This window comes from Passer domesticus, chromosome 1 (genome assembly GCF_036417665.1).
Source record: "Passer domesticus isolate bPasDom1 chromosome 1, bPasDom1.hap1, whole genome shotgun sequence".
Lineage (NCBI taxonomy): Eukaryota > Metazoa > Chordata > Aves > Passeriformes > Passeridae > Passer > Passer domesticus.
This window is the reverse complement of record NC_087474.1, coordinates 35,783,373-35,855,461: the sequence shown is the minus strand read 5'-3', so window position 1 is coordinate 35,855,461 and position 72,089 is coordinate 35,783,373. Positions and strand designations below refer to the sequence as shown.

The following is a 72,089-nucleotide window of genomic DNA, read 5'->3' as shown; positions in this document are numbered from 1 at the left end:
TCTGTTAGTCCCACATTTTGCTGAGATCAGGGATTTCTGTCTCTGAAAAAAAACCACCTATATTTTAGTCATTTTGCATACTATAGTACACACAAATATGGCTGACTTTACAATTTAAATAGAAATGTTAAAGGAATACATAGAAATGCATCATGAAAATAGAACTTTTAAAAAAGCATTTAAAAAACCGTGAAATGTGGTTCTGGCACCGTGCCCTCTGAACTGTGACACTTGTATAGTCATCCCTTTTTCTTTCTTCAGAAACACAGATTTTTAAACCAATTTTAAATTTTTGCAAAAGCTAAAATATGAATGAGAATGTTAACAAAGCCTATATTAAGATCTGTATTATATGTTTAATGAAATAGCCTTATAAATTACTGTAATTTTTTTTTTATTTGCCAATAAAAACCTAAGAATTTATTTGTTAGTGTTTCTTGTTGTTTTGTTTAAAGAAAATTCTTTTCTAGGTGTAACTTTGGCTGGAATTTTTAATACAAGAGCTGCTTACTATTTATTTTAATTTAAGTCTCTCTTTTCAGGGATAGTTCTAGAAGCTGGATTTCACCCTAGCACTCTTCAAAACAACCATTCCCACCCTAACAGCTAATACTCATATATGCCATAGCAGAAAATTATTCATTTTAAATGTTAACCAAACTATGAGAAATATGACCAAGCAGATGATAACAAAAGCATCATCTGGCATTTTTATTTAGGATGAGGTTTCCTTGAACAAAAATAGTCCAGTAGTAGAAATACTGAAGTCCACATACAACCTCATTTCAGCCAAATACTTTGCTCTAAACAAAATCTTCACACTTTTGATCTCTGATTTTACTCTTGTAACTTCATTGCATCTGCATTTCTCACATTAATATTTATGAAGTCTCACCTGACAAAAAAATCAAAAGCACATTTAGTTTTTTCTGACCCAAACAGGTGTGTTAATCAACTATCTACAGCTGTTGTAGATGACAGAAGTCGCAAATAAAAAAAAAAGAAAAGAAAGAAAGGAAAAAAAAAAAAGAAAAAACCCTCCAACAACCTGTTTGAACTCTTCTGCAGCTGCAGAGGATGTGGGACCTGATTCTGACATGAACAAAAAAAAAAGAAGTCCAAATTCTAGATACACAAACTCAGAGGAAGAAAATTTTTGTTGATTTTTTAAAGAGTGTGTTACCTTTATAGCAACTTTACTTTCAAGTCTCTCTTGCAAAGACCTTAGCTATATAAAAGGCCTGCTGAATCTTCTGTTGGAGTAAGTTCAACACAAATATTAAGACCCATATTTTAGGTCCCTGATATTGACATATTGACATTATTCACAAATGGTCATTTCTTACACAAGGTAAACACATCCAGACCCAAAACTTTACCTTTTTTTTTTTTTTTTTTTTTTTTTTTTTTTTTTTTTTTTTGAGTGCTCTGCAATGAGGGGTCTTCTCACAGGGCTACGGCTCAAGGACTGTTCTGGAAACCTACGCCTTACAGAGAGCAACTGGTTCTCTGCCACCTGGCAGTAGGGTACCTCCAGTACCTTCCTGGTTTTCCAACCACACAGATAAGACCAGTCCAGACACACTGATACCAAGGGGACACACCACAGCAACGCACAATGAGAATGACACCCAGACTGGGAATGTGGATCACTTACTGGTACTGAAGACAGCTACAGTTTTATACCACCTTGTGGTAAACAAAAGCTATTGCAATAGTCAAGAGTACATTTTCTTTAAATTCTTCAGGCCATCCATGTTTTGATGCTCTGCTTTGCCTCAGTACAGGTCCTTGAAGCTTCAGGTAGTTGAAGAAAAAGCTCAAATATAAAAATAATTTCATATGTTTGCACAGCTTCCATCTTCACTCTATCCCTGTCACCCAGTGACATACACAAATGGAACATTGGTAAATCACTTAAAAGGTCTAGTAAGCTTACCCATGCAAAAAATGTAGCTCTTCCTCCTCAGAGGGAATCTGAACATTTAATATATGGAGACCAGTATAATATCAATTCTGAAATATATTTTTTATGACCAGGGTAATCCCATGGGCTCCTCTCAGTAGATTTTTGTCTTATTCTCTTTGAGAATCAAAGTAAAAATGCAGAAGTGTCTTTTCCACTGTTTTTACTTATGTATTTATTCCAAGCTCTATAGAATATTTCTAAATCAGAAACATCTAAGTTGGCACATAGGTCTGCTACTTTTTTATTCAGAAATCAAGTGTTCAGAAGAACATTTAAATTTAGGGTATTATTCTTCCCTGAAAAGGAAAGGAAACAGAGCAGTTAGTTGGGGTTTTGCTGTTCCCAGGTTCAGAGCAGTGGAGGGAACTGAGCCTACAGGGAATTCTGAAGACTGAACAGGAAGATTAATGGTCCATTGTAATAACTGTGTTAGCATTTGTCTCTGAAAGTAGTAATTTTGATTCATATTCATAAAGAATATGAAATATATTTTAAAGCATTACATTGTTTTTTTGCCATGTGGAGTAAATTTCAAGCTATTGAGTGTAAAGGTTTATAACAGAAGGACAGAAAGTTTTAAATATAATACTGCAGAAATATAAAAGAAATAAGTAGTATATCATACAGAAAGAAAAGACTGAGCACTTCTCTAATGAGTCTCACTTAGATGGACAAGAGACTCCTTAATATTTGCTTATTCTTTTCCCAGATTTGGAAAGTTGTGCAATGAACTAAGAAATATGGGAAGTTAGACCATATTTTACGAATGTGTAAAGCACTATACGGTACAAAAATCTACTAGGCCAAAATTTTTCAAATATTTCCAACTAATTTAGTAATAGCATGCTGAATTGCTTGATTGTAATGAAAATATTTTATGGTTTTCTTAAAACAAGCCTAAGTTACAGAGTAATAAGGACTAGACATTCCAGGACAACAATTTTATTTTCTTTATATGTTTGATTTTGTCAGTGCTAGTACTGACATGAGATTGAAAACCTGTTGGGTACATTGGGACTGTGCAGGGCAAAAAACCCTAAATCTACTGAAGATCATACCAACTAACACAAATAACTGTGTGTGATGTGCCATTTCAAACAATAGCTACCAACATGCAAAAGAATCTCTTTTAAGAAAATTCACAGTAGATTTCTGTAGAATTTTCTGATCACACATAAAAATAAAAATTTGCATTTAAAAATACCTAACACTGTGGTATGCTCTTGTGACTTACTATTAATTGCCTGCATTATGGTAGTTCCTAGGAATCCTTGCAATATATTTCAGATGTTGGGCAGCAGCTTTACTTTTAGTAACTTCTGTAGTGTTTATCCTACTACAAATATGAGCATTACGTCCTGCATTTGACGAAGTCTATTTTATGTTGCTTTTTCCCTTCAGAATTACTTCAAACACTGAACTGGCTTTGGAATATTAATGTTTTTTGCCTATGTGGTAACTCAAGCCCATAAGAGGTGGAAAACTCTAGAATATAATAGTCACAGGTGTCAATACAGTCAGTGCAATACAGCTAGCTATTGAATTCCAAAAAAAGCTAGCTTGCTTGATAAGCAAACTAATATGATTATATAGGTTGAGTTTACACAGGAACATTTGCAGTCGAGATCCATGCTGCCTGGTTTCTGTTGTCCTAATTATTTTTTTCTTTTTCACAGTATGGTTCCCTCTAGTGATTCTTATAAGGAAAGAGGCTACCTGATCCCTTAATCCAGCTAACATTTTATAAAAGAAGATCCAAATTAGTTTTGCTTACACCAGATGCTTTATGTGCAATTGGGTATCAGACAATGGTGACTGAAATATGAAACACACAAATTCAATGATCTCCTTTGGAAGAATCTCTTACCTGGGGGAGCTAGCATGAAATGAGTTGTTTGCATAGTTGCTGCCACTGTGCAGTCCTGTCTCCTCCCCTTATGCAAACCAATGAATGTGTAAGCTGATTGCCAGATATCCCCAGTGTCAGACTCTGTAACAAGAAATGCAATGAGTATTTGATGGAAGAGAAGTAAAATCAGATTTAGTAGACTGGTTACAGCAGGCAAATATGTTAGCAAATGAACATATTATGCCTACTAGTTTGAATGCGCTCTGGTGATAAGTTTGTACAGGTAAAAAAGATAATAGAAATAGCAGAAAGTACAGATACAAAAATAAACCCATAATTAACTATGCCAATAACTTGCTATATGGCTTTCTGGAAGTCACACAACTTCTTATTATGTTTCAGTGTAAGTGCTATAATATTTTGCCTAAAGTATCAAACAAAATATTTTAACGTCTCATTGCTTATAAAAGATTGTGTACTTCTATATTTAAAGAACATACATAGGAACACATCCTGTGAATCAGTAAAAATCTGGTTATTAGTCAAACTACAGTAATGGGATACCAGTTTAAAAAAAAGTGTTGAATAAACTGGTATTTTTATATATATCCGAGTGCATTTGGAAAGTTAGCAAAACCCAGGTACCATTCCCAGGTAGAAGTTTTCATGCAGTCACCTTGTTTTGAAGGATAAAAGCATTGAATAGTGTGACTGAAGCTCTTCCACACCAGCCACCCTCAGTGCCACAGAACAGTCACTGGTGCATTCAAGTTATTATTATGCAGTCAGAGCCTATAGGAAAAAAGTGTGGAAAGAAGACAGAGGAGTTACCCTAATTAAATTTTTGGTAAATGTTTCCTAGGCATCCACACATAATCAGGATTAAACTACCCAAGAGACATGACTATCTACCCCAGATAATCAATAAAACACATCCTAAATATCTAAGCCCACATCCCAAGTGGTGTAGTTCATTTCAACATCCTTCTCCAGCTGTCATCACATTTTCAGAGGCTGATGAACACTGATCACGCTTTGGCATTCAATGCCTTTTTCTTATGATCCATATTCTCAAGGCTACTGCTCAAGTCATAACTAAAGTGCCAATCTTTGCCCTTGTGATTACTTTGCTGCACTATTCCTGGACACTGGAGACAGTCATAAGCCCTGAGAGGCTGGAAGGAGGTAGACTTAATTCTGCCTGCAAAATATTCTTCTTACAAGCATCCTACAGAGTGCTTTCCTTGCAACAGTTATCCTCAGTAGGACCAATTTCCTGCTGGTCAAATCCCTTTACCCACATTCTCTCTCACAGCCACCCATCTGGTTGAAGGAGTTCTGTGGATTTTTTTCTCTGGACAACAAACTGTCCACAGCCAACTTGTTGAACAGATGTGGAACCAATTCGGCATCAAGAGGTGCACCTCATCTTCAGACCCCTCCTTCAGGCCTTTCTCCATCAGTTACAGCTGCCCTTCTCATCTCATCACACTCTCATAATAGCAGCATCAAGCAGAAATGGGGAAAACCACAACACTTCTATTTGAGACACTACATATCTGCTCTGTTATGAAGAAAGAAGAACATGAGTTTTAACCGTAGGTTTCTTACCAGAGGTAAAAGAGAAAGCATGGTGGAAGACACAAGATTCCTGTGAAGAAAAGAAAGATGGATGAAACAGAAAATCAAGAATTGGACTTTTTTCTTTCCTTAGACTCATTAAATACAGAGAAATAAGAGACAGCAGGCCAAGCAGCACTTGTCCCTAATGCCAAGGGACAAGTATGAAAAAAGTTTCTTTGGCAAAAAATACCTTTATTGAACATTCTTTTTAAGTGAGCAGCCAAGAGTTACCTACAGAGAACCACAGGACTCTGTGGTTAGATTGGGAGCAGACATTCACATCCCAGACTGAGCCCTAGAATCTGGCACATCTCTTACAGACCAGATGCTGAGATGTGCATGCTACTGTCACAGAGATGGCATTCAGAATTTGGATTACATTCTGTTCACAGTGCCTCGTATTTTGCTGGAAAAATAATGAAGATTTTGATGCATTCACAAAGGGCAACATTCCCAGGATCCTAGAGTCTGTCAATCTGCTAATGCCAGGCAATAATCTGGCTGTGTGCTGAAAGTGTGACAAGGATGACTGCAGCAATGTCTCTATGCACTTCAAGTGACTCTGTATGTTAAAAAAATGCTGAGGAGCAGATATATCCTAGAAGAGAGCACAGGATCTCTGTGTGGCTCTGATGCTCAGCCTGGAGTGTTCAATGCAGGCCCTAGCTATTACATGTATGAAGAACAGAAACAGGTTAATATTTCCACCCAGCTCCATTATTCATCTCTTCCAAACTGCAAGTGGGGACGGAATGGATCAAAACAAGAACACTACCTAGTTTCAAGGTTATGTCTCTAGCTTGCACACACCCTATCTCCAATATATTTCTGTCATTGTCTCTCTTTTCCCCTCACTAAGAGAAAACATCTACCCTGCTAACCTAATCACTTACCTCACTGGATCTCCCTGCTGTGTTCTATCAGTTACTTTCTAAGCTATGTGGCCAACTGTCTTACACTAATATAATTCTTATGCTCATCTCATTCTATGATACTGTGAAAAATCATTCTGTAATTATCTCTTACTCAGATTGTTTGCTGAGTCAGCCAATGTGCATTTGGGGTTCCACTCATACACAGACCTTTGAATGACATGGATATTGCAGGAAATTCATTTTTTTGTTGTATCACAGATCCATTATGTGTGGCATTTTATTAAGAAATTGTAATAGTTTGTCCAGATATCTTAAGCACTTGCAGCCTAAATATAGCAAACAGTGGATAAACACATAAAAGCACATTGCACAAGGTAAAAAATGTAATTAAACAGAAAAAGTGGAGATGCATTTTAAATTTTAGAGTCCACATCCACAAACTCCTCAGCAGAAAAATTCAGCTCTCAATTATACAGACTTTAAAGATTCTAGTAGATTTTTAGTACAGTGGTACGTTTTTTTACAGAAGCCACAATTGAAAACTTTCCAGTCAGGTTCCTCTCCAAAGAACTCCTCTACTGCAAATTCTACTTTTTCTCCACATTCTACAGATTACTTTGCCAGTAAAATAACTTCTTTCAAAGAGAAAAACTTTGGAAATACTCTCAAATTTCACAGAGGTTTAAAAAGAGTTTTTCCTCAGGCATATAATACTATGTTAATCAATTGGATCATCTTTAAAAAATATTCAAAATCCTTAACTCCTTCAGTATATTCCCTCCATGTTACCCATATATTATAAACCTTGCAATCCTACTATTTATATCTAAACTGAAAAATTTTCTCCTGTCTACTACTAGAATAAAAAGTTATCTCAATGAGCCTAACACCATGTTGAATACAAAGACTGAAGTGCAATTTTAAGAAATCTTTGTTCTAAAAAGGGTGTGTGTGTCTCCAATCTTTATTATCATACATCATCACTTTTTTCGGGTAGTCCTCTGGCAGCTGTGAACAAAGTTTTTCAGTCATTTATCTATTTCAATCACAATAGGCTGAATCATCATCATCTCTAAATCATTTTTAACCATGCACATGATATATAATAAAAGAGTTTGCTAGAAAAATGCTGATTTTTCATCCCAATTTTTAAAAATCTTACTGCAAATTTGAAAATAGTAAGTTCTTGGGATATTTTGCATTAAAAATATCCCCTTGTCTTTAGTAATTAGAAAAGGTTTTTCCTATATTTTCTCTAAATACATGATACTAAGAAAGTTATGCTACAAGGTATGGTTGAAGTTTAAATGGGATTCCAGGACACTTTGTGGTCATTGTGTGACAGGAGAAGGGAATCAGTGCTAGGAAAGGTCACTGAGAAGTTACATGGAGGCAGTAATAATCCAGGTTTTTGTACTGACCAAATAGCTCTTCAGATGACATCAAGCCTTTGGTTTTTGCTTATCCCCACAGGAATTAATTATAAAAAAAATCATTCTGCTCAATTCAGAGAATTTTTATTTAAGGCAATGATTTCTATTGACTTTTCTTTAATCTTCAGCCTCAAATATATCAATACTGTGTAAAAACTGATGTGAGTATGCAAAGTCCTTACCAGTTTTTCCATAGGTGGTTTCAAAATATGCAGCAGAGAAACCACCACTGGGGATGAAAAGGAGATTATGCTGCCTGAAGTAGTGGATGTCAATAGGCAGAGGGCTTCAAAAACACCAGGATGTTCAGGGATGATCTCTTCAGATGCTTTGCTACCTGGACAGTTTTCCCCAGAAATATTCTGATTACTTCATCTGAATTCATTTTTATTACAATCACTGCTGTAAGGGCCAGACGTATATGTTCAGAGCATTCAGTAGCTACAGTCTGACCTGAAGAACGCCATGCTTCTGATTTCTAACCAAAAGAAGCATAGAGTACTCCTAATTGCAACAGCAAATTTTGTTGATTTGTTGCTAGAAAAAACAAAATTAACACCTGATATTCTCTTATTATCAGTTAGGGATTGATAACAGCTCTTTTCTTTGTTGCAGATGTTGCTCCTCTTCTTTGAAAAAAAAAATAATAGGAAAAGCAAAGAAAATGGGGCATTTTGAGTAAGAATATGTAAGGGAAACATTCTCAGAAAAGTTTAAAACATTTTGCTTAGGATTTCTGGAGAGAGCTGAGGCTCATCCTTGCATAAAAACGCAGAAAAGCACAAGTTGAACACACAGCCTTAACTACCAAAGCCATTTCACACCACCAAGCATAGGACACAGATACATATGGATACCAGCACTGGGATATATTCTTGGCATATATATATGCCAAGAAATTATGATTTTGACAAAAATTTTTTGTGTGTTTTGGTGAAAAAAAGGAAAAGTTGCACACCTAGTTCAACCCACCAAAACCTGACCTCAATAAGTCATAATAGCTGTACTCTGGTCCTGCCACTAATTTTTAATAGATAAATTATTTAATGCAACTGCCTTTTAAAAGAGGTTCTGTGGCCTCCACTTGCTCATTTGTGCGGAGGGAAAAACATCATACTGAGATCTCAAGTGTTGTAGCAATTAAAAAATGAGAAAGATGCTGTTCTAGGATTTTCAGGGACATTGCACTTCACAATCTTCAATTTTACAATTAGGATAACTTCCAATGTGTTTATAACCTTAAGAATGTCAACATGTTTCCATTATCTACTGTGTACATATTATTTTGAACCTACTTCACAGTGCAGAATATATTAATGTATTTATTTAGATTCTGATAAAGTGGTCCTTCAGACACTTAAGGACTTAAAGCCTTCATAAAAATCTTGAACAGACAAGTATTTTAAAATGTTGAAAAATCATTAAATGTTAAATAAGGACTTGCATATATTTCCATTGCTTCATTAGCATTTTTTGATTAAAAATTACATGCAAAATTTACAAAGAGAACACTAAGGGTCTAATACTCTCTAGCACTTAACAGTTCACCGGGGCACATTTTTCATTAAAAAAAAATAAGTAAAAGAATAGAATGGAAATAAAAAGCTTAAAAGAAAAAAAAGAGAATGAAATTTATTTCATCTGTCTTTGAACATGATGGGCAGACATGATAGATGACAGCTCTTGTATGTTCACTGTTTCTGTCTGATAGAGGGTCAGTCTCAAAAAGTGAGCTATTATGTAGGGATCTGAAAAACAGATCTCATGGGTGTCATGGCCTTTTACATTATTCTGAAAAGCTCCAACAACTAGTAACCAGTCTCTCTCCCCTCAGCTTTCAGAGGGCTTCAAAGGTGATATGGCTGGCCTCAGGCAGGTGCTCATTGAGTTGTGCTGTAAAACTGCTTGAAGTTTTACAACTGTGTTCCAAAAAAGAATTATGTAAAATACCCTCTTGCTTACTTCTCATCTGCTATCTTTTTGCAGTTAAAGCCATATTGTTTCCTTCTGAAACACTATTTATTTTCTGTCCTTAATTGCTTTATCATTTTCATACAAGGTAAAAAATTGGGATTATACTGGACCACTGCAGTCATATGTCAAACAGTCTCATGAGGGCAATTCATTCCATTGCCATTGTAATGCAGAGATCAAATACACTGTCGTACATGACATGACCTTCTTCTAATTGTTTCAATCATTTCTGCCTGTCTTCCAAATTTAAATGCTCAGATCCCAGCTGCTTTCAGGTATATAGTTCATAGGCCTGCAAGGGATTTTAATCACATTGCTGTCCACCCTGTATTTCAGAAGGAGGGGAAGGAAATCACTGACTCATTGGGCCAATCTTTTTGCATCATCCTGAAAGGGATAAGGCAGAGAGAAGACTACCACATAAGAAAATAAAAAAATGTTATCCATCTTATTTGGGATCTAAGGACATTGGATATGAGAATGAGAAAATATATTTCTATACAATAGCAAGCTTTTAATTCCTGTATCAAATTATAGCTACCACATGATTTATATGTGTGATTTTATATTCACAAAACCCAAAATGTTTTCACAATTTCTGTAATAAAGTTCTATAAATGTAAAGCCAAGTGAAATTCTATAAATGTAAAACCAAGTGAATAATCTACTAGGAATAAGTTGTTAAATATATTTCTCTATTTGTTTATTCAATAAAAATCTAGGCCTTTTTTTTCTCTGAAATCATTAACCAGATTTCTTTGCAAACAATTTTCCCTCTTTAGAGAGCAAAAATTGCACATTCTTGTGCATTTAAACAGAAAATTTTCAGATCCTCACAACGCTTGTCAGTGCTTGTCTGCACAGTAAGTAGCACAGTTGGAGATGAAGAGACACATAGTGGGAAATGAGGGTGCTCACCTGATTCGTTTGGTATCAGCTTTTACTTGGCAGAACCAACACCAGTTGGGAGCTCACACAGATAAAGTTATTTGTGGAAAATTAGTCATCCATAAGGTCAAGAGAACATTTCTTTTTCCAATTAACTCAAGTGCCATAGATTTTAAAACTTTGAGAGCAGAAATGTAGCCATGAAAAACCACAACTTGATGCTATGTATTATTCTGAAGGTGTTTTTTTTTCCTATTTCTTATTCATTTGAAACAAACTACCAGCTTACAAAGAATCTTTTTTTATGCTGACAAAGCTGAAGTATCTTCTGCAATTCTTAACAAATATTTTCTTACACATGCTACTATGCAGGATGATAGTTGATTCATATAAAACTTAAAACCCATGAGTAATTCCATTCACTTCATGTTATTACTCATACTCTTTAATGAAGATACACATTTAAGTATCTTGACAACTCTTTAGAATATACAGGGTCAATTAGAGAATTAGGGACTTTTCATGTGGGTTGATTACCAACTTCCCCTGCTCGCCCCCCTCCCCCAGAAGTCCATTTTTGAATCACTGAAGCCTCTTAGAATTCTGAACAACTCATAGAGCAAAAAAATAGTAAAAAAACAAGAAACAGAGTTGTAAAACCAAATGATGCTATGTTGCTGGCTTTTGAGCAGACTAGGTAGGATAGTGTAACGGGGGAAAAAAACAGACTTACTAACTTTTTCCTAAAAAAATATTTTTCACCTTGCATCTGTGTGCCCAAGTCCCTCTGGAATTTTAAGAATGTAATGCATAACTAATTTTAAAACTAAACAAAATTACCATCTCTTTTTCTGAATGTAATTCAAATGTACACTTGTGCAAGTTTTGGGTTGTTTATTTTAAATGGCAAATGGAAGATGGACCCATACTGACACCAAGAAACACCAAAGAAATCCCCTGGGAAAGGCCCAACACAGGTCATTACACCCACTGTCCCTCCATCTGGCTAAACAGAAGCAAGAAGTTTTCTAGTCTGCCACCTAATTAATAAGAGCACAATTCCAGAATTCATTTGCAACTCAGTACTAATGAGTATATATTGACAGCAAGAGTTTCTATTTTAGACATATTAGTGAATATAATTGTATTCCATTCCCAGTGATTGGCATTTTGGATCACACATCATGAAAGAGGGTGGAGATAAAGTTTTCCTCTCCAAAGAAATTCAGTGTTGGATACCAGGGTTCCACAATAACAGCCAAATCAAATTGTTGGAACTTAACACTGTGAAGCACTTTTCTTTCAAATTACTTGATGATTTTGAAAACCTGAATCCATCTCTTACTATCTGTTTTTTAATCCATATGGAGCAGCAGTCCAAACTAAGATCTAGAATTAAATTCACTAAAACACATTGGAAAATCTTTGCACAAAAAAAGAAAGAACAAGAACTAAGTTAATTCTTTTTAAAAAGTGGTATCATTTTCCTTCTTTGCATTTATAGGAAGTCAGATATATCAACTGTATTCTCCCATAGATCTCACAGGTTTTTTCCATTTTCTAATAACCTGTGATGAATTTATATAATGTAACTTCTTAAGTTGATGCTAAATATCAAACTGCAGCCAGTGCTTGACAATAATTACATGCATTTTATATGAATAAATAATTTTTAAAAGAGCAAACATTCTGGTACTTTCAAATAAAGTCTTTACTGATTTGTGTACAACAATAATCCTTCTCTTGTTCTGTGTATTGTCTTCAGAGGTATCAACACTGAAGGACAGGAAAATAACCTTGCAGCTTGTGTGATGCCCAGCAACAAGAATTTTAAATGCCTTACTAAGGGTGATATAGACAATTGCATCATATTCCAGGGGAAAGAGATTAAACACAAATATTAACACAACATTCACAGGCCCAGATAAGAATCAGTGAGTGCAATAACAGGCATTTTGTAGGCAATGATTCCTCTCACACAAGTTTTCAGACTACCTTAAAACCATAAGCCCTCTGGTAAGATTGAACTATTAACTGTGATGAAGCATATGTGTGTAACACTTCACAAGTGGCAAAGCTGGACAAAATGACATACAAGACAGCTGAATATGTTAAAGCATATTCATGAAGTAAAATTGGTTAGGGAAATAGAATATATATACACATTATCAGTAAGAACATTCCTTTCCCTGACAATCTACAAATTTACATGTCACTATACAGTGTCAGTCATTAAAGTCTTTAAGATTGCCACTTTAAACAAGTGTAATTTAAATATCACAGTATTTTTCTTACTTTTCTAAGGTTCACTACATATAAGTGACAAATGCGAAGTCACAGAGGCATGACCATGTTCTACGCAACTGAAGTTACGTAGAACAATTCACAGAAATGTACCTTTACCAAAAAGATATACATAATTTAAATTAACAGAGCATCCCAAGTCAGTGACTGAGATCTGAGAGTGTTGCATCCTTGATTGTACATGAGCGCAGCTAGAAAGTTTCCGATGAGGTTCCAATTCAAACACAAATGGAGTGAGAGAAATGTCCTTATCACTTATCATGGTGTCATAGAGAGATAAATCAGCTTTCTCTAAGCAGGGGAAAAATTATGAGCTGATTCCAGGAGCAGATTTCCACTGGACATCTCAGCAAACAGTGTCAGGACATCTGCTGCTTATAGCAGTCTGGCATCAGGCATCAGCATCAGTGTGCAGGTGATTATAAGGAAGCAGCTACACTTCCAGCAAGTGCTAAATTTTGCTTTCACCTACTAAATCAATGTATGGAGCTGGTGCTTTGTAGCAGGCTAAATTAGCTTGGTCAGTTTTTTTTTAAACTGGGATTTTGTGGAGCCAGATCTAAAGCTATTCAGTGGACTACAATATGTGAAATCACAGCAAATGTAGTTACAATAAATTTTTCATGAGGTTTAGGTCCTGATTCTGTTTTCATCCTTACCTGCATCTGTACCTACCTGGAACTCTGTTCAGTATACAGACATCTACAGTGATAACAAAAGCCTACAACTGAACATAATATTTTACACTCTAAGCTGAGCTTCTTCATAATCCTCTAATACATCATATCGAAATACCAATGCTTGTACATGTAAGTATGGGCGTATGGCATATTTGAAGATTTCAGGACACGTATGCCAGCATGAAAATACACTCATTTACATGCTAGGAGACATTATGGTAAAGATAATCCAGGGTACAGACATATGGATTCAACTAGCAAACCCTCTTCAATACAAGCATTTTTTACGAATATGAAGGCACGTTAGCAGATTAGAACTGATGTTCCCTATATTGAAGAGAATTTCAATCTACATAGCTAAAGAAGAAGCCTAATTTAGATTTCCTAGGTCCAGGACTTGCTACCAAAGGAAAAAAATGAAATCTGTTTGATGCAGCTTGCCCCTTTTATCTTTCAAATAAAGAAAGAACTCTTGACAGTCATAGAAAATATAGCATTTATCCTCTGTAATTTATAAAATAACTGTACATATAATTAATGATCTGAAATATTTAAAATAAAATATTCAAATTATATTTGTGTATGAAAAATGGGCCCCTATGAACTCAGCATTTTTAAGAAGCATTTTATCTCACCGAAAAAATAGTAGACATTTAGAAGAGAATACTGAAAGAAACAGCATTGGTGAAAGCTGCGGTTTGTAATTGCAAAGTTAATTATCTTTCCTAAACCATCAGTTGTCACTTAGATAGACCAGATTCTAGCAGGCTCTCAGGGGACTGACTTTATTTCATTCCTAATGGCTTGGGACCCACCATTTTGCTGTCTCTGAACATTTGGTCACTGAATGCACCATTTATGGAGTATTGTTTAATTAAGGGCAAATTAAGAGAACTGTGCACAGAATTTAATTTCATATCCTGTGTAAATTCTTTTAAAGAGGGTACTAACTATAGGCATTATAACTTTTCATTATCCACTGTTTCTACAAGGTATTGACAATTTATTGTTTGCAACAGTTAAGAGTTTTGTTTACCCTTTGGGGAATTCTGCTAGCACTGCAGTTTTTTGCCTCATCATTCCATTAACCCCCTATATGCCACTTTCACTGTTTTGTGATCAACCATATATTTGAAAATCCACTTTTTTCTTTTCATATATGTTCAAATATACTTTCATAACAAAATAAAACAAGGCTAGAAGATAAGATGTACTTTATACATATGCATATAGTCCACATGTGCAACAGGAATTCCTATAGGACTAGTGGAAGACTACATTGTCTCCACTGCAGGCAGCCAAAATTAACTGAATCTCCTTATGCTGTTGCCTCTAAACAGAAAGTAAGAAAATGCAGAGAGCTAGAATATTCAATGTTGTACAGAACCTCCTAGTCCCCTCTTGGCAGAGACACTTGCACAGTTTTGATGTAGTTTCCATTAACTGGTTCTTCAGCTACTGCATATGACCTGCAGTTTGCTTTTCCTTCTCCCTCACTCTCATCGAGTCCTTCCTCTTGAACTTCAAAAGCTACTTGGATTGTGATGCAGCACAATGGCTGCAATGTCACCAACACAAAAAAAATAATGCTTACTGAAATCAACTAAAAATTGTATTTACTAGCAATAAAATTATTTCATCTGGAGTGAAGAACCAATTCAATTTTATGATTGCAAAAGCATATAGCTTGAAAGTAGTTATTAATGGTCTTTGAAAGTAACAATTTGTTTCCAAATATTTCTATATTCTGTTTCTAGAATATTTTAATAATCACAGAGGAGATGCATACTCTGGAACAAAGGTACTCCAAACAGCACAAAACACATCTTATATGTATCCTGCAAAGTCTATGTAGAGCACAAGCATGGAGCACAAGTAACTGTCAAACATCCATGGTATATTTTACCAAGTGACCAGAAGCAAAAAAATCAAAGGCTCCTATCAGAAAAAAGATAGAAATGGTTAGCAAAACTTGAAGACATTCAGTATCCTTATGCCAAACCAGTGGCAACACTTGATTTTTTTCAGGAAGATTGCATAAAACTATCCAGTGAGATTAATCCAGCAAAGCTAGTAAGAGTTATTCAGAAAGGAACACTGTTTTCAATTCACAGTAAGCAATCTCTCATTTCAAATTCCCTGTTTTTCTCACTTCAGGGTGTAGCTGCTTTGACTGAAGAACTTTTATAGTCACCCCATTTCTTTCCTCATACTTCTGTTCCAAGAGAAGAGCAAATTGCAACATTTGCAAATTAACTTCACAAAATAACAACCAGAATAGCCAGAAGATATGTATTCCTGGTTAAATTGCTATTATTTCTATATTCCCAGAAAATGACTTAACCTCTGGTCTGGGATTTTGATGTGATAGAGGACTCTGCTCTCTGTCTTATGCAATTAAACCTGTCCCAGTCTTTCACCCACTCCCTTAAAGATATAAGATCCTTGATGTATACCAATCCTGCAAGTAAATTAGGATAAATGTTTAACTATTTTTACTTCCTAGTATATTTTTAATGGTGCCGAAGTTGATAATGCAAATCATTAGTATATATTTAAAAGCTCAGAGCATAAAGGATTGTTGTCGTTGTTGTTGTTCCTCTCAAGATATAGCTGCCTGTTTCTGAAGAAACTGCATCTTCAAAGCATGTCTTACTGGAGAATGAAGCATTTAATTTTTTTCAGGAAGCTCATTTGTCTGCTTAGAAAAAGCATATGAAATTTCACTGCAAAAGCAATTATAAGACAAAATTAGCGCTAAGAATGAAAGGACTATCTTAATGATGACTGTAGCATCACTGACATGATATTATAATAGTGTAAGAATTATACAGCATCCAAAATCTGTCAAATGAGATTTAGGAATATAGTTTGGAAGTTATCCCCTATTGAGTTACTGTCCATAATCCTGATACAAATCCTGTAAAGTGTTCGTGTGAGGTACTCCATATGCTAAGGGTAGCATATAATTTCAAAGCTGTCAGTTTTAATTTCTGTTTTATTAATTTTCCCATAAGTCTACAGACATACATTTCAGAGGATATCTATCTAGTAGATCGTATCCACACAAAGAAGCAACAAAGCGATGGCTAATCCTGATGTGCCATGAAGATTTCACACACGGGAAGGAATAAGTGTAAACACCATATTATGAGGAGCAGGTGGGAAGATGTTGAAAACCTGGAGGACCAGAGATGAAGGACATAGGGATGAAACATGGATTCAAGAGGAAAATATGGATTTTTGTGATCATGTCGAGGGAGAATGGAGGGGAGAACCTGTATTTGAATTACAGGTCTACACCTGCTTAAGTTTTCCAGTTCTACCATCACATTCTTGCCCTTAAAGGAAAACTATGACAAAGGTTAATTTAGCTCTTTGCCTGAAGAAGCAGCTGCGATAACACTACCTGGAAAGAGAATCCTTAGATATCTTGATAAAATGCTGCCTGTGACTGGCTGTGATTAGTTGAAAGAAAAATGATGTAGGAAAGTGTAAATGAAGAGTAGGCCCAAGCCTTGTCTAAAAGTTCAGAGCAAACCAGTAAACATAAAAGTCTGCAGGAACTCATTGCCAGTTCTATTCTTTTCTAGTGGAATGTTTAGCAGAGGTTGATCACCTCCTGTGGCAGGGCTGTGAGAACCTGAATTTAATGCATTTAACACAATATCAGCTTTCTTCCTACTACACAGCAATTTGCACTTTAACATCTGTAAGCCTCACATTTAAGGGGCAGGACTATGAAAAAACATCATGACAGGAAAGCTGTGTCAGTAGCTGATCCCATATAGACCATCGTTACTTTTATCTTATCTTTTCCATCTTTAATTCCCATGTAAAAGACAAGCAAACTCAGATATAAGCTCTTTAGGTACACCGACACTGCCAAATAAAGTAGGGTGAATGACTGAAGAAATTCTTGATTGTTCATACTGCTTAACTTCTGTCTCACCTTTGACCTAACCCCAGGTATCATCCTGGACACAGTTCATTCTCATGACAGATTCCAAAAGGGATATGACAACATTACCAAGCATGCTTCTTTCTACCTGACATTATAAGACACTTTCCCAAGTGTACTGTTTTCAGCCAATTTGCCTCCAAAAAAACCCCAAACCACCAAAAAGTCATAAGGCCTAACAACAATGTAGGACTGTAAAATTATAGGACCAGCCCCTACTCTGACTGATATATTCCTTTACTAACTTATTAACACAAAAACTGAAGAAAGGGATTTTTTCCAATAACATCACTGGGGTTCTATTGAGCATTTCTGATATGAATCTCTGAAATAACATAATGGTAGAATCAAATTAATTTCTAGATATCTGCCTATAATAGAGGCAATTAGATCATGTGCAATGTAAGACTGGTGTTAAAATTTGCTGGCATCATGGATCACCATTGCACGAATTAATGCAAATATTTATATTGAAGTTAATACTTTATGAACACTGAAGTATGTATAATATTTTTATTATATAAAATAAATTAATGTATTGAAGATAATTAAGTTGCAGTGAAAATGTATTTTGATAATTTGCTACAAATAACTGAGGTTAAATCTATTTTTGTCAAGATCAAATTAGAAATCCAATGTTTTTTATTTTAATCTCCCGGTTTTTCACTGTCCTTCAATTAGTTGTTCTTTAAAATAACAGCAGCTATGTCTGCATGTCAGTTCTCAGATTCCAGATGTGCCTTAGACCATCTTGTGACCACAAGCATAAATCTCAGATCTTTTATCCAGCAGTTTAGCTCTAGACCTGTAAAAAAAGTGAGCCAGTGCTCTCCATAGGATACCATCTGGACTCTGCAGCTACGATTCAAACACTGGGCATGGTACAAATCGTGTGAGAGTCAATCATACAAATAGCTGCTGTCATTTTGTTTCTCCTATATATTGAGTTTGACTGCTTGCTCTCACTGTTTTGTGCTGCCCTCTCACTGTCTTTCCATGTACTGAGACAGACACAATGAATTAGAGAAATTGCATTTAATACAATTTTCTTTCAAGAAAATAAACATTTTCTGTTATGACTAGTGCGAACTAATTTCTCTAAAACTATTATTTTCAAATAATCTTTGCACACGTGATTTTTCCATCTTCTAGAAGTCCATCAAGAAGACTTTTTGGAAATTTATTGCAGTTAGAGACAATTCTTAACATAGAAATCATCTGCCATAAAAATTTGGAGGATTGATTCCATACTTCTGGTCTCATCCCTTTCAAAATATTTTAATAGATATAGCAATTGTGAGCAAAAGCACCTTTAAAAACAGTGATAAAGGTACTTAACAAGGGTGGTGGAGATTATTCTCAGAGGTTCCACTACTCTTCTTATCCATGGTGTGGGTTAGAATGACAAATTCTAACTGAGCTGAAATAAACTCTGCTCTACTGTGATCTCTAGGAAAAAGATGACTTACCATCTAGGCTTAATATTTACCACTGAAAATCCCAAGAGAAGATATTCTGCTGTTCAGATATCTCATATATCTCTCCAAAGATTCAGGCCTTGAAATTTCTGTCTTGTATTAACACCACTTTCTTAGAAACTGAGCAAGTTTTTCATTTAGCACAAATGCTCTCTAGATCCTGGTCTCCTTCAACAGAGGAACTACATTCCCATATCTATGTGGAAAAGCGTCTCAATTTGGCCATGATGATAAGAGTCATTCTTACTCATTCTCTAATTCTGAGACTAAAATCTTTCAATGGTATCTCCCCCTAAAATATATTAATAATAATAATTTTTAAAAAGACTAATTTCTTGTGTGATTTTTATACCAATAGTGTCTATTTTCCTGCACAAACGGTTACAGTACAGCATTCTTTGAAAAAAGTGGAAGTATGGAGGATTTCTAATCCAACTAAAATAACAGTTTACCTGACTGTGTTCTTAGCCACAAACCACGGGAATGCTTCCCTACAGCTTGGCAGGTGTGATTTGGAGATAATTGCAGCAAACGGAGGGGGCCATCTCTGGCTTGCAATTCTCCTCGAGAGACTGCAGGACTTTTTTCCTTCTGTGTAACCTCGTATGATAATTTGTCCAATTCCACCTGTCTGCTAAAGTAGCTCTTACAGTTGGGTGTCTGTGGTTAATTGATACTCTTCTGGTTTAGTGCAGCTTCTGTGCTAGTCACAGGAACAGGCAGAAATAGTTTTCAAAGTTGAAAACTAAATCTGGAATCACTACAATATCAGTATTTTGCTTAAGAGATTTGCTAAATGGTCAGTCTGGATGCTATTCTTTTCAAAGAGTTCAAATCTGTTGCAAGTTTTAAATTGGAAACCTATTCTCAGGAAGAAATACAGACTTACATACTGCAAAATTTAAATCAGAACTGGAAAATGGAGTGAAAAAAAAATTTCCGTAATCTCTTGGCTGTGATAAATAAAGATATGATAAAATAGTCAGGGTGACCTTGGCAGTTTAGTGCAAAAACTTGTTCTCTAAAGGTTCATGGATTTGGAAGCAAAGATCTCATCAATAGCCTTAAATATGTCCACAGATTGAGAATGAAGTTGAATCTTAGATACAGATCCTGTAACTTACCATCTGGATATTAGTTTCCTAGTTTTGCAAGGAACTTTAGCAGGTGCCTAAATTTATATTTTAAGTATTCATGGACAAAAAGTTAAGAATGTTCGCAGGAACCTTGGCTGAACTGTTGGCTGCATATCCAGACAATAAATCTATTTATAGACACATACATATATAGGCCATATGACACCAACAATCCATATTGTATATGCTAACTCAGCTGAAGGCTTCTCAGCAGTGTAGGCAGAATCAGTTTTATGGAAGCAGCAATATGGGTCACAGCAGATGGGAGAAAGAGGCTAAAAAGATTCAGTGGAGGCTTCAGCGGACAGAACAGATGGGTTGTGGGGGGAGAGAATGGGGTTTCTGGAGTAAGACTGGAGCTTGCAACTCAGAGGTCAGTGAAGGTCCATGATATTCTGGGTACAAAGTGATTGAGAAGACTAAAAAGGCTGGAGAAGCTAAGAGAGGCTTTAGTGGGGTTGTGTTTTCAGGGTAGTGACAGCTCTTCTATCTCTCTGCGCTTCTGAGATCTTGACTATTTTCATGGGTAATCTCCCTCTTCCTCACTTTTCTGAAGCACAGAACTTTCACCATCCACCCTTTGCTCATCACCCATGGGCCCATCCTCTTCCACTACCCTTTTCCTGATAGGAAGGCCTGCAGTGTCCTGTCCTCCCACAGAGGCAAAGCCTGCTCCTCCTGGGAAGGGCAACAGCAGAACATTGAAAGGGATGGCCGCCACAGAGGACTTGGGCCACACACCTTCCCGAAGGAAAGGCAGGCAGAAAAGTGACTATCCTTTCCCTAACATCCCTAGGTTACATCCTGTTTGTTCACTCGGTGTTAGCAACAGCAGGAGAGGAAGATGGCTGTATAAAGCAGGAAACAAAGACCTGCTGTTCATCCTGGAAAGCCAGGCCCCATCCTTGGCATAGAGGAAGCACACAGTCTGCTGCCATAAGCTGCTGCCTACCTTGTCTTTTGGCTTAATACAGCTCCGTATGCGAGTGTGACTGTTGTGTGTATATACATATGTGTGTATGTATATAGTTTAATCCAAGAAATAATTATAAAAACACAATAATGAGCTTCCAAGTATTATCAAGCCTATTAAGCTACAAATAGTTCATTGAGGACCAATTTCTAAGTGCTAAATATTACAGCTAGATTTTGCTTTTATGCAAAAATCAATGCAAACACATGAATCATTGAGAAGCATGCTGCAGCCTTCCAAAGTCAGTTTCTAATTAGCAATCCATTGATCCAAGTAGCTAGTACTACAAATAACACAGAAAAAAAAAATGTTCTACCAAGTGTACAGAAAAAAGAGTCAATTTTTTGCCCTTTATAATTAATTTCAATTCTTTCCAGAATTGAGGAAAGTGCCAAAGTTTTGCATCCCTAACATTATTTCCTATATCCAGCAATGTTCCTCCTTTCATTCAGTCCCATCAGTTAGAAAACTCACTCAGATTACGCATAAGAATAAAACAAATACAGAAAATAAATGAGGGAAAACTAACAAAAACTAGCTAACTAACTAAAACTAACTTACTAACAAAAACCCAGTTTTTTTCCTTGCTGCAAGTGCTGTCCATTCTTAGAAGAGGGCAATTGAGATAGCCTTACTACCCACTAAAACAATTTAGAGTGTCCCAATATTTAGACCTATATTTAGGATTGTGAAAAACTGTTATCAGACTGGAATTAAAACTAACACAATCCTAAACTTTTATTTATTTATTTAATTTATATATTTTGTGTGCAGAATAAATCATGTTAATATGCAAATCCTTCACATAGGATTGTCCATTAGCTGCAAAAATGTTCAGCTGTGTCCTATAGGAAGCTAGAATTCACCGCAGCTAAAAGTCATAGGAATTACTTCCAAAGTAAAGAACACAGATTTCACCATGGATATTTTCAATATGAGAAAGAAAATCCTAAGAACTTCTCTAGTTGAAATCGCCTATTTAGAAGTTTTGCCTTTTCTGTGAAAACAAGAGGATATTCTAAGACTGAACTGAATCTTACAAAATGGCTGAACACAGTCAACATAAATTGAAATATTGCATAGTAGCAGCTCTGTGTCTTGCAATTCTTCTGGTTAAAGTTTCTGGTCTGGTGTTAGTTAAAGTTGAGGTTTGCTGCAAAAGAGCATTATTTATTTTGTCTTCAATGATGCATGGGGTCACTATCTGTCTTCATTTGGTGGTATGTATTTGTATTTTGCAACCAATGACCTTTATACACCTTCAGTTTTCAAATAATGTAAAGGTTTAATACTATTTGCTCCATTTCAGGGTAAACCGAGGAATTTTAAAGGTGCATTAAAATGTGTGTTGCATTCTATAAAGAAAGCCAGTCTTTAATATTCACATAATGGTGCTAACTAAACAGCAGCCATAATTCCAAAACTCAGCAAAACACACCATTTAAATGAAAGTTTAAGATACCTTTCAATTCAGAAGATCAATATGTGAAGAAAAAACCCTGGGATTCCCATCCTTCTTAGTACCTGCACGTTCAGTTATTTGTTTTAAAAGAGCAGCTTATTTGACAATATTGGTGGAGTATTTTCATCAAAGTAATTACCTTATTAGAAACAAAATCTTCATCATTAGGATACCTTTTTACACCTCAAAATTATATGGCTTCTCAGGAAGTTTAGAGAATTATTTCTAAAATAATATTTGCTGAAAATTTTGTTAAATATCTTTTATTTTTGACATAGGTTTGTGTGTCAGATCATAAACAATTTCCAAAGCAGAAGTTCAAATAACATGATTGTAACTAAGTAAATTGACAAAATATAAATTTACAAGATTGTATAGCTAAAATTATGTAGCAAGCCTGAAGCTTAGCAGAAACTACTAGAAGAAATCTTACCCCTGAATCTTTATTAACACTGTATATCTAGTGTGGATAGAGTGCAATTTTATCTTGAACCTAGGGATGATTGCATAGATTGAAAATAGAGTCAAAGTTAGAGAAAAGAATGTACAACATGACAAAAATCTTAGCTTGCCATCAAGACATCTTGTTATAAATTGAGTCAGACTGATCAAAAGCTTTGTTTCAGTGCTATATCTTGTAGCACAGCTCTTAGACATTGAACATAGAAAACAGGGTCCACAAGGCATATTTATGAGCTGAAAACCTATGCAAAACCTACAGAATTCCTCAAAGATACACATTTCTATACGTTCTGGAATCCCTCTTTTCCTCCGCTACTTTTCGGATTATAAAACTAGTAACTCTATGAAAACAGTTTTTATTTGCTGTAGGCGATCATTATTTTAATAATTTTGTAACACATATTTATTAAATTATCATTGCTCTGAAATATTCTTGCTTACATGGTAGGCAATAAGAGAAAAAATGCATCTTTCCATTTTCACTTCAACTTAAATATCCTCAAGTACAGAAAAGTGAGTTACAATAAAAAAAAGAAAGAGTGGTATCACCAGCTCATGAACAGGTAGGACACTTGAGTGAGAATTAGTATATATTAGCAAATGTTCCAGCAATCTGATCTCATCAGTGATGAACACAGAGCCTGTTTCTCTGTTTAAAGATCATTAGAAAAACCATCAGCCCTCTTAATGCATAAAATTCTCTGTATTGTTGTCACATTTCTTCTTGAATTTACCTTTCACTAAAGGAAAGCATTGAAAAATTGTCTGTGTATTCCTGTTTTCTGTGAAATTTATCATGGCAATACTCTTCAGTTTTCAGTTTACATGCCTCAGTTATTTTGATATAACTTTGTCTAATCTTCTGATGCACCTGCAGGGTTCATGTTTACTTTCTAGTATTCAGGAAGGCAAAGCAGAAACTTCTTGAGAAGCAGCCGGTTGGTCTAATGAGATATTTAGAAACAGGATGCTTCCAAAACAATGGGTTGAAATTTCTGTTGAAACACATAATTTCTGTTAGGTTTCCTCAACTATGAACTTTAGATTGAGGTACAAATGTGATTAACCCTAAAACTCTACCCTTTGAGTAGTATTCTTTAGCATTCAGCAGTGTCTTATAGTAGAATTGCAGTGGTCACTTTTCAAGGCTCAGCATTTGCCCCATATTATAAAGCATTATCTTCAATGAAATTATGAGAGCAACAGGAATCAAAATATTTTAGTTCCTGAAAAGGAGAAGAAAAACCTCTCAAATCTCAAAAAAAGGCTACTCCTTTCTTTAAGCTCATGGACATGTGTGAGAGTCTCAAGTACTAAACAAATTGCCAGTGTGATCATGTTCAACAGTGAAAATACTTGGTTACTTATAGAACATTGTGCCTTTGAAGTATTTTGCATATGTCTCCTCTTCCATGTTGCAAAAAAATCCCAATACTCACAAGATTTTGAACTGAGATTTAGATGTCATCTGGAAGCCAGTGATAGGTGGTCCATGTGAAATCAAATTAATTTCTTGTATGTCTTAGAGGTTAATTTAGCAGTAATCCAGAAAAGCAATCTGTAATTTCTTCAGCTGCAAATAAAACCTGTTTCTGGTTATCAATGGTTATGATCTTGATTATTGTACAAAATGTGAGTAACTAGTACTGCTATTGCTTGAAAAGACAGAGCCATGGTGAAATCACAGAGCACATCGTGGACATTTAAGTCTATGAGAGAGTGCTGTAAACCCTGAATTTACATCGCGACAGACGCAGCTAAACAGGGAGAAGTTTCTCTGAGTTTGGTGTTTTTTCAGGCATACTTGCTCCCTGAACATTCCTTCCACTTGGGCTTGGCTGACTGCACTTTGCCCTGCAGGGTATTGTAATGCCACTTCTGGGTCAACTACAACTCTCTTTGCTGTAAAAACTTGCATTGAATTCTGCTCCTGGATATCTCAACTTTATTCCATTTTCTAAGCTTCTTTGTGAATTGGGCCTTAATGGATGTCCAAAAGTCACACTGAATTTAGGTGATTTGGTGCTTGAATGTATACCTGTCTCAACCCTGAACATAAGCAACAAATAATATTAATACAATTGGGAAATATGCCTCACAGGACAAAGCATGTTTCCTTGTTTAGAAAGTAAACAAACAAACAAATAAATAAATAAATTCTATTAATGAATAATGCAAGGCCAAATAAATGCACATGTGCCTGATCCAAAACACATTAATTTTCTATTGAACATTTAACAGGAAAGCAAAGAAAATTACTTCAGGTGTAAATGAAAAAATAAATAAAACGAAACAAAGTTTTCTTTAGAGACATTTAAACACTAAGATCAAAGAAACTGCCTAGTACTCTTACTAAATTACAGGCAGCCAAGACTGTTTTGCAAGCACAATATTCGCAGTGGAATTTCCAATACTTTTTTGCCCTGATTCAATGCTCTAAGAAGCTCATTATTTCAAGTCCTAGCTAGCTGCAGAGAAGTTATCTGAGAGTTAGGCTGACATTGATAATACATTAAAAAGCTTAGAAGCACATTCTACAGCACCTACTTATGGTAGAGATATTTGTAACATGAAACAAATAAAACTATTAAAGTATTCCTGCCTTTGACATCTTTAGCCACTCAAAGCTGAAAGGAAAAAGAAAACAGAAAATCTTGTCAAAAAGTAATATTTTAAAATGTCTCATGAAGAAGAGACATTGCATGATCTTTCCCTTTGCTGCGGCAGTCACGAAGGAGCAGAAACAGTCAGCTCTGAAGTGAAGAAACGCGTATAGAATGTGATTTATTTCCCAAATCTAAGGAAGCATCATACCAGTTACAGAAAAAATTAATATTCCCTCTCCAGCCCAGGCAATGACAGAAGAAATGGTGTTGTCCTTTAACAGAGACATTAGCCAAAATTCCTCAAAGTGTCAAAGTGTTTAATGATAGCATGCTCTGCATAAATTTGTATTGCTGCTGTATCCAGACAAGCTACTTCTGCTCTTCTGATCAGTATATACATCTTCTTATATATACTTTTGGGGCTTTGATTGACCTGTAATACTCAACACGATGTTAAAAGTACACAGAAAAGAAGAAGGATGCAAGAATATTCCATAATTCAGTTCTATGCATACATTTTTAAGATTACTTAAATATCATAATATAAAGGCTTATACAAAGTCCCCTCTCCCCCAAAAAACAGGTTCAGTGACAACTTTTCTTTTGTTTTTTTGTAAAATGTCAGTGAAAAAAACTCCTAGGACTATGTAAAAGCCAAGTATTTCCTAGTCTTGGTTTTTTTATGTTTGATTATGCAATTTTCAATATATTTTACATGAGTCCATCCGGAAACTTATTCTTTGCATTCACAGTTAATAAAAATTAAAAGAGGAGAGGAACATACACAGTTGTTGTGTGCTCATGTTTGCAGCATGCTTGGCCTTACATGGGTCTTGATTCAGCTACCATTTGGAAGATTTTCTATAAAGCCTTAAGGGCTGGGTGCACTTCTCTGAAATTACAGTTTCTGTAGAGGTTGATAGAGTAGCAGCAGTTGTTTTTAGTCATCAGATGTGCTAATAGAATTAATTTCACTAGTCACATCTAAACTAAAGTACTCCTTATGGGTAGTCAGTCAGAATTTCAGGACCACCATGTGGTGTGCCACAAGGCACAAGTGGCCTGGAGTTTATACACTGCCACTGTGATGCAGTAAAGAAAAGGCATATGTGAGCAATCAGGGTAAATGTGCTACAGGCAAGGTGTTTCAGAATAGACAGGAAAGTGATTAGATATTGGTAAGATCTTATCTAGAATACCAAAAATATAGAATTATGGCTACGAAAACAAAGAGGAAATTCAAACTACAAAAAGATACAGATAAGAGCTATGTGAATAAGCGAGAAATATGTGAGAATGCTGAAAGGGGTTTCTTTGTTTATTCTAATCAAACAAAGGCTGAGATAGGTGTATGCTGCCATCAGGAAGTACAGCAGTGGGAAACACTAAAGAATTAATGTTAAAATTGATATTGATACCAGAAGAATAAACTGGTATGTTTTTTCAAGAGTGAAATTCTTTTGTTAATTAAAAGACATTTCACAGTGTTATAGCAAGGAGCACCTGGAACCGTTCTTCAAGCAGAGAAATGATTGTAAAAATATATCTGATAGGTCTGGATCCTTTTATTGAGGCATTACATGATGTGTACACTCTGATAGCAGGGGAGTGGTCCCAATGCCTCAACCTTTCTTCATTTCTGCCTCTATGTTTCCTTCTTAATTTTGTTCATTTGAAACATACAGGCTGTGTTTGCCACTGCCACTGCCTCTTCAGCAGTGTCTTGTATATAGAGCAAAACAGAAATAATGGAGACAGTTATTACAAAACAAAAGTTTAAAAAATTGTAGTGTTGTTCTGCTATTAACAAGCCTTGCTGAGAAAAAACTATGGCAAATGACAGTCAAGAGGTATTTGACTTTCACGTAATTATATTTTTTGAAAGTGAGATACATACATATATATATATGCACACAAGAATCTAGTAAGCATCAGCTGGCACATCTATTTAGCTATTCAAATATATTTTATCTGACAATGTTGATTTCTCACATTTATTTCTACTTACTGGGCATAGAATTGACTGCATTATGCCAATGTTTGCCATGTTAACTATTTCTAAAGGTTACCAACTACGTAATGATATATGACATGAAAAAGTAGTTGAATTTCACTCCCCAGCAAACTGAGTTCTGAGTCATTGGTACTTCCTTCTGCTGTAAGCTGTAAGTAAACCACCCCCTACACTACCCCCAATGTACATGTTAGAGAAATAAAAAAGTCAAGTAGATATGCCATTCTTCTTCATTTGTATATGAAAGAGCTGTGAAGATGTTACTCCCTTTTGGTTGCAAAATAATGCTCATATGCCCTCCTGCAAAAACTTCACAGAAATATCCTGACCTCTTCAGATGCTTTTTGTTCAAATATTTTCGGTTGAATAATGAAAGCCAAAGGCTTATGATGCATCTCCTAATTAAGACAAACAGCATTCATTTCCATTTTTAAATGCTATGTATTATTTTGCCTCCATCTTTCTTCTTTTTTGCTTTTCACTCTATCCCAACCATCAAATATAAGACTTCAGATTCTCCTCAAAACAAAGGCCTGCACAGCTGTTACTTTGCAGCAAGCACATTGTGGGCCCCATCCAAAGCTCATTGAAGTCGCAGTCTTTCAATTGACTTCAAAAGGCTTTGGATAGACTCCTTTCTTAAGCTATATCTTAATATGTGATGCATTTTTAAAGCTAGAAAACCTTTAATGCACTGACGTTTCTGCAGTTTATTATAACAGAAGATACAAGAAAAATGTGCAAACAAATGGACTGAGTTAATTCTGCACAAAGTGTTAATATGAAATGTATTCTTATGATTCTGCTACCAACTACTTTTAATATCCTAATAATGTATTGTTACTCGGTGACAATACAGAATAATTTTAAATCCCCATTCATAAGGGCTCCAATTATAATCTAATTCAGCTCAGATTAACTATGCTTTGATGGCAATTTCCTTATACAAAAAAAAATTAGTCTAAGATAATGCACTGCAAATATAGTTTCAATGCTAATAAAAGGCAATTTAACAGCCTAGAGAAGTTCATTCTGACTACCTTTTCATTGCAATGATAAACAGTACATAAAACACTTCAATTACATATTTAATGTAAAATACAAAGTTGCAACATAAAATTTAGTCAAACCACTGATAACTTCTCTTTAGGTATCCAAATTTTTCAATAAATAAAATTGGATTTTTGCCGTTTCTACACAACTGTGACAGAGTTGAGATGGTGTTAGCAGTGTCACTACATATGCATCTGTTTCATATAATAATTTCATTGCTATGAAAAACTGCAGCAGCTTTCATTGTTTAAAACCGAAGCAGCTGTAAGTGGGACATTTCAGTTCATTACTGCTTCAGCCAAGCTTTGCACTGAAAATTATTCAGTAAACTTTCATGACAGCTTTTGATTTTTGCTATAACTTACAACACTCTTTTACTGCCATAAGTTGCTTTCTTGCAATAAATGTAAAATGATATGGAGCTACATTGCTTATGCCAGCTCAAGATTTGATCCAAAAAGCTGATTCTGACATCAAGGCCCTGGCAGAAGGACATATCATAGATCTAAATGAAAAGTTAAAATAACAATATCTGCTGAAGGTTTTAATCTTAGTGGTATACTAAGTAATTCCTTTCACTGGAGTGCAAGGATTACAGTGTCTGTAATTTTTAATATTAACTTCTAATTTACATTTTTTTCATTCATCAAAAAGCAGTAATTATACTCCAGCCTTCCTCTGTTTTTTTTTTAACTACTGTTCAAGAGGAAACTTATGGATGTGTGAAATCTTGTGAGTGATACATAGCAGAGGCAACCAGAACTTCACTTCTTGAAAAATTCTGTCAGTTTGGATTTTGTATTCCAGAGCAAGTAAGAAAGGGGTGAAAGGGAATTCCTCTGAAACTCTTTTATGCAAATAAGAGTGACCAGAAAGCAGCCTAGTTGTGACTGACAGCTTTGATTAAAGGAGCCTGCATGGCAGTTTGTTATGTTTTATATCAACCAGACAAGTGGACTGGCCTCCTTTATCCCCATGTAGACTAGATGACTAATTACAGGGACAAAATCTCCTCTAAGAATTTTTCTGTTCATTTTCAGAAACAAATATCCCTTAAACCTGATTAATTTTATAATGATTGTAAAGTAGGTCCGAAAATTGTCCGCAGAAGACCTAGATCTGAATTCCCACTTAGAATCAGAGGCATGGAATAGGATTTTCAACCTGCATCTTCTTCTCTAAAAAGCATCAATTTAAAAAAAAACAATTTAAGTTGAACAGGTTCTTTCGGACACCACAAATTTTGCCACGGACAGAAGAAATCTATTGAAACATACCTAAATATAATACATTTTCCCTTTAGTGATACAAACCAATTCAAACACAAAGAGAACTCTTAAAGGTGAAAGACTCTCTCCCAATGAGTGTATGCTATAGTCAAGATATGTTTACACATCTTTTCTTATTAATAGCTCAATTTAATCCCTTAATCTGAACAAATCACTCTACAGAAATCATAACCTTTTGAATAAACATTGGGTTTGCTTAATCTTTTTTAATTGTTGATCATCCCTCTTACTTTTTGAACACTTTCCTTTCTCAATGATTTTACCGAAATGAAATGTTGCAATTTTCTCCAAATTTGAATTGAATCAGTAACTTTCATTGTTTGGGTTTTTTCCCCTGTGGTATAAATCTAATCCATTTTGAAAGGAAAATGGGGATGATAACAAACCAGGCTTTAAAGTAGCAGAATAAAAAAATTTATTTATGCTGTAAACTATGGAGTATGTCCCTTTGGTAACTGCCATTTTCAAAGTCCTTTCAGTATCGGAAATGAGATTTTTCAAACTAATTACCCACTGACGACAAAAGAGAGAACAAAAGCCTTTTGGGCTTTGGTTACTACGCCCCAGTTCCAGGAAGGCAGAGGGTTATACTGCTAACCAGCAGATGGAGACACAGTACTCTTCTTGGATGTTACGTGCCACTAATGGAGTCATATTTCCTAGGCTCTCCCTTGTACATGCTTTCGAGTTTAAATTTCAGTTCAAATACTTGGGTTGGGTTTGTTTTTGTTTTTTTTATCAGCTGAAATGCTACCAAATAGTTTTATTTATAGATCCCAAATGAATATTTGGGACTATATTCGGTTTGAGAAAGCCCACAAATTCCAGTTCAAAATTTGACTTCTCTCAATACTCTTAAACATTAAAATGCTTTTCCTGAAATACTCCCATCCATAAACTCAATAGTTTTCTTGATAATTGAAAATAGGAGTTTACAAATTATTTGAAACAATTTTTTAAAAGAGTAGTGAAAAAAAATAGATTTTCCATGGGTTGCAACCATGAAGAATCTTGAAATGATTCATCAACACCTATGAATCCTGTGCCTTCAGATACTCAACACAGTTTTATCAGTTGTGTGAAATAGCACCAGCATTGTCTCTGATTTTTACTTTGACTCCAGAGAAACACAGACCTTACTCATTCTCTCAAATCAGAAAAACGAAGCAAAGACTGCCGTATTTATTCTAACAAAAATTGTAAGTGGTGCATCAATTATTCTAGTCCCTTGTGTGTCTTATGCCTAGAACACTAGAGTATTTTCCCCTTCTTTTTTAAGAGTTGCCATTTAAAAATTCGGAGTTAACTTATATGCTAAATTCTGGAAAATAGCAAGAATATTTTTCTCAAGCAAGATTGTTTCCTCAAGCATGATAGTAAGTCTGAGTAAATAACCAAGACTGAAGAGAACAGAAATAAAAGCACAGTTTATGGTTATGCAATAAATCTACCAATGACTGTTCCTGGTATGTTTGAAGCAAAATGCCTTAGCCAGGAGTTTTGGTGGAAATCAAAACACATGTAGAAACCTGCAGGATCAATAACAAGAAGGTTTTTTCAAGGTGATTAGTCTGAAATTCCAGAATTCCATATTTACACAGGCTTGATTCAGCTTTAGGGCACCAGAACGCAAACCATCCCTCACTAAATAGATCATACTGGTAGGAAGTAACATGTGAGAGAGAGTAGGGCTTGTTATTAGGATGTAAGGGGGCAAAGCACAAGCTACATGTTTCTGAGTATGTGGTAGAAACTTTTAACTTTCTCTAAAACATGGATTTATTTCATGACACAATAGAAAAGGATAAAAAGTCAAATAGAAAAAGTACTCTTTTTTCAAAACCAGTGAAATAGAAATCTTCTCAAGAAATGTCATGTGAAATCTGTTTGCAGATGATTTCCTAAAGCAATTACATATTATCCATCATGTTTCCATGACCCAGGATAATATCAAATACAGAAGTATATGGGTTTTAATGTTGGTAGCTCTAACAGAGACCTGCTGTAGCATACTGAAGGCATTCTGTAGAAATCTAGCACTCTGTAGAAACAGAAAATGTAGTCACAGCAAGTTCATGAGTTAATGGTAACTTTGGGTAACCTGAACTGTTCTTTTTTTGAAGGAATGGCATGGACATTTTCGTTATGTTGGAGAAATAAAGGATTCAAAGTTGTATATTTTGTTACTTCTCATTGAAACTGTGCTAATAATAATACCAGCTTTCTAGAAGTCTTTATTAAGTGCAAAAATAATGTTCATTAATGGATACATTTGTTCACAAAATGAAGAGGTAACATTTTTTTTAATAAAATTGAAATTTTGTTTCATTCAAGTTATTGAGTGACCTCAGTTTATTTTCTGATAGATCATAAAAACAGACATTCCATTTTTAGAGCCATGATATTCTGGGACATTATTAGCAGTAGTGGTATTATCCTCCCAACTGCAAAAAATTAGGACCATTGCCAAATTACATAGTATTTTGGTTCTTCAGCAGATACTGAGGAGTATAAAGTATAAAAGTAGCCAAGGTTTTTTTTACATACTGCATATTTTCATTTTAGCTTCAGTCCTAAAACTTCATCTGCTTTCTGACTTCAACTATCTATGCCAACAATTGCTTTTCCATTAAAGTCTCTACACACATGAAGAGAAAAAAAAAGAGGCATAAGAGCTATGACAGCGTTCAGGTCATCCATTAATTCTCTAATGAGGGAAACCTCAAAAACTAGCTGTTGTTGAAGTGGAACGAATCAGGCTTAAAGGGCTGGTGAATCTGATTTTTTATTTGCTGCTTTTTGCCTTCAGCAAATACTACTGAACAAATCCTTTTCCCCCTCAAAGGGATGGCTAGAGCTGGTTTTGGTTTGAATCTCTGTCAATATTTTTAATTCAGGCAAACATAAGTGATTAAGCTATGGTTTGAATAAGTTTGCCAAATCAGTCTTAAATAACAAAATTAATTCTGAGTTATTCAAGAAAACACATGAAAATAGAGATAGCAATAACTTCTCATTTTTCCAACATTTCAAGTATCTTTTTGGTTTTCTTAAAAATATAAGGAAAAGAAGCTTTTCTGCAGCAGTATGTGGAGTACATGCATAGTTACGTCTACATTTTAACTCTGTAGGAAGGGTTAACAGGGAACATTATGAGCAGTGATGTTTAAGAAAGTGGTATAAGTTAACCTTTACAACCATCAACACAGAGGCATTTCTTGCTCTGTGGTAACACTTCTGTTACAATAAAGCATGCTTATGGAACACATAGTCAAAACTTGTTGTCAATTATTTAGTATTCCCATAAACCATTAGATGGTCAAAAATATCTTTAATTGATTCCATCTCTACCTACACTACTTATTATTTATTAGTATAACAAACTTCTCCATGGGAACAGCTAATTGTACCTCCCTAGTGGCCACTTCAAGTGGAATAAGCATTGCACAGTGCTGCCTAAGATAATGCTGAAAGGTCTTCAGCATTTGGGATTTGATTAAAACTGTATTACATGTACACATCAGCAACCATTGCTAAAACAAAACACCAATCTAAAAAAAAAACCTCCTTCTGCTATACTGCTTAATACAATTTAAAACCTTGCATGTATGGAAAGAGGAGGATGGGAGAGTCTCCTATCTTTTCCCTTCCCACACCCCCAAAAATAATTTTGTAATAGAAATAATACAGCATTATCTTATCGATGAGAAGGGAAAGTGTGCACCCTACCAGCTGTACTGTGGGAGAGACCTTTTCCTCTGACATATATGTATCACAGCTAGCTACTGCTGTCTAAGCTGAGTGATTTTGTTTCTTTTTTTTTTTTTCAGACATAATTCTTAATCTTATCTATAGTAGAAAAGACAGATGTTATGGAAATAGTAACCCACACCATGTTTAAATTTTTATGTGACAACATACCCTGAAATATGCAGGTGAGTTGTAAATACTGCTGAATGATATTAACGTAAGAGAAACTACACTATGTAGATCATTCTAAAACATTATTTTAAAAGATAGATATTACACTGATTATTGGATTAAAAGTTTAACAAAAATGAACAGGTATTCTATTCAATTAAATTAGTAGGGTTTTTTCACACTCAGAAACCTTTTGTTGAAATGAGTAATCTCTGAATATCTTTTAAGAAGCAATTTAAAATACACCTGGATGATTTGGAATACTCTTACTCATTCTTTTGGGGTTGGTTTGTTTGTTTGTTTTAAGCCAAGTGGCATATCTGGGAGTGATCTTTCATGCAACAGTTAAGAGACATATTTCAAAAACTGGATTCTAACACTGCAGAAAGGATGCCCAGACTACATATTTGAAAGTAGATTGACATAAGTACGGCACTGGGTTTAGATCACAGGAAGAGTAAAACAAGGACAGCATCCTCTCTAAAATAAGATCCCAATTTTTTTCAAAATAGTCATGGGTAATACAATCAGTAGAAATGACCTCAAAGTATTGATTGTCAGGAACCTTAAAGGTAAAAATAAATGCTGGCAATACTGATGAACGTGCATGCAAAAATTCCACCATTGTTTCCAATTGCAAGTGCCAAGTTCCAAGCCATATGTTGATCACCAGTCAGACTGCTTTACTGTCTATACAGTACTTTAACTCAAATTGCCTTCCATTTGAATCTTACTACTTAAAAATAAGAATAACTCTTTGCTATTCTTTCCCTACCTTTTCTTTTTCTGATGATCTAAATTTATGAAAATGCACATTTTTGAAAAATATTCTTTCTTGTGAAATTATGTTGCTTTCTTTTTTCCTCTTCTTCAGCAGCAAACTAGAATTAAAACTGCCAGAATGTATGCAACATTTAAAGTAATGTGGAGCAATGAAGAGATCAAAAATGAACAAAAATTCAAAGTCAAGGTACCAGCAGAAAAAGCTGAGTTACCAGATATGGTGGACAAACATTACAAAGGTAGGAATAAAAGCAGAACATTAAATTCTAGACAAAGATGACAGAAACAAGAGCTATTTAACATTCATCAGCAAAAAATGACAGGAGTAACGAAGCATTATTTTGAGAAAGAAATGTCGTACTTTCTGCAAATGCACTTAATTGCAGGGTTTTGGTGCAAACACTTGTTCCTTATGTTAGGTCAGTGTCATATTTCAAATATACTGTCAAGACCTGTAAAATTGGAGAATCAGGATCTCAGTTCTTAGATGCTGGAGTTGCTTTGCGTTTTGGAAGGTGTGGCTCTTACTATTCACAGCACAGTGTTGCTCACCAAGACTGCAGTAGGTATCTAATGAGCAACACTTGCTGCTCAGCTGCGATTGCAGTAACTATTTCCTAAGAGCAGGAAGGATCATGGAGTGCCAAATGCTGAGACTGTGACAGTTTGCACAGTAAGAGAGGTAAAATATCCTCACGTTGAATCCTTGCTATAACCAGTGGAATAAAACTGAAATGAAATGTGATGTTACCAATTGTCCTTGCAGTGCCTCTGACTGGGAAAGCTGTTGTATCAGGGTAGTGATGACTGATATTTTGCATTATCTACACATCTAGGTAGAGTTTCTGCTTGTGTGCAGGTTGGACTCACAGGACATACACTGTAGGGTTGCCCTGCACTTGCATAAGTTACCACACAGAACTGCCGTGGGCTGTCCATGCGCAGTCCCAAACTTTCAGCATTTGGAGTATCCTTCAAACTAGGTTCTCCAGCTGTATCAGTCACATCCTGAGGTGGCAGAGAGGCCAATACCTACTGTAGCAAACAGATCTCATGGGATGTTACAAGGAGAAAAGGTTATTAGTATTTGCTAACACAAGCTTAAATGTAATTTTAGGACTAATATTCAATTTTATCTTTTTAACCATTTTTAAAAGAACATCGGGCATTTAGATAATTCCATTAATTTATTTTCTGAAAAACCTGCCAGCCTAATGTTGATCAGACTTATTTTTCTGGGTATGAGAGGTAGGAGAGTATAATTCCTACCTCCATGCCCTACTGCCCATACCTGCTGCTGTTCTGATTTCTCCTACAAGAGCAGCAGAAGCAATGAATAAGAACAGGGCATAAGACAGATCTTAATGTATTTTTACCCACTATAATGGGTAGATAGATGGCATCAATATAAACTGGAAATAGCTTTCTGATACCTTAGTATTCACAAAGAATTGATAAACTAAGGAAATCTTAGACTCATCCCTGCCTCTTAATTGCTTCTCTTTGTGGGTTTTACCTACAGTAAACAACCATTCTATTAGCTCCCAAAAATGTGTGAGATATATAAAAGCCTTTTAACAGAATTGGTTTTGAATGACAATTTCAACATTTTTAGTAATCACTTTTACTGACTATTTTACTTCAAAATCTGTTAAAATGTTTGTTTATTGCAATCATTTTCCTCTTGGGAGGAGGAGCCAAAACACTGGTTTGTAATTGATCCCACTATTATTGCTAGGAATATTGTTTTGACAACATTAGCCTGACTCTACCAATTTTAGTGGATGATCTTTGCCATGTCTTCCAGCTGCCATATGACTAAGGAAAAAATAGCATATTAATATATGCCTCCACCAAAGATGTCTTATGAAGTATAGTTTTATTAGCTTGTTTTAAAAGTAGAACTAATTTTAAAAAATCAGAATCTTCATCCCATAAAAAGTCCAGTGTCTCAATGTATATTTTAACTCTGTGGATATTCCAACAAATTACAAATACACAAACATTTTACAAAAACAATTTGACAAATTCAAGATGCTTGTAAACCAATGTGCTTTCCACCGAAAATGGAGCAAAAATCTTTGGAAGGAATGAGCTTTAGAGCTAGGGAGAATATGCTCTCTTCATCTTGACAAGAAATCTAAAAATAGAAATTCCTCCAGATTATTACTTCACCAAACAAACTTGTTTTCTTGACCCATCACTTAATTAAAAACTTTCCCATCTACTATGAAAAATGCAATTCTGTGTGTTCTAAATACCTAATAATAGGGGAAAGTCTCTGTAAAACCCAGGCAAACCACTTGATTGTGTATAGATTAACATATCTGGCTCAGTCATAATGGTAGAAATATGGAAACCCAGAGGGAATTGTTCTGCTGTTATTAGGACTTGCTATAAATAAAATATGAAGCATATATTCCAAGAACAAATCTCCATTAGGATTACAAAGAGGTATCTGAATGAAGAGAGAATTCTCTTGCTTACAGAGCATACTGAAACAGAAAAACATTGTAAACAAAAAAATTACTAATAGAACTTTTTTTCTGAAAATATTTATGAATTTTATAATGGAATATTGTTTTCATTCTTGAAAGACTACATCCAGTCCATGCTTCAGACAGTATCTACATTAATTTGCCCTAATATGTTTTTAATAAGGATCATAATACCTAAAGCAAGCACAAATGTATGCTAGGTGGAGAATGGATTGAGAGCAGTCCTGGGGAGAAGGACTTGTGGGTGATGGTTGACAATAAGCTGGACATGAGCCAGCAGTGTGCACTCACAGTCCAAAAAGCAAATCATTCCCTGGGCTGCATCCAAAACAGCGTGGCCAGCAGGGAGAGGGAGGGGATTCTGCCCGTCTGCTTCCCTCTGGTGAGCCCCCACCTGAGCACTGCATCCAGCTCTGGAGTTCCCCAGCACAGGCAATGCATGGTCCTGCTGGAGCAAGTCTAGAGGAGGGCCACAGAAGATCAGAGGGCTGGAACAGCTCTCCTGAGAAAACAGGCTGGGTTGTGGTTGTTCAGTCTAGAGAAGAGAAAGCTCCATGGAAGACCTTTGAGCTGCCTGCTGGGGCCTGATGGCAGCCCACAACAGTCATGGAGAGTGACTTTTTACAAGAGCGTGTAGTGCCAGGAGAAGGGGGAGCAGCTTTAACAATTAGAGCAGGTTTAGATGAGATATGGGAAGAAATTCTTCACTGTGAGGGTGGTGAAGCACTGGAAGACATTGCGCAGGGAAGCTGTGGATGCCTTGTGGTGGGGCTCAAGATCACGTTGGAGGGGACATTGTAAAATGTGGTCCAGTAGATGGTGCCCATGCCGATGGCAGAGGGGTTGGAACTCGATGAGCTTTAAGATGCCTTCTGACCCAAACCATTCTGAGATTCTAATACTCCATAAAGAATAAAAAAAAAATTATTTTTCTTTTTAAATGAGGGCTAAGTGTTGGTTGAGATGACATTTAAAAACCCAAATCAGAATCTAGTAAGATTAATGGGCAGAAAAGCAAGAAAAATACGTTTTTTTCAAAATACAAAGTCTGCTTAAAAGCTGTAGCTAAAAGTCCTTCTTAGGTTTACAGGACTAGTTTCTAACACAACATGCTGAAAAAACTGCAAGAGGTAAGCAGTATGTTCATGAGTAATCAACCAGATAAATACAGAGTAAATGCTATTTTAAAAAAAGGAAAATTAATTTTTTAAAACTAAAGAGTAGTATTTTTATATATAGCAATATTTATATTTCTATTTATTATATTGTAGTCGTAGTCATGTAAAACAAATCAAAATCAATTTTTTGGTAACAAATTCTTAGCTACTCCTCAATAACAATAGCAAAATCAAAATCTCATTAGTAAATCTTTCTAAAAGAACCCCGGAACAAAACAGATTTCCCACAAATTTCAGTTTTCTCAACTGACTGACTTCAGCCCTAAAATACTGTGTCTTATAAAATTAGAGACCTAGTTATGTCCAGGACAAATCAGATATGTCTACAGAAAACGCCTTGAACAAGAGCAGTTGCTTCAATATATTCTTGCTCTCAGTAGCAGCAAAATCTCCAAGGATCTCCAGCTCTTCAACATCCTTTCTCTTCACTGGGCAACTTCAGAGCAGCAAACATTTTCTTCTCATTCTATGAAGCATGAGAAAGTGTTGAGTTTCCATTTTTTTCCTAGTCCAAAATTTCTTATTTAAATAACTTTTTGTGTCCTAGCCTAGTCTAGGGTCAGTTTATGTATTCATTTAATCTCTAAACCAGTTTTTATCTGCCAGTTATTTGCTTGCCACTTTTCTCTCATCATAACTGCATCTCCACAGCTTCTTTTATCACTTGGAAATTGGATACAGCAGGACTTCAAATACTCTCATTCACTTGACAGCAGAAATCAACACAGTTTTCTTCACAGAAGTGTCCTTTCTTTAATAACACCTCAAAATCCCCTACAAAGAGAGAAAACAGAGATGAGATGACCTTAGATGAAGGATTCCATAGTGAGACAAGAGCTGTCTATCTTTCCATTCTGCTTGTGGCAGAGCACAGGGAGACGTTCATCATAAAGGGTTTGTCAAACAATAATAATTGCTGATTGTAATTAAAGTAAGCAAAACACCACATGGGCTAGGTCGAAATGTTCCTATCATTAAAATCAGAAAAAGACAGTGTTAGTTTACTTCTTACATATATTTAAAATATACAAGAAACTCTACAAAGAGGCAATGACTGCCATATTACGCTGGCTTTTTTATGATTTCAGAGTTCCATTATTGTCCTCAAATGTTTGATGAAGACTTTGCTGCTATTCAATTCTTATTCTGTTTAAAATATTACTGTCTTTTTCTTTAGAGAAAAAAAGTGAGATGAAGCTTATTTTTATTTAATTGTACAAGTTCTCTAAAATATTCTTGGATGTTTTTAATTAAATTAAAAATCTATCAGTGAAGTTCTGCTTTCTTGTGTGTTTCAGTTGTTTTGGGAATAAGTTATTCTTGGATGAGAAGCTATTACTGTAATATCCATCACAGTTTTCAATATGACAAAGTTACAAAACACTGGCCAACAGAAAGGACTTCTCATTTTTTAGCCTTCAATTCTGAGAGATAACGTCCAAAAGGATTTCACAGATATGTCTCATATTTGCCCTGAGGCATCAGTTCATATTTCAAAAATTATCTCCTTTAGAAAACTGAGTTATCCCACTGTTCTTATGCAGAATGTAGAAAAGAATATTTTTTAAAAACCATTTTGGGATAATTTACCCTTTTAAAACAATGCTCATGAAAGAACATTAAAATGTATAAAAATAAAATGTTTGCATGCACACACATTCATATATAGTTGCACATACACACACACATGCATATAAAGTCCTGTTGAAGACAAGTTTACAGACCATGTCTTCTCCTTAATTATGATTTATCATGAAAATGTTTTCATTCTGTCTGTCCCATTTCATTGGAATACAGGCACCTCAGCTGCCTCAGCAGCTGCACAGAAAGTGCTGAAAAAGTGTAAGGTCATTTCAGTGCCTATTATTTCTCTGCAAATTTAGCTGTGGGAAGCAACAAGAACAAATTTGCTCCTATTGTAAAGAAGCCACATATCTGTAAATTACTTGTCTCACTGATGGTTCTTAGAGGATATTAAAAATACAGTAAATATGACTGAATTAAACTACAGAGAGCACTGAGGAAACTGGGTACAGGTCCACCCCTTGATGATAAAAAGTGTTGTCTTACCTCCATCCATTCATGCCCACACATGATACAGGTCACACATACTTCAGTTGTTTCAGCAGATTTTGGTAGATAGAATCATTTTCAGTCAGACTTGGAGCCAAAAGGTCTTCTCCATTTAAAGGAATGCTATCCAAGCAATGCTGCAGAAAAACATTAACCGAGTAGTACACACCAACAATAAGAGGTCAAAATCACTTACTGTTAGAAATAACACTGTTATTTAGCTGTCTAAGATGTATGTAGGAATATACCTGTGAAGACTTCCACCCTAACCATAGAAAAGTTATCTCCATTAAAAAATAATATTGGTAATATTCTGTCTGTTCTATATATGTGTACATGTGTTGACCTCTATGCCTGCTCTGAGGAGAAGAAATAATAAAACAGAAAACAGAAAGATAGATGACTAGCAACAACTTCCTAAGTTCTTACTTCAGAATACTTGTTGATGGATAAAATTTCCTGGTACTGGAATAGGGAATGATTATTATTTTATACTGAAAGTAATGACTGTATTTTCTTTTAAAGGGTCTGAGATCAGTGGTTATCCAGTTAAGCATGTTTATTAACTAATCTGCTGAAGTGATTTCCTCTTCAAACAGCAGCAGGGTCTGGCTAGGAAAAGGCTGACAGAATCAATTACTGTCTGACTGACAATAGTCACCAATACAGTCACTCTTCTGTTTTATTTGAGAAAATTTTCTTAAAGCTGTGGTTTGGTTGCAAGTTTATTGCTTGTCACCCATCTACCACCTTGATCATAATGTCAGGGACAGTCCAGCCATACTGTCAAAAGGAGCAGTGACACAGAGATGCAGCTGCAGTCAAGTCAGGCGACACGAACGAGCAGTGCTAATTGGAGGGGCTCTGACTGGCTTATCCACCCCAAATAAATCCACCCCGGGATAATCCTTTATTTTATGCCTGGCAAACAGGTTCCTGTGCAATAACTTTTAAAAGAATCTCGAGAGTGTGAGGTAGATTTAAGGATGATGTTTTGCTGGTTTTACTATCATCAAATATTTGCTTTCCTGAGCCCACTGGCTTCAGGAAGGACTTTTTATTGTGGAAGGTTTTACTCTAAGTATAGGTGGCAGAATCTGATCCAAAAGGATTTAAACAAACTTTTGGGTTTTCTTATTTTTTGAGTCATGTTTTTCCTGCTTTCCCTTTTAACACTGGGTTTGAATTCAAGTGTCATTTCCAAAGAAACAGCTATGATAATCTGTGGTGAGCTGATTAATAGCACTTACGCAAATTTCAATGACCACAAAGTTGTGAATGTGTCTGTGTGAGTGATCTACTTCTTATAAAGTAAATGAGTCTTCTTTCACATATTTAATAATACTCAGAATTCCCTTCTCCTCCCCTTCCTCTCTGCATTCACTCTGAAGTCCTCTCTTTCTCTCATTTGTTGTTGTTGTGGCAAAGTTATGTTTTTCTATACTATTTCCACTCGCCCACAGTTAATCATTTATGGTCTTTTCCACTGCAAACATGCAGAAAACACGTAAAAAGGAAGTCTGTTATCACACAATCAGCAACTCCGATTACAGCTTGATCAGAATTGACATCATTGTGGTTTCATTAGTGATATTAGATAAGTGCAAACTATTTTCAATCTCCTTTTTTTTGCCTTTTGCAATGTCAAAGGAGAGACTCACCCTGCCCCAACTGGTTCTGTTTGACAGTGACAGGACTGCATAAAGAATTCCTTTCACTTACCATCTCAAGACCCTTTTACGTGCCAAACAAATCAAATCTACACATCTCTCAGCATCTTTATCAACCTGCCCAGGCAAACTGTTGGAAGCATTACAACCTTTGACTTGTTAACTTATTTTTCTCTCTTTACAGCCTAAAGCAACTCTTAAAATGTAGAGGATGTATGTGCAAACAAGTAAGTTTTGCAATATAAGTACTGGGGTAGAGAAATTCTCCCACTGACAAGATCTGATGATGAAGATAATCTTCTCCCCCTGTGTTTCATGTTACATAGTCTACCTAATTTTGACAGATATACTTAAACCAATTTTTACAGTAAAAATAAAATAAGTATTCATCCCAGGAGATTTTTTTAAAATTTATTCTTAATATTTTTCTTTTGTTACTTCTATAGTTACAAAAAATTAATAAGAAAAAGTGCTCTCAGGTGGGAAATCCTGGATCCCTTAGAAAAATAGCTTTTTGCCAAGGAAAAGACTGTATTATTTATTTTACAATATCTATTTTTAATTATAAAACACTGTTACAAAAAAATTCTTCAACACTTTAAAAAGAAATGAGACAGACTCTGGCTGCAAATATGATTCTAAAAAATTTGTCTTTCTGTATGACTTTTTTTCTGCTGTTGACTTTTGTGAAGAGCAACACCATCCTGAGTTACAGCAAGAGCCTGGTTTTTCCTCAGATGTTTCCCACTAGACTGAATAAGGAATGTACTTTCACAGACTCACAAGAAGCAAGGCATTCTTTTTGAGGAGCCTGAGAAAACCCAGAGATCCTGGCAAAGGGAGATGAAACTCTATGATCTGCTTAGAGCAAGGCCTGGGGAAAGTTTTTTAAGGCTTATGGGTGCTTGAGCATACACCTACAGGCATGTTTGGACAGTGAATGTAACCATTCAATATCTGATGGCTAAATTAAGATGTTGTTTGCTGTGGCATGGGTATAGAATCTTCAATCAGAAGATTAAAGATTCTATACCTTGACTGGTTTCTCATCTCTCTCCTTCGGTAGTTTCTACTGTTGCTGTCAGAGAGAGCCTATGGGATTAAATGGAGCAGGTACAAACTACTGTGGTAGCTATTCTGGGCTTGGTCCACTTGAACTCCAAAGTACAACATCACGAGGAAGGATATTTGTAGCATTGCAAGATTATACCCTGAAGTCATACTTTAGAGACTCAGAAGACTAATGGATGTTCTTGTACCAAACTGGCTGGGAAGTTGAGTGGGATCCCATGACAGGTCCAATTTAAATATGCAAGTGGTCATGCACTAAGCAGTCAGCCTCATCTGTGCTACTTATATCAGTAATAATTAAACTGTTAAGTGAAGAGACTTTGGGAAAAGAAGACTCTATGTAAAGTAGCATTAAGTTTTCATTGTATTATTTGGCATAATATTCACAGTGAAATATATATTTTAAATCTTTCATAGAATCTGTATTTGTTCTATAAAGAGGACAGGGATGGAAAGTTCCTTCTTTCCATAAAAGGAAGGAAAGGAATTTAGAGAAGATGAAACATTGTTTCTGGCTAAATATAGAATTTAGTCAAATATGGAAATTATTTAGAGATAGACGAATATTCAGTCTGGCTAGGTAACTGTATGCAGAAAAGCAGCCTTCCTCCACATCAGCTGTAAAGCAAAACAGCAAAACACAGTCCAGTTTGTCCTGCCTTGACAAGGAGAAAGGGCATCTGGAGGTTTCCCATGGGAATATTCTCTTCTTCAAAATGATGGACTTGAAATACCAGGAAAAGAAGTATAGAATTCAAATGGCAGAGTGAAATCTACTAAAGGCAAACACTACAGTCCCAAAAAAAATACTGGTCAAAGTCAAGACAGCAATACCAAGACCTCTGCATGAGGTGAAATGAGCACACTTACTCCCATTAACTTTAAAATCCCAGCTGGATATAACACCTGTGCAGACACTACATCTCTTCCTTACTCATATCTTTCCATAATCACCTCCTTTCATTTACCTATAACCTTCTATTCTCATCCAGACACACCTATTCTTTGATCTTCATTCAGGTCTTTCCCCCACTCACATACACTTCTCATTAGCAGAGAGAAGATGCATCTGACAAGGAGAGGGGTTTCTGTCTGCAATGGGAGTTCAGCTGTGTGAAGGAAGGGGCTGGGTCTTTGGAAGAGGAGATTAAAATTTTTTTAACAATACAGTAGCTTTGGGAAACAGATACATGTCTGAGTGGGGGAGGAAGTGGGAACAGGTAAGTGAGGAGAGCTACAAAGATATTTTCATACAGGTAAAGATAAACACAGTAAAACCATTGAAGTCTAATTTTGGAAAAACTTCTTAGAAGCCATTCCCGGCTAATTATTCTCCAGTAATAAATGAATAGAATAGTAAATGTTATTAGAATAATTTACTATTCATCAAGAATAAAAAATGAATAGAATAATTCATTATTCCCACATCCTTGTTCTTTGCAAGCTCTGGCAAGCTAACTAGGGCACTAGGAGGAGTGTCTCAGGAAGAACAGGGAAACAATGAACTCAGAACTTGGAAAAGAGATTTTACTTTTAGGTGAAAAGTTCACATATCTATCAGCATTTTGTAAGTGCACTACCGAGATGAACTATTACATTTGAGCCATATTCATCTTGCCATACTGTGTAAAGCCTACTTAGCTAGTTATTGCATAGAGAGGCAAAATTATGGAATAGGACTATGATCTTTTCATACAGACAAATTTTTTTTCAGTGATTATTTTCTGGTCATAATTTTGTTGGCACAAATAGGATAAGCAAACTGATATGGCATTTGTACAGGTAAAAGAAATTACCATTGATATTGCCTACATCCAATTGTCTTGCCCAGTTTCTTCGCTCTCTGTATTTTATATAGATATATGATGTACATATTTTTTATTTTCATATATATATAACACACAAAAATAGTTTCTTCCATCAAATAATGTATAAATCCTTTATTCTCTCGTGTGCTCCCCAGTTTTCTCTGCATCACAGGCCCAGTTATGTCCATAGACCCACCAGGTGCTGTTTCCCAGAGCTCCATTTGCTTCATGCTCCATTTGCTAAGCACGCTACTCTCCACCAGCAGCCAAAGGTCACAATATATCACATCAACTGAGTTTGTCTAGGACATCTATGTGTTATACAGATTCACAACAGTAATGTTTCTAGGTCTTTCTGTTTAGAAATAGTTTAATGTTAAGAGTCATGAAGGTGGTCTTATTAAGGCAAAGATTCTGTTTTTTACAGGTTATAAGACTTTTGCATCAGCAGACACTGCTTCTGTCAGACTCAGTTAATTTGATAACAGCTATGTTTCTAGAGTTTCTCAGCAAGTGAAACTAAATCCATTCATAAACAGTTTAGCCCAGAAACGTACAGTGAAAGATTTTTGTCTGATATGGGAATACTTCTTTCATACTAAGTTAATATTGTGCATTAGAGAAGAGTAAAACAATAAACTAAGTGTTGATCAGCTTAGGGCACTAAGTATCCTTATAACCTTGGGCAAGTTAATCTTTCTATGACTCAGCTTCTAAGATGTAAAATGGAAAAAAATCTTTATCTTACTGCATATCTTGCTTTTTTGCTGTTGGTTTAAACTCTTAGTTCAGTAGGTTCAAGGCTATCTCTTAACACTCATCTTGTAAATGGACTTTCTTAAAAGGTTTCTGCAGTCAGCACAGCTCACCTCTGTTCTGGGATGTGTCTGTGCTTTGCAATCTGTTTTACATAGCAGGTAAGCATTAGCTTTGCTCCATTCTCAGACCTCACTAGACTATGGGAAGAGATAGTAGGCAAGCCTAAGATAATTCATATGCATGGACAACTTTAAAAGATGATTGAATTTCATTTATAATATACATTGATCATTAAAAAAAAAAAGGAGAGGTTGGGACTCAGAGATCAAGCTTACATCATAATTCTGCTGTAACCATATATGTTGGGTGATATTGCAGTGTTCTGCCTTTTGCTGTGTGTTTATTTTCATTACTGAAATTTTAAACTCAGGGAAAGCTGTCATGTCCTCTCTCTCAATGTAATATATTACAGTGATTCAAGGAAAATCTTTTAAATGTGGCATAAACCAAAAATTTTGGACAGTCCTGGCCAAACCAGGCATCTGATAATTGCAACTGAAAAAGGAGAGACAGCAGAACGATGTGAAAAAGAGGCTCAAGAGATTTTCTAAAGCAGTACTTGAAATGCATGTGAGAGGAAACAATGTTTTTCCAGTGATTAGGAGATGGGAACATATTCAAATACTTTTGGTACCTATAACTAAGGGTTGTTTCTTATAAATGTTACTCAAAAATTCTAAAATCTGTAGAGATGTTAATGAAGTTACCAACCAGAAGAGCTCAGTTTGTCCCAGCTATAAAAATGATGTCTTTTGAGAGTAACATTTTATTTTTTATTTGGTTTTGAAAAGAAACCTGCACAGCTAAATTGCAGAATTTTTCCAATTTTGATAAATATTCCTATTCTAGACAAGGACAAAAAAGTTTGTTCATTAACATTTTCATGTTGACCTAAGATATAAAAGCCATTTCATATTAGTCAAGATACTATGCTTAATAAAAAGAAAAGAAAAGAAAAGAAAAGAAAAGAAAAGAAAAGAAAAGAAAAGAAAAGAAAAGAAAAGAAAAGAAAAGAAAAGAAAAGAGAAAAGAAAAGAAAAGAAGTTAACAGAGAAATTTCTCTAAATTAAAGTACCTTTTTACTCTAAAATGTAAATTCTACCTCTGTAATAACTTTGTGTTTTTAAAATGTAAACATTCTTTGAAAATTTCTAATCAGAAAAGTTTTTAAGCACAATATTCTGTAGTTTGTGAATTGTACCTTTTGCTAAAAACGAAGTTGGGGAAAAAATGGAACTGTTTAGCTCATTTCTCTTATCTTTCTGCACCTTCTGACACTTTTTATTCTGTGTTTCACCAAATTTTCTCTTCAATGTTACTGTTTAAATGTAAACTTATAATCTATTTGATGCTTTCCCTAATTTTGTCACTACAGGGATATAAATTTCATGATACTTCCTCTTAGAGGGCAGGGAGGATCAGGAGAAGCGTCTTGTAGAATCACTGCTGGTCTTGCCTAACAGTTTTTATTACTCACCTAAATACTTGAAAACACTAGGGAATATAAAATAATACCAAAAACTAAGGAACATCTCATGGATTTAAGTTGATTTAGGTAAATGTTCTCTCAGCTAAAGAGCTCCTGATATGAATTTACTAATTAACAACTGAAAGTATGAGAAAGTGAAAGTCTCTCACACTGTCCCTGGGGGAAGACGATCAACAAAAAGAGGCGAGGTACGAAGTGTGCCATAGGTGTGGTATGCTTGCAGGTGCACTTCATACATTCATAACACCTGGGAAGGCAATTCCCATAATTTTCTTATAGGAATGATTCTCAAAGTATTTGTGGTTTAAAGTACCCACAAACCTTGTGAGAGACACAGAGTGGGAAATTTGAGCTTTGACACCTGGTGGTCAGTCGCTACAAACTCAGTATGTTGCACATTGCTCTGTGAGTATCTGAACTCTAACTTAAAAACCTGAGGCTTGGAGTTGACTCCTGTTCTTGTTAATTCAAGTTCCAGTAAAAGGAAAAAAAAAAAAAAAACAAAAAACAAAAAACATACCAAACCCAACTTCTTTCTTATGGTTTTGGTTCTGATCATGCAGGGATGAAGTGCACGGTATTTTGTTGTCATTTAAGAAACACATACCATTTCTACTTTTCTTTCTTCTCCTCTTTCATTTTGATGGAGATATACTTTGCAGTCCTCAAATCTGCAAGCAGTAAAAAAAGAAGCACTACACCAACTTGTTTATCACAGTTATCAGTGCACTTGTTTGTGTGAGATTTCCTGTGTTAACAGAAGCGAAACATACCATAATGGGTGACAAATATATGTTTTGAAATTTGTGCAACTGGGATTACTACTTATATTTTGTGCAGCTTAACTTACTATGCTCTTGGAAAGAAAACACTGAGGAATCCAAATCTAAAGTGAAACAATGTGCCTGTCAATATAGCCAACTTTTCACCACAACTAAATTTAATTGAGGACAAAAGGAACACATTTAGACACCTGCAACTGCATGATAAAAATCCATTAGCATTGAGAAGACGTCAAAGATGTTCTTCAATAATTTCAGAGGAAAATATCTTAAACTCGTAGTTTAACAGCACAACAACAAAATAAATAAACTAACTTCAGGAATTATTTTAATCTATTGTCTGGGAATCAAGCAGTGTTTTTTCTTCTCTAATATCTCTGTATACTCACCAACAAATCCAGCACATTTCCCAAATACATAAAACATTCTCCCTACTAAGTGGTTTCAATCAATGTATAATTTTTAACGTCACAGATTTATTTATTTTTAAGTGCTTGAAAACTTTTTTTAAGTAAATGTTTTCTAAAAGTGCTCATATTTAATAATTTTTATGAGAAGAGCCTTGCCATCCCACCTGTATTGCTTTCAGTGCATAGCAGAAGGACACTTTCCACTCGAAAGTCACCATGATCTGAATGTCAGCAGCCTTCTGTCCCATACGTCACATATTATTTAACAGTGCCTCCACAATATTTTGCTTTTTGCTTCCATTACCAAATTCCCTTATGATTACTTCCTTTTAGGTTTAGCTGGGCTTGTTTGATCTGCCACACACAGAAAAGGTTTTCCTAATACAGGCTGAAAAACTGCTGTTAGTCACCTGCATATAGCCACCCAAGGATTTTTTCTTCAGGGGAGAAATGGGGAGCAAAGTATCCTTCTTACCTGCCAAACTTTCTAAGTTAAATCAGTGACAGCAAAGTCAAAAGTCATTGTAGGTTTCTTTGCTAATCATCTGTGAAATAAATAAATAAAATTTTCTCAGACTTAAAAAATACCTTAAGCCAGATTTTCTATTTTAGACATTAATGCCTCATACATTCTTGCAAATGTATGATATATGCATGCAAATCAGATCTTCACATCTGCCTACTTCAGGGTGTAGATATTTCTCTATATATGTGCAAATAAGCAAATATCTCTGACTCAAATTGAAAAACAAGCAAATGAAAAACATATCTATGTCCTCACATCTGAAGTGAATAGTTTTATCACCTGTCTACTGGCCAACATTAAAAAATTGGTTTGCGGATTTTAACCTAGGACTGAGGATTTATCTGGGGAAGTTCCTAAGTCTGGTTGTGTTGTTGGGCCTCTAGACCACATAAGCAAAAGGGAATCTTGATTGCTTTGTCCAAGAGAGAATTCAGATCTGTGGTACAGACTAAAAACCAACAGCACTAAACAGCAAATAAAAGCAGACTTGTTCTGATCTGTGAATTATATCACATTCTTTTCTGGATAGAATAATTACGTGAAAAGCCTGAAGATGTAGCCATAATACATAGGGGCAGTCATGGTACTCAGAAAATAGAGTTAAATATTTCACAAAATTTTGAGTTTTCAGACTTTTTCTTAATGAAAATTCTGAGAAAAACTATACCCTGAAATGGGAATAGAAAGATCATCTGTACATGACAAGTGAGTGGACAAGCACACACAAAGCTATGGAATCAGTAATTCATTTTCTCCAATAATGGCTTATACTAACTATATCACCTGCTAATACCAAGTAAATCACTGCCCAACAAAAACCTCCTTGTAAGGTATTTTCAAAAGACAGTTCTGCTTCCTTTATGATTTTCACTGCCAGTCAAAACATTACCAAAAGGAAATAAGTTCTCCCATCAAATTTGTGAGAAAAGGAAGAAGATGACTCTCTTTTCCCTTTATAAAATGCAATCTGAACAGTGGAAATTGCAAATATTATTTCTGTGGAACTCAGTAGCCTTTCATGGCAGATAGTCTTGTCCTATTGCTGTCTGCTTCTTTTCTCGTTAGTAGTCCCTTAGCCCAGAAGAAATGACATTGAAAAGGTAATAGAAATTAAAATCAATTTTCAAAACATTTGAATAGTAAAAATGGCATTTGAATAGCAATACAAATAGAAAAATGCTTCTGAGATCTATCTAATTGTGGTAAAGGCTTTTTAATGAGAAATGGTATGTCTCTGTGCTGTTTCATAATTCACTGTGCCATTCTCAATGCCTCTATAGTTTAAATACAATAAAATTTTAGTAGGATTTTGAATACTCCCCAAGTTAACAGGTAAGTCAATTTAATGCCATAAAAATAGATGTAACTCCAGAGATTTTAAATAGTTTAATCAGGTGTAACCATTTCTTCTAAAGTTCTGTGATATTTTCTATCATGCTAAAAAGCACTACAGCATAGCCAAGTGTGTGGCTACAGGCACCTGCAATGACTGATTGCATTTCATGTGCCTGTTGCTGAGCAGTGAAGTCATTCTGCACAAGCCAACACAAGCTTGGGAAAGTCTGCAGAACCTCTGCACTATCAAAAAAAACTGCTCAGGTTTGGCTTTTGTGATTGTCCTACAGAAAACCTACATAATTCCAACGGGAAAGGAATAGAATTTCTATTTTTAGGTAACTTCTAGGCAAAAATACCACTCTCATGCATACAGCTGAAAGTTTGTCACTGATTTAAATGCATACCCACAAAAAAACCAGACTTATTAATGTTTTGATTTGGAGAGGAAAACCTTGATCAGTTCATCCTGCCCACCTGTGATGGAACTACCACAAGCCCCTTTATCAGCCCCTTTATCAGCTGCCTGCCTGTGCTGATGGGCAATAGAAAAATTAGACTTTTAAACCATTTTTTCATTTGCCCTGCAATATGTTTTGCAGCAGGCAGGAGTTACCACCAGTGTTGCTCCAGTCCTTAGGCCATACTCATTGTTCAAGGCTCACTAAATACAGATCTGTTTAGGGTTTTTTTCTCTTTCAAATTTAATGACTTTCTGTTTATTTTATATTTTATTGTGCACCCTCCTACATCCCCACCCACTATTTACCCCATGTGGTAACACAGCAGAAAAACAAGGTTTGATCTTGTCCTGGGAATTTATTTTATGTTATTACGAGTTTGCATTTATTAACTGAGTCCTGGGGGAGATATGACATTGACAATATTTGTGATTTTATTGTAAGTTTCACAATAATTAGCCTTCTTATTTTGTGGGGAAAAAGATAGAAAAAAAAAAAGGGGAAAAAACAAAGGGAGTGAGCTTGGGGTTGATAACATCTTAAATTCTGGAAGGTTAGAATACATGTGCACATTTACACAAAAGCAGATATATTTCTTTTAAAGTCATGCAACTTTTTAAGCTGATCTCATTATTTAAAAGCCTGACTTGTGATTTTGAACACTTGTGTGGCAATATGGGGTAGTTTAGTAGAAATTGCCTGGGGTTTATTTCTTTCCAATGGTGATAAAATAGAGTAGAAGGATATATGCAGTAGAGTTAATCTGATTCCTTTTAGAAGCCTATTTTTTTTCTTTATTTTCCTTATAATTCATTGTTTATCCCTGTTCTAATAGATTTTTTTTTCCTTTCATTTGCAACATAAATAAAGGTAGGATATTAAAGTAATCTTTCCAGAAACCAAATCCTGAAAAAAATTTTACTTCTTGCTTTGAGTTGCTCCAAATTTCCTATTCAAGCTTGGAAAGCTCTAGGTTTACTGGGCACTAAAGCCTCATTATCTATACTGAATTAAAGTTAGCCTTGCTTTTGAAAGGTCATTATACAAAATGGTGGATACCCATATTTTTACTCACACTGTTATCTCTTCAGCTTCACATTTTGAGATTTTTGCCTTTACATCAACATATTACCTTAACTACCTTTGATGAAACAATTTTCCTGCTGCTGTTTCTTTGCTTCTTTGAAAAAAATGGGGCTTGATTGGCATTTGTAAAGGAAGGTAGATTTCAAAAAATGTTTAAAGACTGAAAATGTCTGTTATGTAACTAAAAAAAATCTAAAAATGGAAACAGTTTTTAGTTATTAATATGGAATTTTTAGAGCATGAAACAAATGGATCCTATCATGCATGAATCAGTATGAACTACTGAACATACCTTTTTATTCATTGCTGCATAAATATTCTGTGACTGATTATGATTTGTAGGGAATTAAAGAAAAAATATGAAATGGCTATAGAAATAGAAAAGGATACCCTGACCTACTGGTAAGTCTTGTTTGTATTGTCATGACATTCCCTGATAGCAATAAGATGAGAGGAGTGGACACTGATAATGATTTATTAGTACTGTGGCTTGGTGAAAAACTACAAGTTTGACAGAGCATCTATAAAATACCATTTATCTTTTCCAAAAGATTTACCTGTGTCTGTTTGGATACTATTTATGCACAACCACATTTGTAAGTTTTGTCCTGATAGCTGAAGTGATGGGAAAGTAAATAAGAAAGCAAACCTATAAGGACAAGCCCAACACACTCTGTATCAGCTGCACAGAGCATAAGTGTCACACATCCACTGAGTATCTCCATGGGACCTGCCTGCACCGCTCTGTCAACTCTCTCCTGAGAGCCAAGATCAGCCTTAGACATGAGCTAAGGGAAAGTGCCCCAGGGTGAAGGGACCTTGTCTGTATCTATCCCTCTTGACCCAGGCACGGGTTGCTTCAGACATGCTGATTATTCAACAAGCCTCTCTAGCACCCCTGAGAAATCTCAGGTAGCCCCTGAGTTGTGCCGCACTTGGGAAGCCCTGGGGCTCTTTGCCCTAAGTAATTGTCTGCCTCTCACCATTACCTACCAGCTCTTCTGTTTATCAGGAAAATGTGGGAAGGAAGGAGAGAACATGAATCCAGACCCCTAGGCTATTACCCTTCACCAGTCTCCAAAGAACTGTCTATACCTGTATCTGGCAGCAGGCAATAAAACAGCAGAACAAGTACCTGCCCCACAGGCTTAGCCTGCCTGAATCCCTCACTGAACACAATGGCCTTTCCCACTGCAGAGGGGACAACCAACATGTCACCCTCCATCACTCCCTGCCTGAACATTCTCTGGAAGAAAGCTCTGCAACTTGGTCTTTGAACTGCAAAGCCCACTAGACTCCTCAAGGGAGAGATAGAAAACCCTCATAGAGTTTTTTTGGAGGAAAAAAATTGTGAATGTTAGGCAAGGTACCTGCAAGAGCACCAAGTCAGAAGATAAGCTGCTGGTTGTGTGAAATTGTGCCAGCATGGCCACTCAAATTTAAAAGAGGGAGGATTAGAAAAGTGGGTAGGATGATATGACACAAGGTTATATCAATTTCAGTTTCAGTTTCCCAACTATTAATAACTGCTCTTCTCTTTCAGCACATCCCTGGCTTTGGATGCAGGTGGCCTCTTACCACGTCAGAAGCAATGCACCTGAGCACACCTCCCCTGGGTTTTGAGAAGAGCTGGATGCTAAGTCCAGGCTGACACCCACACCAGGGGCTTGTGGCTGGCCACCAGCAAGTGGGGAAATGTCTGCCAGCCCAGCTGGGCCTGCTGCGGTGATCCATCCTCAGCTGGTGCAGACGCCTGCGAGGGAAGGTGTTGCCAGGTGGAATGGGGCCATCCAGCAACAGGGCAGGGGGCAGGCAAGGGTGAGGAGGGCCCATGCCCCCTCAAGGCCAGAGGACAGGGCCTGTCTGCATGGCTGTCCCTTCTTGCCTCCAGCTGTGTTCAGTCACAAGCACAGACTGTCCCCATGAACCATCAGGAGAGTTCCCTGAGAGTGGGTGTGCAGGGCATCCCGCCCTGCACATAGGCTGGCAGTACCAACAGCTGAATAAATCTATGTAATCATTTTTATGAGGCATTTTTGTGAACATTTTATGCTTTCTGGGCTGTGAAGTAACCGACCCCTCTCTGTGGGGCAGGTGACAGCATCCTCAGGCAGGGGTTGACCCAGGGAGAGGAGAGCTCTTCTCCAAAGCACCTCAGCCACATGATGCTGAAAATGTCCCTCAGGACCACGGAAGACTGAGGGGAAGGACACCCAGGACCAAGGGCAGCAAGACAGCCAGGCAGCTTGGCATCAATGGGCTGACTGGGTTAATCTACACAATGCAGAGGTAACCACAGAAATGAAGGTATTAAACAAGAAGTGTGGAGGCGTTAATTTTTTGTGAGTATGCACAGACATTGTGAGAAAATATCTTCTCTTTCAATGATGGGTAAAAAAGCAACATAGCAGGTACCATAGAACTGTATACAAAGCTTCCTTATTCTTTTACCCACTGACAACTTTACATATGTAACATAATATGGTGTATGTGCTTGCAAAACATATATTTACATCATTAGTCATTCACAGAATAATGAATTAATTAACATCAGAATATTTCTGATATCAAGATGAAGCAGTCCTGTTTGTGTTATACGTTAAAAGGGAAATGCATAGGTCAGAAATTATATTAGTCTGTTAGTTTCACACATAGATTAAAATTTCAAAACTTTGTGGCAAAATCTCACTGCCTCAGAAGAAAGGGATAGAATTCCCCCTTAACTAGTTCTTTTTATGAGTATCCTACTGTTATCTGCAGAGCACCCAGCACCACTAGCAAAATTCAGACCTTGGACTGTCCATTGTGATTCCTCTGTTAAAAATATAGAAGTGGAAGTGGAAAAGATGATAACTAGCAGCAAAGAGGAGCTTTCCATTAGTAGTTCCATGAAACAATCTCATGAAAAATTATGCCAGGCTTGAAAATAAATGTCAACACTTTTCTACCACTGAGAGTGAAAGGAAACACCCATCATCTCTGAATTTCTACAGTAAGAAAAGTGTGGCACATATAGAACTCCACAGTGTTCCTTGCAAATATTTTTGTGTAGTCAACCACCATAGCTGTGACACCATGCCACTGTTTTGGTTTGGTTTTTTTTTTCAAACCTTCTGTAGAGAAGTTTCTTTAGTGCAGCATATTAACAGCAGCCATCAATTCTTCTGCTCAGGCTGAACTCTCGGAAATTAGTAACTTGGGAAAAATAAAACCCTGGAAAACAAAGAAATCTGGTGGTATACCTAACAAAATGCAGTAGAACTTTTTTGCAAATCAAAGAAATGCAATTGCAATTGCTAATGAAACCCTAAAAGGAAGGCTTTTAGAGTGATAGGCAGAGCAAGTCTAGAAAAGGAAACAGAGAGACAGGAAATGAGCAGAAGTGTTGGTTTCTCTTGGCTTATGATCAGGGTATTTAAAGAAATGTTTTCTTTCCTGAAAGTCAAGAGGAAGAAAAAATACGGAGACAAACTAAGTCAGTTCAGACAAGACCTTTAGAGCATCATTTGCTCTGAAATATATGACATGTTAGGGTGTTGCTATCTTGAAATAGCTAGATGAACCCTAGACTTTTTCCCTCTACCTAGTTGTTATCTTAGCTGGATATGTTTTTTGTAAGGACAACACAGCCCAGTATTATATGTGTGAATGATGTGAGCCTTCATACCTGTATCTAGGTGGATTTAGAGCATTAGGATTAAGGTAAGTAGGTTAGAAAAAGTAAGCTGAGTGTTTCCTTAATCATATGTTTCTGAAACAAACTATTTGATTGACTGACTTAAATAAAATCAAGGTTTTAAAATCTCATTGGAAACTAAGTGTTAAAGACTACAAAACTGAATTACTTTAAGTGCTCATATGTGGAATTAGTTCAAAAACTTCAGGAGAGAGACATTTTTCTACGTCTTCTTGATAGAAGTCAATTTTCAAATAAAACACAGATATTCTTATCCTGTATAAAAGATGATACTGCCTTATATTGTCTTTTCATTTAGATATTGTGTATAAATCTTATTTTTCAAATTCTAACCTGAATTCATGAATACTATAAAGGAAATTCTTACAGATTTATAAATTTCCCTGAATCAGCTTTTTCACTATTCCCAAGTAAATGCATTGTATTTGTCATGACTTCAAATTATTACTGCATGTTTGTTAAGAGTATTTGTTCTCATACCTTTGTTTTTCTAGACACCCATCTTTGTCTATCTAGACACCTAGAATTATATACTTGGGGTTTTGTTCAGAAATAAGGGATACATGCTACGTGCCTCTTTTGACTGGAGTTCAGTAATCTTCTGAAGTTCCCAGTTCTGATTTCCCTATCTTTATTCCAACAATTAATCTTGCTCTTAGTCCTGATGGTTAGTCATCACCTAACTTAAAGCACTTTCACATTACTGGAGCCAAATATAAGTGATGGGCTGTCTCTAACACCAAGTCCTGACCTTACAGCCCACCTTTCCTTTCCCTGCTGTGTATATCCTGAAGAACTGTTTTTGCCTAAAGATTCTGCCTTTGAGGCAGATAAAGATCCAAACAACCGCAGAAAGCTTTGTAATGAATGCCAACACCTTGAACTACACTCAGGAACTAATTAGCAGTTGATGTAGTAACAAGTCAAGAAGCTGTTAATTCACACTAAAAAAAAAAAAGTCAAGTTTCCTTGAGTAATTCATTGTCAACACACTCATTTAGACAGATGTTTACAACTGGCACACATACACAGAACGTACGTACACACATCTGTCAGGGGCTGTATATATACACATGCTGAAGTTTACAGGTGATACTATCTCACTAAAGTATAACAATGTACCATTTTTTGAATAGGACAGCCCCTGATTTAAGAAAGTAGCACGTATTTTACTGGGAAAGATGTACAGGCAACAGACCCAGTCATTACTAGGATCCTGGAGGGATGACTGCTTGTATGTAGTTGAGGAACACACTTGCTCAAGGTCACAAATCCAGTCTTTATTCCCAGCAACCAAAGGGAGTCAGTCTTCCCTCATATCTCTTTGAGAACAGATCCTCTCCATGAGCAGTGCATGCCAAATGATATGGAGATAATACATAACAGGATTTACTGCGTTAGTATAAAAAATAGAGACTGGTCATGTGTTCTCGTGACACTCCCAGTAGGTTATGTAGGTTCACTGTGCTGTAGTGCTTCACTAATAGCATTTTTCCTGGTTATAATTTCATCTAGAACACAGGAGTGTTTTTTATAGGTCCCAGGCACTGTAGCTGGTCTCCCCAAGTTGTTCTGCTCTGCTGCCGTGCTCCCTGCTGCTTCATAGGCCCTGGGAGTTTCTGTGTACAGTGCTCCAATTTCCATTCAGAAGTTTATGCAGTTGCATGGCTTAGGATCAAGACAGATGTTTCTCTTTTTCCTTCAGCTGTGCTAACTCCATTTTCAAAGAGTAGTTGAGTAACATGGACAGAACACCAGTGTATGTCACAGTCTTCCTAAACAGATATAAACAAATTGGCACCAGCAAATATAGTCATGTGATGATGGCCCGTGCCTCAGGACACTGAAGGCTTACAAGATCACTGAAAACACATTCCTCCTCCTCCTCCTATCAAAAATTGATATATTGCTTTTGGATCCAGCCAGCAAAATCTGTCTAGTGCTGCAGATAATCAGTCACAGATCTTTAGGATGTCAAAAGCCAATTTTCTAGAACTGTTCTTGGTTTCTTCTGGAGTAGTACTAACAGAAATCTGTGTATGAGTTCCCCTCTGCATGAAGAATCACATGAAAAGCTCTCAAGAAATGTTTTGCTACTTAAGAGTGGTAGCCTGCTGCTTTTTTCGCTAAGGGCAGATAAATCACCACACTTTTTTTAGCAGCAATGAACACAATTCTGAACACTGCTTTCCTACATCATAAAATCCAGCAGAGTTGTAGTTATGAAAGTGTTCATATAGTTAGGGTTATACAATTATGCTGTAACCACTGTTCCAACACAGACCTGTTACCTTCCATCCCTTGCAATTCAGATACATAGAGCTGATGATTTACTGTATTGCATGACTTGATTAATCAGCACTAGTTTACTATTCATATGGATGTTCTAAAAAGGTAAAAGATCCACTTTTTTTTTTTAATGTGAGGAATGGAATAAAATTTCTGATGTGATGACATTAACACTAAGACATTCTTGTTTACCCTGGTCATCCAGAAGATCCCAATTACCTTTTGTAACCTTGGCTCATGAAGCCTTTACTGGACACTTGCACAGTGATACATAATAACATCTATATCAGACCAAGCACCTTATTTCTGACAAGCCTGTGTACAGATATTCTGGAAAGCATTTAAGAACAAGACAAAACTGCCATACTACTTCCCCTCCCAGCTCTGAAATGTCTTAATGCTAGAAAAATGTCAATGGAGACTTATTAGATACATTTGTCCAGTTTTATTCTGAACTAATAAAATATTTTAATATCCACAATTTCCTGTGCCAAGGAGCTGCACAATTTAAACATACACTATTTGAAAAAGTATCCCCTCTTGATTTGCTTTCAATCTGTTATCTGCACAGGAGTAAAGGTCTTTACATCCCAAGTGGATGAGGGATTAAAATAGTTTATTTGAAAGATTTAGAAATAGAGGGAAGATACTGAAGCTAGAAGTGGAAAATAAGTATTTTTCTGTTGTGATATGAATTTTATTTTCTTTTGATTACTATGATAGGACAAAGGAAAACTGTTTATGCATAGGATGAAACAATAAATAAAGGTCTGATCCCCCTCAAGGTTTTACTTGGCATATTATAGCCCAGCTGGAGAATTACTTGGTACAGCGTTTACATATGGCACATATGATACAATTGCAGGCATGACCACTGTACACTGGGATCACAGAATGAGATATCATCTCAGCTGTAGTGTTTAAGCAAGATGACTTGTTACAAGTGTTAGAACATTTTCAGGGCCGTATAGGACATCCAGCTATGCAAAGAGCTGACCCCAGCACCCAACAAAGCCATGTGGAATAACCTGGGAGGGGTTTGACACATATTAGTTTTTTTATGAGAAAGATATAGCCCTTCACACTTTGCAGCAGGTCAGTCTAGACCACATCTCAGTAAACTTATTTGCAAACTTTAGTATCTTGCATTAAACTGTAATAAAATTTGCAACAAATAAGCATTCAATATGAAAAGGTGTTTTAATATGTGAGGACTGAAATCTAGTTGCCACAAATATGGAGTGTACCATGCTTGCCACAAACACAAATTGTACAGTGGCTTTCCAAACTAAAACTTAATTATTTTGTTTTGTTCCCATTGAGAAACTGGCACATAGATGTTTTGTAAAAACAAGTTGGTAGGTCTGTGGCTTTTATCCTTACTGAAGAGTTATTCCTGTTCTACTCCAAAAATTAAAAAAAATCAAAAGCAATATATGTAGAAGGGCATATTTTCTGTATGGCTACCTGCATACTGGGTCAATACAATATTCCTTTTGTACATGTTAGCATCATTTGTTTCCTTTGTTGATACAATGATTTTTTTATTGTTGCTGTCAGTAGCAAGGGTGATAATGGATTTGTTATTCATGGAATTATCTATCTATGACTGGGAAGCAGACCTGACTGTAGCACTCGTATTTCTATAATATATCTGTAATTATGCATTCAGGAAATTTGACAGCAAAATGTCAAAACAAAAGCAGATTTGCTCTGTTGAAGGTGCTTGAAGACAAACAGCGTTACATCAGAAGCTTGTAACTGGATCAGACAGGCTATTTACTGCAACAAAAAAAAATAGCCTTTTGAATTACTTTCAGCCTTCCATACCTCATGTTAAAAGGTTACTGTGGTGACCTGTCACTTACTTATCAGCAGCACAGGGGGCAAAGATGAACAGGAGTCACAAAACAAGTAAGAGAAAATTATCACTTCAGAAGAATAATTTCCTGTAGCTTTGAAAAGTGAGAGTTTCCTTCAGCAGCATTTAGTAGCTATGGCCAAGTACCTCTTACTTTACAGGCATTTCTAACACCCATGTGAGGCATTATTGATTTTCACACAAGGCAATGCCTGCTCGCTTGTTGGAGCTACTGTAGTGCTCAGAGGAGGTTGTACCAAGCTCCAAAAAGAAGAAGTGATAAATTCCCTCATTCTATATGAAGGGCAATATAGTCTTTTCCCTTACCCTCCAGTATCTACAGTCTGACAGCTTCATACGGTGGTGTCTATGAATCACTAAACAGGCAGTGGGAGTTAATGCTATGAAAAAAATTAAAAGGTGATACATTTCAGTCTATGGTTGAAAGGGGAATTTAATTGTCTACCTGAGAGAAAGTTAAACCAAAATAATTTTGCTCACCAAAAGAATTTAGGCTTACTGAATTCAGTTTTCCAAAAATAGATCATTTCATTACTGTTTTTTGCAATGACTATAACAAAATGGCAATTGGCATTAACATCAGGCTGAATCTTTTTGCTTAAATTTTTTACATAAGTGGTAAGAAAAGACTGAAGAAGAAATCAGGGTTTCTTGCTACAGACACAGGTGTGAATTCTGTACCTGCATTGAAGGTTTCCAGCAGACCTATATGTAGAGAGGCATCTGAGCATTCAGTCTGGAAAATCTATGGTGGCTGTCACACAACACTCTCCCTCTTCACCTTCTTAATTCTTATTTTGCTTTTGACAGTTGGTAAGTCATCTTTTTAATGGCTCACCACAGTTTTAATGCACAACTTCAGACCAAATTGTTTGAAACCATGACTTAATTCATGGAATCTATTAAAAAATGTGTTGACAGCCTTCATTCCAGGAAGAAAATGTTAATTACTTGTATCACAGTAGCACTCAAGATTCAGGCCATATTGCCCTAGATTATAGATATGCATACTTCTTGTATCTGTTTTTTTTGCTCAAAATGAAATTGTCTGATGTGAAATACTGCCACACTTATTTTGCACAACACAGAGCTAGCTGTTATTATTATATATGTGGCAAATCGTGACAAAGGCATGTTGAGTGACCTGCTTCAGGTTGCAAAGAGGTCTATGGCAGAGCAAACACTCACTTATTCACTTTTTCTGCCACAATAAGAAAGAATCACCTTTCCAGAGCACATAATGTCCATATGATACTAAAGAAAGTATATGATGGAGAAACAGGACTTTCAATAACAGGCATTTCCTACATGATAGTTTTTATTCTGAAGCTCAATTTTGAGATATCCTTGGGTTTGGGTCTCAGAAAAAAAAAGTACTCTACAATTCCACCAGACCCAAAATGCTTCCAGCTGGGCTTTTAAAATCTGGGCCACCCAGATCAGTGGCCGTTTGTGAACATTTGCTCTTACAACTGTGATTTGACCTATATAAGAGAGTAATTCAGAAAATGTCTGGAGTCTTATTTTGTTCAACAGATCTGTAACTGATATGGGCTAATGAAATATCATTCACCATAGTTCCTAGCCAGATTCACAACAACTTCTTGGTCCATCTGTTCACTGAAGACACAGCATTTTACATATCTCTTTGTACCCGTATTTGTAAAGTCTGTATTTAACTTACTTAAATATATTTATGATCCTTTCTCCATCAGAAATACAGAAATGAGTGCATTAAAGAAACAGAAAATAATATAGGTTGGGTACAATAAAAACATAAACCACCCACTTTGAATAAAAACCAGCCAAAAGCTGAAAAAACAAAACCCAACATGCTTGAATATTTACTGCATAATCTTTTCCTATTCAAAAATACATACTTATGTGAATTCAATTCAGAGTTGCTCTTCCACCAATAAAGAACTACACATAGCTAAACTGAATAGCACATGAATAACGAATAGGCTAAATATTGATCATTCAAAATATTCACTAACTGCTTAGAAATTTTAACTACTTTAAAAGAATGACAACTTTGTTAGTGACATCTTCAGCAAAAGGGAAGTTAAATTAATAAGTAATAGGATTTTATGCAACTTCTCTAGATGGTTATTACTATGCTCATGCATACATATTTTTCTTGCACATACTGGTTACATGTTGAAAAGTTATTATTTTTTAAAATAAGCTGTTCACTCATTCATTAGAATTTCTGATTATCAAGTTGTGTTTCTCTGTTTATAAGGTATAGTTAAAGGCAATGGCTCTTTAAACTAATTTTTTCCAACAATGCAATTTAATGTATATGTAAATGAAGCCATAGCTTTTTAATAAAATGTGCCAGGTCATAAACACTGAAGATTTTCATTGGTTGAAAGGATCTTCATGAGAGAGTTAAGTTTGTCTTCATCACTGTGGCTGTTTTCTTTTATTTTCTTAACTGCCAGGAAATGAAGCCTGATTATGAAAGACTGATGGAAAAAAAGTTAAAGGAGCCCACATTTCATTTATGAATTTTTAAGGATTGATATGCACAGGTAACTCTTACAAAAACTGGCTAGGTATAAACAAGAGTACATAGGTATATTTATTTGTAATAAAAAAAAAATTAATCCCCAAAGTTGTAGTGTCCCGTTAATATACTTTTTTTCTTTTTTGAGTAAAAAGCTGTTGATGAAAAGGGGTTAAATACAGTTTCTAAATGAAAAAGAGTTTTATTGTGTCAAGTGTCAGGAAGTGAGTAGAGGTGCAAAGGAAAGAGAGAGCGAGAGAATAAGATCGTTAGAGCTGATACCATGAAGTGTAACATAAATTCAGAGATGACAGAGCAGGTGAGGTCTTTGAAATGCAGCCATCACAATAATGTCACCTACAGCCTAGAATCCACAGAAGAAAAAGAAAGGAGAGGGAGAAAAAAAAAAACAGGGGAAAAAAAGAGAAGAAAAAGCACAACCACAATTCAAATGTGATCTAAATACAGAGCAACAGACTTTACTACAGAGCAACAGACTTTACTATGTGGAGCCTACTAAAGGGATTTAAAAAAAAAATTCTAGTAAGCATTGAGTAAAATAGTAATAATATCATGCAGACCTTTCATAGGAAGTATGTCATCTCTCCTTAGCAAGTAAGTTGCTTGCAGTGCCAGATTCTGTCTTATAGAATCAAATTAGATACATAAATTGCACGAACATTTGGCCCTACACATATTGTTACTTTGCCTGTTCCTTTTATCTTGTCAGATACCACAAACTTTGACAACTTTATTTGTACTCGCTCTGATAAATTCTCTAGTAGTGCACATAAGTGTACATATTTGCCCCAATAGACAATGTTAACTTATGGCAGACATACTTTTATTTTCATGTGAATCTTCTTCATGGCTATCCAAGGAAATGATGTCAGGAAATTTTCCTTCTATTATTTTCTCCTAGTGCCACAGTATTTCAACTCATGGGCAACATGTTGCTCTTAACTCTCTGAGCTATGCTCATCCCATTGGTTTTGCCTGAGGGCAAAATCCTGCAGTCAGGATTACTCAAAGATCATAGGAAAGAGAATCGGAATGTTTGCTCACATAAGGCTAAAAGCCCCTTGTCGGGTTTAATATGCAAAGGCCAAGTTTTCAGGTGGTATAAATCAGTGTAGCTCCGGAACAGAATTAGCATGTTTCAGCCAAGGAAGTGGTGCTACATGTGCCACGCTTTCATACTATAGCAGAGATGTTTGTTACACCAGGAAACAGAGCTGATGCTACAGCAACCTTGTCAATTAAAAAAAGAAAGAAACTTAAAGAAAAACTAACACTGCTAGTTAGGACTCCTTCATTCCAAATGTTGTATCTAGTTATGATAAGAGAACATATAACAAACCATATTTCATCAAAGACCAAAATTTACAGCGCTCATACAAGATTCATTCCTGTTTACATTACATGTCAGATTCCTAGCAATTTCTTTTGCTGTGACTGTACTAAGAGCTACCTTACAGCTTATGAAATATATTTAAGTTTCAGAAGTCAGAAGAGGACTATGAACTTTTCAAGAAAAGGATTAGAAACAAAGGCACTAGAAGTCAGAGTGAAAAACATGCACTATCTAGAATAGCAGAGAGCATGTCAGACTAGTAAAAAAGATAAGCAAGGCACACTGACAAACTCAACAAGGAAAAAAAAAGCTTTTCAAATTCAAACACCTGTGTGTTACCAAGCATTCTAAAAGTAAAAGAGTTTTAAAAGTTTGACAGAATAGGAAGTTACTTGACAAGCTTCAGTGGCATTTGCTTGGATGAGAAAGTCAGCATGCGACAATACTCTAATAATTAATATTTAATTTGCCATATGTAATCAATTATTTCAGTATCATCCTTTTCTTATACTTAACTACAGCTTACCTATAATGGAAAACAAGAACGAAGGGGTAAAAAAAGTTTAAAAATATAGACAATTTCTAAAATAAATAATTTCTACCTAACTGAATGTTTTTTTGAAAAGATATGATGAACATAAGAGTCTGTTTAATTATGCTATGAGACCAAAAGGAAGTTGACTACTGCAGGAGATATTGCTATAAGGCAGCAAGCAGGTCAGTGCAGTAAGTTCTAGTTTGTTTCTATTGATGACAACTAATGACAAAGTATCCTAACTTGGAGAAGTTATATAATATGCTCCTTCTTCCTGAAATCTAAGCGCTCTAATAATCCAGTTGGCCATGTAACATGTTTTCAGAGAGCTTTTTAAAGCAGATACATGAACTGAGGATATTTTAGACCTCTCTACACAGTACTCACCCAATATTTGCGATAAGTTCTTTTTGCAGCTATCAACAGATAAACTTGACAGCTTTGCACAGGAGAGGCTGGACTACATGATCTGTAGAAGTCTCTTCCAACCTCAACTATCCTGTAATTCTGTGATCTTTTCAAAGGAATAGCTGTCTTCTTTTTAGTATGCTCCATTTCAAGCAAAGGTTCAGCTCAGATTTAAATGGTCTAAACTCCACTTTTGATCTCACATTCCCTGTTTCTTTTGACAGTGAGATGTCTTTGACAATATGGAGTTGCCTTGCAAGCTTTTTCTTTCTGTAGTAGTTGCACTACTGCATTTGACTTGGCAGGGGAAAATCCCAGAATAACTGGGAGTGATTCTTGGTTTTGAAATCCATACCCTGATCCTTTTATTTCTGTTGTTCTAAACTGTATTTCTATTGTATTCAATTTCTACCTTCATTCTTATTTGTATCCTGCCATTTTTAGTTTCTGTGACTTCCGTAGTAAATAACACTATTTACAAGCTGGCCAAGAGGATATCCAATAAATTTGCAGGTAACTTCTCAAATTCTAGTAGAAAAAGATTCCCAGTCTTCCTTAATTGCTCAGATATGCTATGCACAGATTTAACACCAGACTGGACCTTTTCCACTGATCTTTCCTACTGCAGCTTTTTCTAATGTACAGATTTCAGATCTGGTGTGTGGCAGGAGTGGGCACATTGGCTCTCTAGTGGCAAGGAACAATTTAGTGACAATAGAGCACATTAGATCAATACACAGCGGAAGCAAAAGCTTGATCCCAAATTAAAAGGATAAGAAGACAACTTGGTTGAAGAAGTTTCATTTCATAGACAGTGTGCTTTATGCAGGATATTAGTTTATGCAGGATATAAAGCTTGTCTCAAAGCAAGAAGGAACAACCCTATGTAACAGATGTGCCCTCAGTACCCAGGCCTCCAAGTGCAACTTATTCTGTGGGCCTGTGTGAAAAGAGACTCAGCAGGAGGACAATACAGCTCTTGCAGTCTCATGTTTTCTCACCAGAATTGAGCAATAATGTTTATTTCCTAGTGTCCACTGAGGTCATCACCTGTCTTCCACTCCCCATGACCTCATTTGTAGCAAATCTCAGCTAAATCAGTAAGTATTCTTATGCAGCCCAGGGAGGCTCATGGAGCACGTTGCCATGTGGGCAATAGCCATTCTCAGCTATCTGCAAGCACATCCTCCTCTTTACAAAGGCACTGGATGCTGAAGTGCTGGGTGCCAGTGACAGGCTTCAGCTTGAATAATGCACATAAAGCAAGGGATATTCACAGAAGTAGTTAAATATTTTCAGTAATGACAGAAATGGATAAAATAGTGAAGGAGAAAGAAATAGAATCCTCTAGAGTGTTTTATAACTTGACTAAAGGTATCATGGATAGCAGGGACTTTACAGGCTGTCAGCATTAACATTAGCAGTTTTTAACCATGACCTGAGCTCTGACAAGCTGTTTCCACACTGTCAGTCTCTCTGCTTGAGCTGGCAAGTCATATATACTAAAACTGTCCAGACTTTATCTGTGCAGTTACTTAAAAAGCCTATCTGGTGCATTTGCCTGTCCCACCAGTACAAAGAGAGCCTGGAAAAGTCTGAGTGACCTGTTAATCTGAGCAATCTCATTGGATAGTTTAAAACAAAATATCAACATGCATCATCAGGTTGGCTTGAGACTCCTCACTGCCTTTCTATTTCAGCAGATTTTTTTTTAAATACCTCACTGCTCTTTAGTGCAGGCATTGAGTAAAATACTATTTATTAAAGAGATAAATAAAACAAATATCCTCACTCAACCACTAAAATGTTGATTCAAAAAAAATTAGTTGGGTAGAGTGACTAATGATTTAGTGGTATATGTGTTCCTGAATTTAAGTATCATCTGGCCTTTTCACTGTGCCTGTGGTTTCAGTAGCCCTTTTAGAATACTAGCTCTAGCTATGCTACTAGAAGGAGACCTGAGTGAGTTATGGCATGGCAATCTTACCAGATTCCTAGTCAGCACAGCAGCCTAGGCAACAGGGAGCTCAATGCTTTTCAATCTAGCTGCAGCACATAATGCTTGAATACTCTATAAATCTTGAAATCTCTGTTTTGCCAGTTAATACCCAAGTAAATAAATTCCTTCTTGATTTAACCCTAAGAAATTCTACAATAAGAAATCTGCAAACTAAATGAATGTGTGAGTGCAAACCTCATGCTAAGCATGACATATATGAACTGCTACACATGAGGCACTGGAACCAGTTGTCGAGAGCTGTGGATGCCCCAACCCTGGAAATGTCCAAGGCCAGGCTGGATGTGGCTTCGAACAATGTGGTCTAATGGAAGGTGTCTATGCCTGCAGTAAGGGGATAACGTGATGATCTTTAAGGTCCCTTCCAGCCCAAAACATTCTATGATTGCTACACACATAGACTGGTGAGTAGAAAGAAAACTTTGGAGCACAGAATTTTATAAGCAGAAATAATATGCAATAAAGTCACAGCATTCTTTAATTAAATGCTTTAAGCAGAACTTGCTTTCTAGGAGACTTTATAAATAGAAAAACAATTGCTCTGCCATGTAGTGACTTTACATTAAGTCTACACTACAGAAAAGAAAATAAAAACAAACAACAAAACCCCACAAAGATAAATAAGAAGCAGGAGATTATGGCAGGCAAAAGTTTTGGAAATGTATAATGAGGGGAATGTGTGCATCTGTAAGATTCTGCTGTCTCTTATAATGGTTTAGAGACCTTTATCTGGAGGCCTGGAGACCTTTATCTCCCCAAATTTGCTCATAAGAAGAAAATGTCAAGTAATTCTCACTGTTAATAAAATTCTGAATATTAGGTCAACTGCACAGCAAGGCCCTTCCTCTGCAGTCTTGCTGAGCTCACTGCTGTTATGGTAGTACATATTTCCATAGGTTCTGTAGAGACAAAATATATTTTACTTTGTATACTTCTCCCATTAAAGTTCTAGCCAATCTTAAAATGGAAGAGTTGGGAGCTTTCTTTTGAGCCTTGATAAAGCAACAATCTTGGAATTGTTTTCTAAGTTCTAAGGCTCTTTTGATACAATCTCCAATCTGTCCAAGGAAATCTAAAATAAAAGACAAATGAGTTGCTAATGACATTTCAATTACAGGTAAATATAAAGAGGCAGGATCTGATCCTCCTCCTCTACAGACTTGAATGGTCCTTCTAGAAGTAAACTGAAGTGATTGGTTCAATGCCATTTTTTAAAATAAAAAAGGTTTCTCTCATTCTTGTTTCAACAATGTTAGTGAGTTGTGAATTTGAAAGTGATTTATTTTCCCTCATATCTAGTGGATTCATTACATTATGGGGGTTTTTTGTTTGTTTTATTTTGTCCAAATTGTCAATGAGCACTAGCAGATTCTAAGTTCACATCTTTTAATGGACCTCATATGCTGAGACACAAATTGTGAACAGTTTTCATATCTGAATTTCCTGTGTAGAACAGGTAAACTCTTGTTATTATAATTCAAAAACATTGTCTGAAATATTACCTGAAACAGGTACATTCTTGTTATTATAATTTGAAAACATTGTCTGAAATACTGTCTGAAATATGACCTGAAACAGATAAACTCTTGTTATACTAGTTTGAAAATATTGTCTGAAATGTAATGCTTTGAAATCTATTTTGAATGTATAAATGAAAATTATTGTAGAATTGCCAAATTACAAACCACTAATTGTTATCTAATACAAAAGTGACACCAGATCTAAAATTTCAGCACACCTAAAAGCACTAGCTCAAAATATTGAATCTTGATTTTCAGTTCCTAAATCAAAGTAGAAGTTAATAGTCAGGAACTAGATTTGTCTGTGGACTGGAAGGCTACATCAAATCAGCCATGAAGCAAAACATCCTGAAATGCAATTCTGAAGACTTCAGGATTCCCTCTTAAATTGAAAATGTTGAACTCCATATAAGTACAGCGGAATGCAACAGAAATGAACCATTTAAAGCAACAATGCAGAAGTGGGCTAGAGCACATATTCAGACTTGTCTTGAAACACATTCTTAGGTATGTTCCTCTGAAAGGTAAGTTACAATTATTGTAAAAGTCTTTCTGTCTTCAGCCACACAAATGGCAGAGCAAGCAATTGATAAATAACTAAGCCCATGTCTCTTCCCATGGAGATTTATTAGCAGAGGAAGGTAGGACATGCAAGGTTTTTGTTTAGTTTTTTAATATTTTATATGTAAATCTAGTCAGATCAAGAAGCATTTTTTTATTAGTTTTACTCTGCTTTTAATTACCTCTCTTTTTTTCTTCCTAGCATTACATTTTTATGTTTAACTTCTTACTGTGTACCCTAAGGAAAAGAAAAGTTAGCGACCTTGAAAGGAAACTATCGAAGGGGGAAAGCTTTTGGATTCTCCAGTTCCTTCTTGGGGTCATTCCAGTGCAAGTGAAAAGGTCCCTTTTCTGAGTGGGCTGTTCAGCCATCAGACTGATGTGAGGCAGCAAAGCCAAAAGATCACAGACAAAACAGTGGCTGATGCTGGAACTGGTCACAGCAAACTCTGCGCAGGGGAGGTCATGGTTCTGAAAAGTGTAAACTGGCAAACTCTTTGAAAGCTGTACTTGCTGCTTTGCAACAAATTTCTTCCCAAAATGTCCTTTGCCAGAGCTAAGGGGACAAACAACATTCATGTATCAGGCCAACCTCATCAAACTGAAATAAAATTGCAGCAACAGGCCAGCAAACTTCTGTACCCTGAATATTGCTTTTCAAGTGAAGGACAGTAATTAGCTGGAAAATGTAAGGTTGCTGAGCAGTTCTTAAACATGTCTGAATTTATTTATAGGGAAGCAGAGTGCGTTCTATATCTCAGTAGTGGCTTATATTAATGAGAGCTCCTCTAATCTTTTCCACACTGGAAATAAGGTGTTAATAGTTCTAAAATGAAATAGTACCTAAAACACAACTCAGTCATTTTCTTCATAGTTCAAAGTTATTTGCATAAGATATATCACCCTTTGCAAATATTTACTTTGCTATAGCCAAAGACACTGCAAATTATATGTGATGGGTTTGAACTCCTGTCTTTCACACTTGTCTTTGAGACTATGTCTTTCACTCTCTCTTGCTAGGTTCCAGAAAATGAAGAGAAAAAATAATTTCTTTCTCAAATAAGATCCAGCATGGACTTCAAAGTGAAAGACCTGAATTCTACCTATAAAATTTGATTACAGTCTGATTAAAAAGATGGAGGGGGGGGAAGGAGCTGTATTCATGGGCTCATTACAGGCACAAAAAGGGGATGCTCATACAGACCATAGAGAATTTAAAAGATTTATTTATGATGTATTACTGTAATTTTTAATTTAGACATGCAAATTTTTTAATTTGCACTGACTGCTTTGCCTTAATGGTTTTGATTAATACTTGGAGGTAGTGTTTGTGAAAGAGATTTATACTGTGATTCATCTGCAAAATAATCAAATCATTACCAGCTAATGACAAAGCTGTGAAAAATGATATAGATATTGTGTAACTCCCAGCTATTGCAGTGCACGTGAAGGTGCCCAGTTCTTTCAGTAAATGTGGACTTGTGTTAATAACTGTACTGAAGTTTGCTCTAATTTGGTAACAAAACCCACTGATCTTAATAAAGCTTCATGATAAAAGTAGCAGTGATTAACATCTCTGAACCCATGTAAGAACATGCTGAGGTTGGAGATAGCCCTTCTTCTAACCTAGAAAGGAAACTCCATAGAAATTTCTACCTGTCTGTGCATCTTACTTCAGTAAGTTCAAGCATAAAGTCTTGTCATAGAGAGGAGAGTCTTCAAGAAAAAGAGTAGGAAATGTCTGCGGCTTTCATTATTAACAAATAAAAGTAAAAATTACTGACTGTCAGTTTCTAAGCTTTTAGCAATTAGAAGTTACTTGCTTCCTATCATGGAATTCTCATTTCATCTTCTTTTCTGGGAAATATGTTACTGGAAGACTAGTGAAAGAATCACTTGAGTGCTAATACATGGTATTTTTTGCAACATGAATGCATGGTCACAGACATATATGCATAAACATGTATGCACAAAAAGTCCAAACTCTTAGAACCATTTCTGGTTGAAGAGGAGACAATTGCAAAATAACCCCATAAAATTAGCTACCAAGATATTATTTTGCTTGAGTTCAAGCTTTTTATGGATTTATAGTGGAATTTCCTTTTTCCTTTTTTTTAAAGGCTTTTCTGAAAGAGCAGACATATCAGAACTTTCTGCTGAAAAACAGGAAGAAAACAGGAAGACAAACTAGTTCCTTACCAGCTTGTGAATTTATACCGCTAAAGCAATCTAGATCAACAGATGTAAACAAGAGTAGAGCTATTAAAAACAGTTAAGCTATAGGACTTTAAAGCAGCTGCTAATCTGGTCCTTTGGTTCCATCAATCTAAGGATGCAGCCTCACTTCAGGACTTAAATTCAATTTACCTGCACAATGCTGCCTCTCTCCTTTCCCTTGCCAAAGCATACCTTACTGATATTTCACTTGTATCCAGTGCTGATTCAGTTCAACTCACTGATCTGACAGAAGACTAACAAAAAATACAGTTAATTTATTGATGTGACTCACTCTTCAGCTGTGGCATTGCTATAGTTGAGTTAAGGAATGTATGGGAAGCTGGGGAGTGTGTGTGTGTGTGTGTGTGTGTGTGTGTGTGTGTGTGTGTGTGTGTGTGTGTGTAGCAGCCTGCCCTTTGGACAACAACCTTATTGTTAAGTCAGGCGAGGCAATAAAATCCCCTTTGTTACTCCATAGTGCAATCTCAAGCAAAATGAGAGTCCCACAGAATACACCAACCTTTTTTAAGCTCTCATTTTCTGAGCAGAGCCACTGTCAGATCTCTTCATGATCATAAATCTATTCTTTGATTTTTCTTACTGCATGACTCATACTCTCTATCTGCCTTTCCACAACAGCCTCTAACATTTCAGCAGCCTACTTATGGATTAACAGTAACATCTTCTCTTCTGCCAAACCATCCTATAAAAGTACTTGGTTGTCTGATAGAGTGATTCAGCCATTATCACTTGAGTAATCAAAACCTAGCCAACTCCCTGCCTGGGAGGGACACCAGTCTGGTGTACATGCTCAGTTTATCAACCCCATGGCTCTGTACACCTAAGTTCCCTTTTCTGATCACAAATTTCAAGTGCCTGAGTTTACATACCAGCTTAGATGACTCATAGGTGAGCAAACTCAAGCCTGACCTGCCAAATAAATTCTTCCTTCATGGGCAGAGTTCAAAACAAAGTCAGGCCTGGACCACAGCTGACTTTCTCCATCTGGAGAAGCAGTCTGGAGGGCAAGCCAAATTCCAACTGTGAGCAGCCAGTAAAGTTGAGCTTAGATGTGAGCTTTAGTCTAAGTTAATGCAATAGAAGATCTGTGAGTAGCTAAATCCTGTCTGTTGAAATAGAACTATGCCACATTCAAGA

The 72,089-nt window shown here is 36.0% G+C and overlaps 2 long non-coding RNA genes across 2 annotated transcripts; one reads left to right on the top strand and one right to left on the bottom strand.

Annotated features, from left to right (window-relative positions):
* Positions 1–37,709: 37,709 nt before the first annotated feature.
* Positions 37,710–53,680, bottom strand: LOC135287637 (uncharacterized). The gene is made up of 5 exons (XR_010351197.1): positions 53,518–53,680; positions 49,007–49,076; positions 47,947–48,010; positions 40,480–40,619; positions 37,710–39,183 (listed from the first exon to the last, which is right to left on the bottom strand). It is a non-coding gene; the product is annotated as an uncharacterized LOC135287637 (long non-coding RNA).
* LOC135287630 (uncharacterized) lies at positions 53,101–53,961 on the top strand. Its single transcript, XR_010351196.1, has 2 exons — positions 53,101–53,401; positions 53,483–53,961. It is a non-coding gene; the product is annotated as an uncharacterized LOC135287630 (long non-coding RNA).
* Positions 53,962–72,089: the final 18,128 nt, after the last annotated feature.